Source organism: Nicotiana tabacum, unplaced genomic scaffold (genome assembly GCF_000715075.1).
Source record: "Nicotiana tabacum cultivar K326 unplaced genomic scaffold, ASM71507v2 Un00001, whole genome shotgun sequence".
NCBI classification, from domain to species: domain Eukaryota; kingdom Viridiplantae; phylum Streptophyta; class Magnoliopsida; order Solanales; family Solanaceae; genus Nicotiana; species Nicotiana tabacum.
This window is the reverse complement of record NW_027438239.1, coordinates 1,871,224-1,943,312: the sequence shown is the minus strand read 5'-3', so window position 1 is coordinate 1,943,312 and position 72,089 is coordinate 1,871,224. Positions and strand designations below refer to the sequence as shown.

At 41.5% G+C, this 72,089-nt stretch overlaps 2 protein-coding genes across 2 annotated transcripts; both read right to left on the bottom strand.

The window, feature by feature from the left end:
• Positions 1-35,061: 35,061 nt before the first annotated feature.
• Positions 35,062-35,430, bottom strand: LOC107814076 (agamous-like MADS-box protein AGL62). Its single transcript, XM_016639405.2, has one exon. It carries the CDS (start codon positions 35,428-35,430, stop codon positions 35,062-35,064), a length of 369 nt encoding a protein of 122 aa, XP_016494891.2.
• Positions 35,431-36,544: 1,114 nt separating this feature from the next.
• Positions 36,545-37,231, bottom strand: LOC107814075 (agamous-like MADS-box protein AGL62). Its single transcript, XM_075248522.1, has 2 exons — positions 36,652-37,231; positions 36,545-36,612 (listed from the first exon to the last, which is right to left on the bottom strand). The coding sequence occupies exons 1-2, from the start codon at positions 37,229-37,231 to the stop codon at positions 36,545-36,547; spliced, it is 648 nt and encodes a 215-aa protein (XP_075104623.1).
• Positions 37,232-72,089: the final 34,858 nt, after the last annotated feature.

The window sequence follows — 72,089 nt, the reverse complement described above, 5'->3', positions numbered from 1 at the left end:
GCAATGGTTATTGAAACTTCTACCGTAGAAGAACAACTTGAAAATTTGATGAAAGCAGTTGAAGGCTTATCAAAGCGCGTGCAAGATCAAGATGCTAAACTTTCCAAGTTAACAAATAAGTTGGATAGCATAGTAGAAGGAGAATCCATACAAATACCTTTAAATCTTCAAAGGTTACAAGAGAAATGGGACTCCTCCAAAAAGCAAGCAACGACAACTAAGGAGATCCAAGTCTCCGCTGAAGGTCTAATTCCCGTTGAAAAATTGAAGGTATTCATCAGGGAGGCTATCGAAGATAAGCCTGAGTCGTCGTCCAAATTATATCTCACATATGCAAAGTTGTATACGCAAAGAATTGATAACTTGAAGATGCATGCTGGTTATCAACCTCCTAAGTTGCAACAATTCGACGGCAGGGGAAATTCGAAACAACATGTAGCACATTTTGTTGAAACTTGCAACAATGCTGGAACGTACGGTGATTATCTTGTCAATCTGTTTGTTCGATCTCTCAAAGGTAATGCATTTGATTAGTACACAGATCTCGAACCTGGATCCATCGATAGTTGGGAGCAGTTAGAGCAGGAGTTTTTTAATCGTTTCTATGGCATAAAACGCATCGTAAGCATGATCGAACTTACAAACGCTCGTCAATGAAAGGATGAGCTAGTTATTGACTTTAGCAACCGCTGGAGGAGCTTAAGCCTCAACTGCAAAGATCGCCTTAGTGAAACTTCTGGTATCGAAATGTGCATTCAAGGCATGCATTGGGGTCTTCGCTATATCTTACAAGGCATAAAGACCAAAACATTTAGAGAACTAGCAACTCGTGCTCATAATATGGAAGTAAATATAGCCATAAGTACTGACCAAGGGCTACCTGTCTTTGAGCCTTATGACGAAGAAGAAGAAGAACAAGAAGGCGATGATGGGGGCAAGTTTTCATTCGAAAATGAAACTGAAGAGTCTATGCATGTCACTATGCTCCTTAATGCACGAGCCTAAACTGCAAGTTATAATGCTCCTCAACGCACAAGCCTAAACTGCAAGTTATAATACTTCTTGGCACAGGATCCTGCACTGTATGTCAAAGTAAATCTTTAAGACGTAAAGCTCTTCAAATTCGAGAAAAGTCTTCAAATTATAAAGCTCTTCAAATTGGAGCAAAGTGTTCAAGTTTCAAAGCTCTTTAAATTCGAGCAAAGTTTTCAAATTGTAAAGCTCTTCAAATTCGAGCAAAGTGTTAAAGTTGCAAAACTCTTCAAATTCGAGCAAAGTCTTCAAATTGTAATGCACTTCAAGTTCGACCAAAGTGTTCAAGTTGCAAAGCTCTTCAAATTCAAGCAAAGACTCAAATCGAAAGTTCTTCAAAGTCGAGCAAAGACTTCAAGTTGCAAAGCTATTAAAATTTGAGCTAAATCTTTAAATTACTATGCTCATGGAAGCACGAGCCTAAACTGCATGTCATGAAGCTCTTTAAATTTGAGCAAAATCTTCAAGTTGCAATGCCCCCTAGTGCATGAGCCTAAACTGCATGTTCCTACACCCCTGGCCCGCATAAGTCTAAACTGTGTACCGCCAAAAAAAAGAAAAAGAAAAAAAAAGTCCGCTAGGTTGAAAACCTCGAAAGAGGCGACCTAGGCAAAAGTTAGGTGATAAACAAATTCCACCTATTCTTAACTACGGTATGACTTGATCCTGTTCACCGAGGTACGTAGGCAGCTTAGAGTTTCATTCTATGTTCAACCACATTAGTTCAAAAGATACATATTGCCCCAATCGTTGTCCAAATGAATTATAATAGAAGTAATTCATTCAACCAACACTTGAAAATCGGGCTGAAATATTATTCTTCTGTTGAACTTTGGATCTCATATGACTTATAGGGGGCAATCCTCCATGGTAAACCCATGTCTTCAATGGGACGACTATAGTCTTTTAGGAGGCTACCAAGTATTTGAAGTTTAGAGATTCACTATGTCTTCATGTTCTCCGCTCTTCAAGTTAGCCGCTCCAAGTTGAAATATTTAAGCCCTCCAAGTTGAAGTCTCCAAATTGAAATCTTCATGTCCGTCGGTCTTCAAGTTGAAGTCTTCATGTTGTCCGCTCTTCAAGTTCGCCGCTCTACGAGTTGAAATATTTAATCCCTCCAAGTAGAAATCTCCAAGTCTGTCGGCCATCAAGTTAAAGTCTTCAAATTCGCCGGTCTTAAAGTTGAATTGTTTAAGCCCTCCAAATCTTCAAGTTGAAGTCTTCAAGTTTGCTAATTTTTCAAGTTGAATTTTTAAAGTCCACCACTCTTCAAGTTGAAGTCTGCAAAGTCCGCCATATCTTCAAAGTTTCCAAATGTTCAAGTGATTGTCGTCAAGTCCACGAAGTCTTCGAATTGAAGCTTTCTATTTTTTCAATCTTAAGGTGGACATTTAAGTCCCTTTGCACCTTAAGTTGGCCTCTTCGTGGGTTTTTCCTTAAGATGAACTATAATTTCCTAATCTTAAGGTGGACATTTAAGTCCCTTTGCACCTTAAGTTGGCCTCTTCGTGGGTTTGTCCTTAAAAGCAACTATAATTTTCCAATCTTAAGGTGGACATTTAAGTCCCTTTACACCTTAAGGTGGCCTCTTCGTGGGTTTGTCCTTAAAATGAACTATAACTTTCCAATCTTAAGGTGGACATATAAGTCCCTTTGCACCTTAAATTGGCCTCTTTATGGGTTTGTACTTAAAAGGAACTGTAATTTATAATCTTAAGGTGGACATATAAGTCCCTTCACACTATGAGAGTAATTGTAATGACCCGGCCGGTTGTTTTGAGTATTACAGCCTCGTTCCCCCACTTACTGCTCATTTTATGCTTTACAGTTGTTGTATGACTTGTCGGGGTAATTGGTTCGGGCCCGGAAGGATTTTAGAGTGAAATGAGATACTTAGTCTTATAATTGAAAACTTAAGTTTGAAAAAGTTGACCGACTGTTGACTTAACGACCTCGTAGTGGGATTTTGGACTTAGGAGCGTGCCCGGATAATTATTTGGAGGTCCGTAGTGGGATTAGGCTTGAAATGGAAAAACATTGAATTTTTGGGGAAGTTTGACCCAGGGGTTGACTTTTTGATATCGGGGTCGGAATCCGATTCTGGAAATTTGAATAGCTTCATTAAGTCATTTATGGCTTGTGTGCAAAATTTGAAGTAATTCCGGATTGATTTGATGTGTTTTGGCACAAGATATAGAATTTGGAAGTTCAAAGTTTATAGATTTTGATTTGAAGTGTGATTCGTAATTTTGATGTTGTTAGGTGTGATTTGAGGCCTCGAGTAGGTCCGTAATATGTTATGGGACTTGTTGGTATGTTCGGACAGGGTCCCGAGGGGCTCGGGTGAGTTTCAGACGAGGTTCGAAGCATTTTGGAAGTTTTGGCTAAGGCTGGAATTTTTCTGTATCTGGTGTGACCACACCTGCGGAGTGTTGGGCGCAGGTGCGGAGCCGCAAAAGCGGCAGTGCCATCGCAAAAGCGTGAAGGGAGCTTGGCATGAGGACCGCAGATGTGGGTGCTTGGCCGCACCTGCGCAACCGCAGATGCGGTTCACTTGCGCAGAAGCGAGCATCGTAGATGCGACCATGGCCATCGCAGAAGCGGCCTGGCTCGCATATGCGTGCCTTTTTCTGTAGAATCGAAGGTCGCAGATGCGACCTCTTGATCGCAGATGCGGAAGTCACTGGGTAGAGGCATAAATTCAGGGTTTCGCTATTTTTAATCATTTTTGGATCTTGGAGCTCGGTTTGGGCGATTTTGGAGAGGAGTTTTTCCACACAACTTGGGGTAAGTGTTCTTGACTTCCTTGTGATTATATTTCATGAATTAATCTTCGTTTTCGGCGTTAGATTATTGATTTTTCAAGAGATATCGGAGGAATTTTCTACAATTTCATAAAATGAATTTTTAAGATTTGAACATCGATTCGGAGTCGGATTTGAGTGAAATTAGTATGGTTGAACTTGTAATTGGATGGGTTATCGGATTTTGTGAGTTTCATCGGATTCTGAGACATGGGCCCCACAGACGATATTTGGAGTGCAATTTTGGTTTTTATGGAAAATATTAGTATTTTGATATGAAATTAATTCCTATAATTGTGTGGACTGAATCAAATTTATTATGGCTAGATTCGAGCTGTTCAGAAGTTGATACGCGTAGAACAGAATTTTTGGAGCATTGTTTAGCTTGCTCGACATTGGATTCATCTTGTTCGAGGTAAGTTACATCTCTAATCTTGGAGATGAGGGTATGAACCCTGATTATATGTGTTATGTGAATTGTTTGGAGGTGACGCACATGCTAGGTGACCGGCGTGTGGGCGTGCACCGTGTGAATTGTAACTCTATTACTTTTGTGGTATTGTGTAATTACCTAATCTTATATGTAACCATGAAATCTCTACGTATTAGAGTTATTGAGCTGCGATCCGTGTTATAAACCATGTCTAGGCTACATGCCTATTATGTTGAGACCCGCTAAGGTCATTTCTGCTGTTGAGTTATCTGCTTACATTACATTTACATACTCAGTCATACGCATTCATATGCATATCATATCTCAGTCTCTCTTACCATTTATTGATACATCACATCATTATTTTTGGGCTGATTCTTTTCATGACACTGAGAGCCCGAGAGACTAGAGAGATTGATGACTGAGTGAGGCCGAGAGCCTGATTATGAGGACGATTATGGGATCGGGATGCACACAACATCATGCCATATTGGCTTTATATATATTATTATTTATGGGATCGGGTTGCACGCTGCAACATGGTTGACTGACTTATGCCATGATTGGCTTGTTATAATGCTTGGGCTAAAGGAGCCCCTCCGGAGTCTGATTTATGCCATGATTTTCAATTGTTGTATAACTTTCCGGGGTAATTGGTTCGGGTCCGGAAGGATTTCGGAATGAATTGAGACACTTAGTCTCATAATTAAAAACTTAAGTTAGAAAGGTTGACCGGTTGTTGGCTTATGTGTAAATGACCTCGGATTTGAATTCTGATGATTCCAATAGCTCCGTATGGTGATTTTGGACTTAGGAGTGTGTCCGAAAAATTATTTGGAGGTCCGTAGTAGAATTAGGCTTGAAATGGCGAAAGTTGAATTTTTGGAGAGTTTGACCGAGGGGTTGACTTTTTGATATCGGGGTCGGAATCTGATTCTAGAAATTTGAATAGGTCTGTAATGTAAAATGTGACTTGTGTGCAAAATTTGAAGTCATTCCGGATTGATTTGATGTGTTTCGACACAAGATATAGAATTTGAAAGTTCAAAGTTCATAGATTTTGATTTGTGGTGCGATTCGTCATTTTGATGTTGTTTGATGTGATTTAAGGCAGCGAGTAGGTTCGTGTTATGTTATGGGACTTGTCGGTATAATTGGTCGGGGTCTCGAGTGGCTCGGGAGAGTTTCGGACGAGGTTCGGATTAATTTTGTTGCTTATTGCATTGTTGAAGGCTGCTGGTTCTAGTGTTTTCGCACCTGCGTAAATGGGCTCGCAGGTGCGATGGTCGCAGAAGCGAAAATACACACGTAGAAGTGAGGGTCTTTACAGGTGCGGTGCCTGTTGCGCAAAAGCGCGACCGCAGGTGCGGTCCTAGGCATCGCAGAAACAATCTGGGCTGGCCAAGCTATTCTCGCAGAAGTGAGTTGTTTTCCGTAGAAGTGAGGGTCCCAGGTGCAACCTCTTGTCCGCATCTACGAAAGTGCTAGGCAGAATCCTTTAAGTTTGAGGGTTTGTGATTTTTCACCATTTTTGGATTTTGGAGCTCGGTTTGGGCGACTTTGGAGAGGAAATTCTCCACGCAACTTAGGGTAAGTGTTCTTGACTTCCTTGTGATTATATTCCATGAATCTATCTTCATTTTTAGCAAATGGTTGATGAATTTAAAGAGTAAATTGGGGGTGTTGAACTAAAGTTCATAATACGAAGTTTTGAGTTTTGAATATCGATTTGGAGTCGGAATTGAGTGAAATTAGTATGGTTGAACTTGTAATTGGATGGGTTATCGGATTTTGTGAGTTTCGTCGGATTCCGAGACGATTTTTGGAGTGTAATTTCGGATTTTGTGGGAAAATATTAGTATTTTGATATGGAATTAATTCGTATAATTGTGTGGACTAAATCAAATTTATTGTGGCTAGATTCGAGCAATTCAAAAGTTTATACGTGCAAAATGAGAATTCTGGAGCATTGTTTAGCTTGCTCGACTTTAGATTCGTCCTGTTTGACATAAGTAACTCTTATAATCTTGAAGTTGAACTCTTATAATCTTGAAGTTGAGGGTAGGAACCCTGAATATACGTATTATGTGAATTGTTTGGAGGTGACGCACTTGCTAGGTGACGGGCGTGTGGGCGTGCACCATAGAAATTGTGACGTAATTGTTCCGTGAAATTTTGTAGTCAAATAATCTTGGCATTTTCCATGCAGTTTTATATGTTAAAGAAATTGAGCTGAGAATCATATTAAAAAAAATCATGTTGAGGCTATGTGCCAGTATTATTGGGACCAACAAAGGTCATATTGCTCTGAATTATTTGTTTTAAATTGAAAATTCATTCTCAGTCATATTCATTTCATTACATATCATATCTCAGTCTCTGTTGTTATTTATTGATATATCATATCATTATTTTCAGACTATTTTCATGACATTGTCAGTCCATGAGAGAGAGACTGGAAAGATTGATGACTGAGGGAGGCCGAGGGCCTGACTGCGAGGATATTTTTGGGATCGGGCTGTACGCCGTAGCAGGCCATGTTGGCTTTATATACATTATTACTATTATGTGGATCGGGGTTGCCCGCCTGCAGCAGGCCTTATAGGCGTTATATAGCACGTGCGTTGTCCGTGCGGATCCAGATATTTATACTATATCACGTGAGTTGTCTGTGCGATTTATTATGCTTGGGCTGAAGGATCCTCTCCGGAGTCTGTACACACCCTCAATGAGCACAGGTACGTACTGAGTGCAACTGCCGAGTGTCGAGCGATTGGGAGGATTGAGTGACTCTGAGGACTGAGTGATGGGGAGGACTGAGTGAATTGATACGCTAAGAGTTTGCATATGGTATTATCACTAAGATACATTGCATTGACATGCACACATGACATACTGTCACGACCCAATTTTCCCTCTATGTGACGTCGTGACGGCACAAAGTCTCAACAACTAGGTAAGCCTAACATTTTTGCAGAATATTGAAATAAAAATATAAATTTAACCAATTGTTAAATAATACACAACAAATCCAAAACCCGGAACATCGTGAATCACAAACTATAGAAGGAAAAATCTAGTGTCTCTATACACTAACAAGGAAAAATACAGAAGATAATGGACATGTGAAAGAGTAGAAGGGGACTCCGAGGTCTGCGGACGCAGCAGGTATACCTTGAAGTCTCCAAAACTATCCTGGCTCACTGATAGTGCGGTTGATAAGGTACACCTGGATCCGCACAAGAAAAACATGTGCAGAGAGTAGCATGAGTACACCACAATCGGTACCCAGTAAGTGCTAAGTCTAACCTCAGTCGAGTAGTGACGAGGTCAGTTCAAGGCCCTACTGGTAAATATATAATAAAACAATATAGAGTGTAATACCGCAATAAAATAAAGGCTGAAATTTAACAACAATAAAATCATAGAAGGTAACAGCTTAGTACACAGAAACACAACAGGGGATCTCCCGAGATACTGTCTCGTTGTTCCCAACGTAAATGTGCAGGGGGATCTCCCGGAATACCGTTCCATAGTCCCAAAGTAAATGTGCAGGGGGATCTCTCGGAATACCGTTCCGTAGTCCCAAAGTAAATGTGCAGGGGATCTCCCGGAATACCGTTCCGTAGTCCCAAAGTAAATATGCAAGGTAGGGGGATCTCCCGGAATACCATTCCGTAGTCCCAAAGTAAATATGCAGTACAGAGGGATCTCTCGGAATACCGTTCCATAGTCCCAAAGTAAATATGTAGTGCAAACAATAGAAATGCAACTACATCACGAAATCTTATGATTTAGACTAAGTACCAATCAAGGAAGAAGCAAGAAATTCACTAAGTATGTTGCACATAATTCACATAAATAATTAAGACGCGTAGACATGTTGTATTAGACTAGACATGATATCTGCACATATTGGAATAACTCAATTAAGAATGAAAATAGATTAGTACTCATAAAAATGGTATAACTCAAAATAACAGGAAGACATGTTGCTGCTCAGTAAGAAATATCGGGTTTTACCACAAACTAGCCCGTGTACGTACTCGTCACCTCACGTACACCACGCTCACATATCACAATAGTTCCAAATCTTAAGGGGATTTCCCCCACACAAAGTTAGGCAAGCCACTTACCTCGAGTCAAGCTAAATTAATCGGTCACAATGCCTTTCCCACGAATATCCGGCTCTGAATGGCCCAAATCTAGCCAAAAGAAATTACGTATCATCAATACTATAATAATAGACTTATCTAATTAACGAAATCAACATTTAACGAAAATTCAAAAATTTAACTCAAACAAATCGCCCGTGGGGCCCACTTCTCGAAATCGGGTAAAAGTCATAAAATACAAAAGCTCATTCACTCACGAGTCTAACCATATCAAATTTACTAAAATCCGACACCAAAATCTCGATCAAAACCCCAAAATTCGGCCTAAGAACTTTTCTCAATGTTTCACCCCAAATCCGAATTTAAACGATGAATTCAATCATAGATTAGTAGAATATAACCATAAGGGAGTTAAGAATCATTACCCAAAAACTTCCTCCGAAAATCTCTCCAAATTCCTCCTTCTACCGAGCTCTCAATCAAATTTGTGAAGTGAACTTCAAACCCTCGAATCTGCCCCTTTTCTAACCATATTACTTAAGAGGGCTGGGTCCGCTTCTGCCGAAAAAGGGCCACACCTGCGAGTGCGCTTCTGCGGACTATTGTCCGCTTCTGCGATCTCCTCCGCGCCTGCAGGTCCTTTAGCGCATCTGCGAGCATCGCAGATGCGGCATTTCCCTTCGCACCTGCGACCCATGACCACACATCCCAAATTCGCTTCTGCGCTTGCCTCTCCGCACGTGCGATCATGCACCTGCAGTCTCTCCACCGCAAGTGCAAAAATGACAGATGCCTGAAGACTTCAGCAGCAACACAAATCCATCTTTTGATCCATTAAGCACTCGAAACTCACCCGAACCCCCCAAGACCTCAACCAAATATACCAACCAATCCTAAAACACCATACGAACATAGTCGAGCCCTCAAATCACATCAACTAATGCTAAAATCACGAATCACCCTCCAATTCAAACTTAAAGAACTTGAAACTTCAAATTCCTACAACGGATGCCGAAACCTATCAAACCACGTTCGAATGACCTCAAATTTTGCACACAAGACATATTCAACATTACGGACCTACTCCAACTTCCGGAATCGGAGTCCGACCCCGATATCAAAATTTCCACTACCGGTCCAAATCTCCAAACATTCAATTTTTGCCATTTCAAGTCTAAATGAGCTATGGGCCCCCAAAACACATTCCGGACATGCCCCTAATTCAAAAATCACCAAACAGAGCTAACGGAACCAACAGAATTCCATTAAGGAACCGTCTTCACACAGTTCCGACTACGGTCCAAATTCTAAGGATTAAGCTCTCATTTAGGGACTAAGTGTCCCAAAATACTCCGAAACTCAAAACCAATAATCCCGGCAAGTGACAATAGTAGAAATAGATACGGGGAAAATAGTTAATAGGGGTTTAGGGCTCTAACTCTCAAAATGACAGGCCGGGTCATTACATCCTCCCCCTCTTAAAATAATCGTTCGTCCTCGAATGAGCATAGAGACATACCTGAAGTGGTGAAAAGATGAGGATAACGGTTGCACATATCCTGCTCAGTATCCCAAGTCGCCTTCTCGACCGGCTGTCCCCTCCAATGAACCTTCATGGAAATAATGTTCTTTAATCTTAGCTTTCTGACCTGCCTATCTAAAATAGCCACTGGCTCCTTAACATAGGATAGATCCTTATCCAATTGAACTGAGCTGAAATCCAACACATGGGACAGATCACCGTGATACTTTCGGAGCATAGAAACATGGAACACCGGATGAACTCCTGCTAGACTGGGAGGCAAGGCAAGCTCATAAGCAACCTCCCCAACTCGACGCAACACCTCAAATGGACCAATGAACTTTGGGCTCAGCTTGCCCTTCTTTTCAAACCTCATAACGCCCATCATAGGCGAAACCCGAAGCAAGACTCGCTCTCCAACCATGAATGCCACATCGCGAACCTTCCGGTCCGCATAACTCTTCTGTTTGGACTGGGCTGTGCAAAGTCTATCCTGAATCACCTTCACTTTTTCCAAGGCATCCTGAACCAAGTCCGTACCCAATAATCTGGCCTCACCAGGTTTGAACCAACCTACTGGAGACCGACACTACCTACCGTACAGAGCCTCATACGGTGCCATCTGAATGTTGGACTGATAACTGTTATTGTGAGCAAACTCCACAAGTGGCATGAACTGGTCCCAAGCACCCCCAAAATCTATTACACATGTACGGATCATATCCTCTAATATCTGAATAGTGTGCTCGGACTGCCCGTCCGTCTGAGGGTGAAATATTGTGCTCAACTCAACCCTAGGACCCAACTCATGCTGTACAACTCTCCAGAACCATGATGTAAACTGCGTACCCCGGTCAGAGATAATAGATACCGGTACGCCAAGAAGCCTGACGATCTCACGGATGTAGATTCGAGCTAGATTCTCAGAAGAATAGGTAGTCATCATATGAATGAAAAGAGCCGACTTGGTCAACCTATCCACAATCACCCAAACTGCATCAAACTTCCGCTGAGTCCGTGGGAGACCAACAATGAAGTCTATAGTGATCCGCTCCCATTTCCACTCCGGAATCTCTATCTTCTGAAGCAACCCACCTGGTCGCTGAAGCTCATACTTAACCTGCTAGCAATTTAGACATCTAGCCACATACTCTACTATGTATTTCTTCATCCTCCTCCACCAATAATGTTGCCTCAGGTGCTGATACATCTTCGCGGCACCCGGATAAATGGAGTACCCCGAGCTGTGAGTCTCCTGAAGAATCAACTCATGCAAACCATCTACATTGGGAACACATAGCCTGCCCTGCATCCTCAATGCACCATCATCTCCAATAGCGACCTCCTTGGCATCACCGTGCTGGACTGTGTCCTTAAGGACAAGCAAATGGGGGTCATCATATTAACGCTCCCTGATACGATCATAAAGAGAAGACCGAGAGACCACACAAGCCAATACTCGACTCGGCTCAGAAATATCCAATCTCACAAACTAGCTAGCTAAGGCCTGAACATACAATGCCAATGGCCTCTCTACTGCTGGTAGATATGCTAAACTCCCCAAACTCTCTGCCTGGTGACTCAAAGTATCGGCCACCACATTAGCCTTCCCAGCTGTAGTACAAAATAGTAATATCATAATCCTTAAGTAGCTCCAACCACCTCCGCTGACGTAAGTTAAGATCTTTCTACTTAAACAGATGCTGCAAACTCCGATGATCGGTGTAAATCTCACAAGGAACACCGTACAAATAATACCACCATTTCTTCAAGGCATGAACAATAGATGGTAACTCAAGGTCATGGACATGATAGTTCTTTTTGTGCACCTTCAGCTGTATGGACGCGTAGGCAATTGTCGTAACGTCCTGCATCAACACCGCACCGAGACCAATCTGTGATGCATCACAATATACAGTATAAGACCACAAACCTGTAGGTAATACCAATAATGTGGACTGTAGTCAAAGTTGTCTTGAGCTTCTGAAAGCTCTCCTCACATTCCTCTGTCCACCTGAACGGAGCACCCTTCTGGGTCAGCTTGGTCATAGGTGCTGCAATAGATGAGAATCCCTCTACAAAGTGACGGTAATATCCCGCCAAGCCGAGAAAACTTCGGATCTCTATAGTTAAGGACGATCTGGGCCAACTCTGCACTGCTTCAATCTTCTATGGATCCACCCGGATCCCCTCACTCGATACTACATGACCCAAGAATGCCATTGAGTCTAGCCAAAACTCACACTTAGAAAAGTTTGCATCTAACTTCTTTTCTCTTAAGGTCTGAAGTGCAGTCCTCAGGTGCTGCTCATGATCCTCCCGACTCCGGGAGTATACCAAAATGTTGTCAATAAATACAATGATGAATGAGTCAAGATAGGGCCGGAACACACTGTGCATCAAGTGCATAAAAGTTGCTAGGGCATTGGTCAGCCCAAAAGACATCACAAGAAACTCATAGTGACCATATCTAGTCCTGAAAGTAGTCTTCATGATATCCGGCTCCCTAATCTTCAATTGATGATAACCTGAACGTAAGTAAATCTTGGAAAACACTCTAGCACCCTGTAACTGATCAAATAAGTCATCAATACGAGGGAATGGATACCTGTTCTTCACTATGACTTTGTTCAACTGGCGGTAATCAATACACATCTACATAGAACCATCCTTCTTCTTCAGAAATAAGACAGGAGCACCCCAAGGTGACACACTGGGCCGAGTGAAGCCTTTATCAAGCAATTCTTGTAACTGCTCTTTCAACTCCTTCAATTCAGGAGGAGCCATATGATATGGAGGAATAGAGATGGGCTGAGTGCCCGGCAACAAATCAATGCCAAAATCAATATCTCTGTCGGGCGGCATGCCCGGAAGATCAGCTGGAAACACATCTGGAAAGTCCCTCACTACTGGAACTGACTCAACTGTAGGGGTATCAATACTGACATCTCTCACATAAGCTAGATACGCGTCACACCCCTTCTCAACCATTCGTTGAGCTTTAAGAAATGAAATAACTCTACTGGGAGTATACTCTAAGGTACCTCTCCACTCTAATTGCGGTAAACCTGGCATAGCCAGCGTCACGGTTTTAGCATGACAATCAAGAATAGCATAATGGGTGACAACCAGTCCATGCCCAAAATAATATCAAAGTCCACCATGCTGAGCAATAATAAATTGGCTCTGGTCTCAAAACCACTAAGAGCAATCAAACACAACCGATACACGCGGTCCACAACAAGAGAATCTCCCACAAGAGTAGATACATAAAATAGGAAAACTCAAAAAATCCCGAGATACGCCCAAATACGGGGCAAAATAAGAGGACACATAAGAATATGTATATCCTGGGTCAAATAATACCGACACATCTCTATGAAAAACTGGAATAATACCTGTAATGACAAAATCAGAAGCAACTGCCTCTGTACGAGCAAGAAGTGTATAATAACTTGCCTGGCCTCCCCCTCTAGGGCAACCTCTACCTCCCCGACCTCCACCTCGAGCTGGTTGAGCAGGTGGGGTGGAAGCTGGTGCTGTAATCATATCCTGAGGACCCCGTAGAGCACGCTGTGGCTGAAAAGTCTGTGGAGGTGCACCCCTCCTAATCTTGGGGCAATCCTTCACCATGTGGCGAGTGTCGCCACACTCAAAACAAGCTTTGGGAGGGCGTGGATGTTGTGACTGGCTCGGGCAAGGTCTGCTGGACTGGCCGCTAGGAACACCCCGTGCAGGAGGCACACTAGATACTGGCGGTGCATAATAAGGCTCCTGGGGTCTAGAAGGAGCTGGAACACCGCTGGAGGTTGGAAGAGCTGAATGAATGGGGCGGCTAACATAACCCCTACCATAGCGAGATGCTGGGGCACGAGCTCCAGAATAATAACCAGCCTCTCGAGACATCTTGGCCTCCCTCTCCTCTCTATACCGGGCAAACATGCCCTCGAATCTCCTGGCAATACCCATAACCTGCTGATAAGAAATATCTATCTCCAATTCCCTGGCCATACTACTCCGGATGCTCGGATGGAGATCCTCAATAAACCGCCGAACCCTCTCTGGAACTGTGGCAACTAAGGCCGGTGCTTGTCGGGCCAAATTACCGAAGCGAACTGCATACTCTGACACAGTCATAGATCCCTGGTGCAGCTGCTCAAACTTCGCGCGCCATGCATCCCTGAGGCTCTGAGGGACATACTCTCTCAAAAACATATCCGAGATCTGAGTCCATGTAAGTGAAGTTGCCTCAGCCGGACTACTCAACTTATAAGCATAGCACCACTGATAGGCTGCTCCTCTAAGCTAGAGTGTGGTAAAAGAAACCCCACTCGTCTCCGCTATGCCCACAGTACAGAGAATACGATGACACTCCTACAGAAAACCCTGAGCATCATCTATAGCCAATCCGATGAAAGTAGGTGGGTGGTACTTCTTGTACCTCTCAAGTTTGAGTTGCTCCACCTCAGAAGCTGCTGCCCTAACCTCGGGCTGAGCTGGAGCTACCGGCTGTATTGGTACAATCTCTGGAACCTGGTAGACTTGAACCCGTTGCTCTGGAGTACCGGTGATGGGAGTCTATGCTCCTCCCCCGTCCTGAGATGTGGCAGGAGCAAGTGGAATCAATCCAGCCTGAGCTAAGGTGTTGAACATGCTTAGAAACTCGGCTAAAGTCTCCTGGAGGGCTGGTACAGCAACATGTATCTCAGGTGTCTGCCCTCCAGCTTGAGCTGCTGGGGGCTTCTCTGTAGCAGCTCGTACGGGTGCTCTGGCTGCACCACGTGGACGTCCTTGGCCTCTACCCCAGCCTCGGCCTCTCGCGGCTCTAGCAGGGGGTGCGTGTGCCTGTTCATCAGATCCGCTTGTATGTATCTTCACCATCTGTGAGAGAATAGGATACAGAAATTAAGAATCTCTGAAGTCAACAATTTTCGCACGACAAGGAATCAAAGTAGTGAAATTTTACTAACAGTTCCATAGCTTCCCAAAGATAAGTACAGACGTCTCCGTACTGATCCGCAAGACCCTAATAAACCGGCTTGTAACTCACGACACCTACGAACCTAGAGCTCTGATACCAAATTGTCACAACCCAATTTTCCCTCTATGTGATGTCGTGACGGCACAAAGTCTCAACAACTAGGTAAGCCTAACATTTTTGCAGAATATTGAAATAAAAATATAAATTTAACCAATTGTTAAAAAATACACAACAAATCCCAAAACCCGGAACATCGTGAATCACAAACTACAGAAGGAAAAATCTAGTGTCTCTATACACCAGAATCTAACAAGGAAAAATACAGAAGATAATGGACATGTGAAAGAGTAGAAGGGGACTCCGAGGTCTGTAGAAGCGGCAGATATACCTTGAAGTGTCCAAAAGCTGTCCCGGCTTACTGATAGTGCGGCTTATAAGGTACACCTGGATCTGCACACGAAAAACATGTGCAGAGAGTAGCATGAGTACACCACAATTGGTACCTAGTAAGTGCCAAGCCTAACTTCGGTCGAGTAGTGATGAGGTCAGGTTAAGGCCCTACTGGTAAATATATAATAAAATAATATAAAGTGTAATACCGCAATAAAATAAAGGCTGAAATTTAACAACAATGTAACCATAGAAGGTAACATCTTAGTGCACAGAAACACAACAGGGGATCTCCCGAGATACCGTCTCGTAGTCCCAAACGTAAATGTGCAGGGGGATCTCCCAGAATACCGTTCCGTAGTCCCAAAGAAAATGTGCAGGGGGATCTCCCGAAATACAGTTCCGTAGTCCCAAAGTAAATGTGCAGGGGGATATCCCGGAATACTGTTCCGTAGTCCTAAAGTAAATATGCAAGACACGGGGATCTCCCGGAATACCGTTCCGTTGTCCCAAAGTAAATATGCAGTACAGGGGGATCTCCCGGAATACCGTTCCATAGTCCCAAAGTAAATATGCAGTTCAAACAATAGAAATGCAACTACATCACGAAATCTTACTATTTAGACTAAGTACCAGTCAAGGAAGAAGCAGGCAATTCACTAAGCATATTGCACATAATTCACATTAACAATTAAGACACGTAGACATGTTGTATTAGACTAAACATGATAGCTACACCTATTGAAATAACTCAATTAAGAATGAAAATAGATTAGTACTCATAAAAATGGTATAACTCAAAATAACAGGAAAGCATGTTGCTGCTTAGTAAGATAAATCGTGTTTTACCACAACTAGCCCGTGTACGTAGTCGTCCCCTCACATACACGGCGCTCACATATCACAATAGTTCCAAATCTTAAGGGGATTTCCCCCACACAAAGTTAGGCAAGCCACTTACCTCGAGTCAAGCTCAATTAATCGGTCACAATGCCTTTCCAACGAATATCCGGCTCTAAATGGCCCAAATCTAGCCAAAAGAAATTACGTATCATAAATACAACAATAATAGACTCATCTAATTAACGAAATCAACATTTAACGAAAATTCCAAAATTTAACTCAAAAGAATCGCCCGTGGGGCCAACTTCTCAGAATCGGGTAAAAGTCGTAAAATACGAAAGCTCATTCACTCACGAGACTAACCATATAAAATTTACTAAAATCCGACACCAAAATCTCGATCAAAACCCCTAAATTCGGCATAAGAACTTTTCTCAATGTTTCACCCAAAATCCGAATTAAAACGATGAATTCTAGCATAGATTAGTGGAGTATAACCATAAGGGAGTTAAGAATCATTACCCAAAAACTTCCTCCGAAAATCTCTCCAAATTTCGACTTCTACCGAGCTCTCAATCAAATTTGTGAAGTGAACTTCAAACCCTCGAATCTGCCCTTTTCTGCCCAGTTATTTCGCATCTGCGGACCTTGGGTCGCACCTGCAACGCCGCACCTATGGAATTTCCTTTGCAGGTGCGGAAACAACTTAAGAGGGCTGGGTCCGCTTCTGCAGAAAAAGGGCCGCACCTGCGAGTGCGCGCCTGCGGACTATTGTCCGCTTCTGCGATCTCCTTCGCGCCTGCGGGTCCTTTAGCGCATCTGCGAGCCCTCAAATCACATCAACTAACGCTAAAATCACGAATCACCCTCCAATTCAAACTTAAAGAACTTGAAACTTCAAATTCCTACAACCGATGCCGAAACCTATCAAACCACGTCCGAATGAGCTCAAAGTTTGCACACAAGTCATATTCAACATTACGGACCTACTCCAACTTCTGGAATCGGAGTCCGACCCCGATTGCAAAATTTCCACTGCCGGTCCAAATCTCCAAAAATTTAATTTTTGCCATTTCAAGTCTAAATGAGCTACGGGCCCCCAAAACACATTACGGACACACCCCTAAGTCCAAAATCACCTAACGGAGCTAACGAAACCGACATATTTCCATTCCGAAACCAGCTTCACACAGTTCCGACTACGGTCCAAATTCTAAGGCTTAAGCTCTCATTTAGGGACTAAGTGTCCCAAAACACTCCGAAACTCAAAACCAATCATCCCGGAAAGTCACAATAGCAGAAATAGATATGGGGAAAGCCTTTAATAGGGGTTCAGGGCTCTAACTCTCAAAACGACCGGCCGAATCGTTACACATACATGCATAGAGATGTATTTTTCTCATGATGTACAGTATCACATTATTCATGACTTCTAACACATACTGGCCTATGGGCATAATGATGCATTTTTCACTGGCTATCCGGAAAGAAAATTAAATATCTTATTTATTGTGGAAAGGATTTTTGGGAAAATTATTGTTTTCAACTTACTCATATATTTTGCAACTTTGGTAAACAATTTGGGTTTTTTACTGATGTACTTCAAAGGCAGAACTATTTTCAGAAATCATGATTTAGCCGAGCATTTTATATCTGGATTACTTCTTTTATTACTTGCTTTATATTGTTATGAACTGTTGTTGCTTATGGGAGTTGGACTCTGACCTTGGTACAAGCTCGTCAATACTTTTAACCTAAGATTAGGCTACATATTGAGTATATGGGGTCGGTTGTACTCATACTACACTTCTGCACCTTACGTTCAGATTTTGGATGTTGATGTTGTTGTGCATGGTGGGAGCTACCATTGAAGATGTACCTACGATCCAGTTACAACTGCCTCTTGTTCATTGTAGCCTTAGATCTATAAAACTCTATTAATATCTTTTTCAAACAGATGATGTATTTTATTTCATACCAGCTTTGTAAATTCAAATCTTAGAAGCTCATGATTTGTACTACCAATCCTTGGGGAGTGTATTAGAGTCAGTAAAATACTAATTGAATCGCATTGTTGTTATTTGGCTTACCTAGCATGTGAGGTTAGGTGCCATCACGGTGAATCAGATTTTGGGTCGTGTCACATTGGTATCAGAGCTCTAGGTTCATACGTTTTACAAGTCATGAACAAGTGTCTAGTAGAGTCTTGCGGATCGGTATGATGACGCCCATACTTATCTTCGAGAGGCTAGAGGGCATTTAGGATAATTTCCCATCTTTCTTTCATTATCGTGCGTAATTGATTCAGCTTGAAATATAACTCTTTGAATTCCTTCCACGCATTCATGTGCGCATGTGAGCACTCGGTATCAGCTGTGTATCGCTGACTTGTGATTTCAGGGATGACATGCGAGATGTGTATTCTGTGTTTTGTTGATGGGCCAGTCTTGAGGACTTGATGCCAGGTTTGGACCGTAGCTTAGGCTTGGTAGCTTCAGTTGTAACTTGTACATTTGGACTCATATGTCTTGTAGTATCCCTATGAGTGGAGAATTTATGTCTTGATGAGCGGTCGAATGGTTATATGATGAGGATGATGCGATTGTGGGATGTGTTAAGATAGATTGAATGTAACGAGAAGTGTTTCCTTGGAATGTAAAGAGGGCTATTGGGTGCTTGATTTTCATTTTGATTTGACGTACAGTCTCGAGTACAAATGTTTTGAAGGACTTTCACGTTGTTAAATTTAGGGATAGATTAAATTCTCATGTCTGGTTAATGAGTTTGGACTCGGATAGACTAAGTGATTGCATAGTAATTGTGACGGTGAAAGGGTACAACAAGATACCAATTTGAGGCTAAGCAGGTGGATTATCCCCTGCGGAGTAATCTACGTAGGTGTGTTCCTTATAACGTGAGTGTAGAGTTTCTTTTCTGCAAGCGGGGCGTATGTGTGGAGGTTTAAATTTAAAGCTGGTTGAGAAAGTTGACTTGACTGTCAAGAGAATAAATACGAGTTTAGTGGATGATTGAGGTATTTTATGGTTGGCGTTGTATGAGCTTGAAAAGAATTTTCGTTGGACTAACTGTAGTATTATGGCAGTAATAAAGTATGGGTATTGTGAGTTATGAAGTGTTTTTATCTATGGCTTTGAGCCAAGTGGGGGAGCCTGCTATTGACAATTCAATTGAGGGTTATATGTTAAATTTTAGTTTGGTCTGAGGCATACTTGTGGATTAGTTATGACTTGCAAAGGTTGAGATCGAGGATGACTCGAGTACTGAAATTTCTAAATACGGAATATATTGCGCTTTATGGGTATATGAAAATCACGGGGTGAGTGAGTTGTTATTTGTGAATAGTGTAGTGCGCACGGAGTTTGAATTTGATCAGTGGTGTTAAGGCAGAATTACCTCTTTGAGTATTGTTGTGCTAATGGGGCATGTGTCTTTCAACCCATTTGGGCGGTGCAATTTAGATTTGAGAAAAGTGGGTGACTCTCGAGAAGGTGCTAATGAATTCAAAAATGTATAAGTGGCAATTGAAAATATTTCAGATTGGTATATTGCTAGAATCAGATAGTTACATTAGATGGTGTCGGGACTTGCGGTAACTCTATATGACTATGGATTCTACATTTCAGTATAAGAAAAGGGAAGAGAAACAATTTTAAATTCACATACGGTATTTTCAGAGTGGGTGTTTCAGTAGTGGTATTTATAGGGGTAATTATGATGTGGTGAGACTCTACAGATGTTTTAGTGGCATTATTCTTGGGTTTTGGTGGCCTACGTGGTTTGGTCGACTTAGAGGAATTTAGTTCTAATAGCTTGGTTATGTGCAGATGGATTTTAAAGTGTTCTTGATGGTTGCTACCATGGTTTGAACCAGATATTTTCTACTGGTGTGGGAAACGTGTTGTGTATTATGATTTCCTCCTTGAAGGAAGCAAGAGGAAGGTTTCTAACTAACTGGGTATGTATTTTGCTTATGACTCAGAGTGTTAATGAGGTTCTCATGTTTTCATTGGATGGCCTAATAGAGGTTGTACGTAGAGTGAAATTGGGATTTACATGTGCAAGTATATGATTCAGTTGCAAAAGGAAGGTCATGAGTTTATGGAGCACAGTCAATTTTAGATATTGGCACTAGTGGTATTACCTGAGAAGAGTGTACATTCAGAAGGGCACACCGTGTTTTGATTACGGATATTTCGTTGGTATTGCGGTATTCGTCTGGTTGATTGACTGCTGTTATTCAGATTTTTGCTATGTGGCACGGGATATATAGAAGTATTCCTCATGGGATGATCGTGCACGAAAGATGTGTTAGTCATTCTAGTGATGGAGTTGGGATCAGTTATAGTGATTCATGTGCTCGATGAATTTAGAGACTGGGAGTTCTCAGAAGCATATTGTTTCGGGTTGCGGCCTGTTTGAGGTGAGTACTTTATTTAAACTTAGTGGAGGCACTAGTTGCGTTAATTATTTGTGATAGCTACGTGCTATAAGTGTGCATATATGTGAGGTTTGAGCCAATGTGCGGGCATCAGGGCAAGTATTTATACTCGAAAGAATGCTTAGGCTATGATATGCATAGAGTTGATTGTTAAGCGTAAAGTTATAACATTTATCATGTTCTTACCTTTGTTGAGAACTATCCGGGCTACACTTGAGGTTACAAAGAGGCTAATTCCCTGAATAAATGGGGTAATTACTATTTATGCGTTAAATTGCCGATTTGAAGTGTGATAGCAGACTTTGCTCATGCTTACACTATGGCGTGTTATTTATACCAGTCCAGGAGCATGAGAATATTATTTCATTGTCATATACAAGTGTACTTGTTTAATTACTCCTGTATGATATGCTGGGACTGGAGGCCTGTGACCATGCCGGGCGATTCATATTATTGGCACGTGAGTTGTCTGTGCAATGTGTGGGAATTTTATTTCTATGATAATTTATCTGATTCATTAATTTTCTTCCTCTACAATTGTGCACATGTGCCTACGGTTATCCTCTTCACGAAATTTGAGCAGTTGGTTGTAACATTGTGGTTGTGGTGGTGCTTGTTGAACTTGTAATACGGTTCTCTTCCTTGAGATATCTCCCATATTTGGGTACACTAATTGTGCAGATGTGACTGGAGTTATATTGATGTGGCGTGTCAGTGGGATAGTTGCATTTAATAATGTAAGGTCATTGGACCTAGAATGGGTATTATCATGTTTGATTACAGTATATTCGAAAGGATAATATTGAAAGTCGGCTGAGCAAGTGATTATGGTTCTGGTTGGGGCGAGAGAGCTCCATGACTTGTTGATCTGATAAGGGGTTACGAGATTCTGCGTGTTTCTTTTATTATCAACAATGTACGAAGGTGTTGGGATGAGGTTTTGTTCGATATGGTGTGGGTTTAATACTAGTACTTGGTTGGTTTGGAGTAATTACTGAGATTAGGAATGGTGCTATGAGCGGGCGAGTTGTGTAATATGCTGGGTGATTATATCCGTTATTATAGTTATAGCTCGATGCAGCTTGTTCAGACTTATACAGTGTGTAAATGTAAGATTCGTGTCTTTAAAAGAAATTCTAAATGTTGGGAATTGAATTCAAAGCTTCTAGGGCTAAGGTTAAATTAAGGATTTTCAGTTGTATTGTGTTGTCAGGCCTATGTGGAATAGGGTGATGAGGGATCACCCATGGGTACGTGCGTGGTAAGATGGAATAGTAATTTGATGGCTTGAAAACAACCCTTGGCATGTTCGAGGACGAATGTATGTTTAAATGGGGGAGAATGTAATGACCTGGTCGGTCATTTTGAGTATTACAGCCCCATTCCCCCATTTACTGCACAATTTATGCTTTTCAATTGTTGTATGACTTGCCGGGGTAATTGGTTCGGGTCCGGAAGGATTTCGTAATGAATTGAGACACTTAGTCTCATAATTGAAAACTTAAGTTGGAAAAGTTGGTCGGATGTTGGCTTATGAAAAAACGACCTCGGATTTGAATTCTGATGATTCCAATAGCTCTGTATGGTGATTTTGGACTTAGGAGCGTGTCCGGAAAATTATTTGGAGGTCCGTAGTGGAATTAGGCTTGAAATGGCGAAAGTTGAATTCTTGGGGAGTTTGACCGAGGGGTTGACTTTTTGTTATTGGGGTCGGAATCCGATTTTGGAAATTTGAATAGGTCCGTAATGTGAAATGTGACTTGTGTGCAAAATTTGAAGTCATTCCGGATTGATTTGATGTGTTTCGACACAAGATATAGAATTTGAAAGTTCAAAGTTCATAGATTTTGATTTGTGGTGCAATTCGTCGCTTTGATGTTGTCTGATATGATTTGAGGCCTCGAGTAGGTCCGTGTTATGTTATGGGACTTGTCTGTATAATTGGTCGGGGTTCCGAGTGGCTCGGGTGAGTTTCAGACGAGGTTCATAATAATTTCGTTGCTTATTGCATTGTTGAAGGCTACTAGTTCTGGTGTTTTCGCACCTGTGGAAATGGGCTCGCAGGTGCAATGGTCGCAGAAGCAACAATACACACGCAGAAGCGAGTGTCTTCGCAGGTGCGGTGCCTGTTGCGCAAAAGCGCGACCGCAAGTGCTGTCCTAGGCATCGAAGAAGCGATCTGGGCTGGCCAAGCTATTCTCGCAGAAGCAAGTTGTTTTCCGCAGAAGCGAGGGTCGCAGGTGCGACCTCTTGTCCGCATCTGCGAAAGTGCTGGGCAGAATCCTTTAAGTTTGAGGGTTCATGATTTTTCACCATTTTTGGATTTTGGAGCTCGGTTTGGGCAACTTTGGAGAGGAAATTTTTCACTCAACTTGGGGAGTGTATTAGATTTTTGGAGTGTAATTTTGGATTTTGTGGGAAAATATTAGTATTTTGATATGGAATTAATTCCTATAATTGTGTGTACTGAATCAAATTTATTGTGGCAAGATTCGAGCAATTCAAAAGTTGATACGCGCAGAATGGGAATTCTGGAGCATTGTTTAGCTTGGTCGACTTTGGATTCGTCCTGTTCGAGATAAGTAACTCTTCTAATCTTGGAGCTGAGGGTATGAACCCTGAATATACGTATTATGTGAATTATTTGGAGGTGACGCACATGCTAGGTGACGGGCATGTGGGCGTGCACCATAAAAATTATGACGTAATTATTCCGTGGAATTTTGTAGTCAAATAATCTTGGCATTTTCCATGCAATTTTATGTGTTAAAGAAATTGAGCTGAGAATCATATTAGAAAAAATCATGTTTAGGCTATGTGACAGTATTATTGGGACCCACAGAGGTCATATTGCTGTGAATTATTTGTTTTAAATTGAAAATTCATACTCAGTCATATTCATTTCATTACATATCATATCTCAGTCTCTGTTGTTATTTATTGATATATCATATCATCATTTTCGGGCTATTTTCATGACATTGTCAGTCCACGAGGGAGAGAGACTGGAGAGATTGATGGCTGAGGGAGGCCGAGGGCATGACTGTGAGGATATTTTTGGGATCGGGCTGCATGCCGCAGCAGGCCATGTTGGCTTTATATATATTATTACTATTATATGGATCGGGGCTGCCCGCCTGCAGCAGGCCTTATAGGCGTTATATAGCACGTGAGTTGTCCGTGCAGCACGTGAGTTGTCCGTGCAAATCCAGATATTTATGCTATAGCATGTGAGTTGTCCGTGCGGTTTATAGCGCTTGGGCTGAAGGAGCCCCTCCGGAGTCTGTACACACACCCAGTGAATGCAGGTACCTACTGAGTGCGAGTGCCGAGCGATTGGGAGGATTGAGTGACTGTGAGGGCTGAGTGATAGGGATGACTGAGTGAATTGATACTCTGAGAGTATGCATATGGAATTATCACTGAGATACATTGCATTAACATGCACACATGACATACATGCATCGAGATGTATTTTCCTCATGCTGTACGGTATCACGATATTCATGACTTCTCACACATACTGGCTTATGGGCATAATGATGCATTTTTCACTGGCTATCTGGAAAGAAAATGAAACATCTTATTTATTGTGGAAAGGATTTTTGGGAAAATTAATGTTTTTAACTTACTCATATTTTTTGCAACTTAGGTAAACGATTTGGGGTTTTTTACTGATGTACTTGAAAGGCGGAACTATTTTCAGAAATTATGATTCAGCTGATCATTTATATCTGGATTACTCCTTTTATTACTTGCTTTATGTTGTTATGAACTGTTGTTGCTTATGGGAGTTAGACTCTGACCTTGGTACATGCTCGTCACTACTTTCAACCTAAGGTTAGGTTTGTTACTTATTGAGTACATGGGGTCGGTTGTACTCATACTACACTTCTGCACCTTGCATATAGATTTTGGATGCTGATGTTGTTATGCATGGTGGAAGATAGCATTGAAGATGTATCTGCAATCCAGTCACAACTGCCTCTTGTTCATAGTAGCCTTAGATCTATAAAACTTTGTTAATGTCTTTTTCAAACAGATGATGTATTTTATTTCACACCAGCTTTATAAATTCAAATCTTAGAAGCTCATGATTTGTACTACCAGTCCTTGGGGAGTGTATTATAGTCAGTTAAATATTAATTGAATCGTATTGTTGTTATTTGTCTTACCTAGCAGGTGAGTTTAGGTGCCATCACGTCGAGTCAGATTTTGGGTCGTGACAGTAACACTCAAATATTTGAAATAAAATACTACGATTGTTGCAATATTTTTCGGTCTTGATTTTATTTTCTCGACGCAATTTATTGTCTACAATGACCATTTGAGTAATTGACTTTGTAATATACAATTAATTCTAAAATAGATGATTATTTCACGTACAAATTAAATCAATCACATCTTGTGTAATGACCCAACCGGTCATTTTAACTGTTAGAAACCCGTTCCCTAAAATAAAACTCCCCGAATATGCTTTCATTAATTTATGACTCGCGGGGATGGTTGGTTCGGGATTTGGAAGTGTGTGGGTTGAAATCGGAGCACTTAGTTCCTTAAGTTGGCTTTAAATGGCCAAGTTTGACTTTGGTCAACATTTTGAGAAAAGGATCCCAGAATCGGGATTTGATGGTTCCAATAGGTTCGTATGATGACTTTTGACTTGGGCGTATATTCGAATCGGGTTTTGGATAACCCGGGAGCGTTTTGACGCTTAACAGTAAAAATCAACTATTTGAAGGTTTAAAATTCCTTAAATGTGGTTTGGGGTAGGTTTTTGAGTAATTGAAGTCCATTTGGAATTCCGAGTTTGGGAATAGTTCCGTATAGTGATTTAAGACTTGCACGCAAAATTTCATGTCATTTCGAGTAGTTTAAGTATATTTCGGTGCATTAGAAGTAAATTGAAGAACTTGAAATTCTTAAGTTTGAATAAATTTGGTTTGAGGTGTGATTTATTGATTTGTTGTTGTTTTACACGTTTTGTAAGTTCAAGCAAGTCCGTTTTATGATTTCAACCTTGTTGGTATGTTCGGGCGGGGCCCCGAGTGTCAACCGGACGAGGCTCGGACCAAGTTGGAAGTTGGGAACCAAAACTGAAGCTCCCAGCTACTGTCAGAATCGCACCTGTGCTTGGCCAGCATTAGGTGCGACACTCGCAGGTGCGGCAGTAGCTTGCAAGAGCGAACCTCGCAAATGCGGGTTTTTGTGGGCAGAAGCGGAAAAGGGAAGGAGGCAATCGACCACTGATGCAGATGATTTGTGCACCTGCGAACGCGCAGGTGCGAAGCCGTGTGCGCAAATTCGAGAATTGGCCAGGCAAGTGGAACTCACACCTGCGAGGATTTTCCGTGGGTGCGGAGCCACAGGTGCGTTCCAATCTTCGCAGCTGCGAAAGACCTGTTTGGCAGAAAGCTTAAAAGAACGAGAATTCACCATTTTTGCCCATTTGCTTCCATTCTTGGGTGATTTTGGAGCTTTTTGAGAGGAGATTTCAACTAACAACTTGGAGGTAAGTTAATTCTACACCCCTTGAGTTAAATGCATAGATTATAAGTAGATTATAACTAGTAAATCTTAGAAATCAAAGATTTAGATGAAAAACCTAAATTTTTATAAAAGTGAGATTTTAACCACAAAAATAGTTATGGAATTGGGTAGAAATTATATATTCAAGTTCTTGAGATCATGGGTAACGTTTTCATCCGAACATTTCAAGAATCCGAGCATGTGGGCCTGGGGTAAATTTTAGAAATTTTACCATTTTGGATAGGGTAATTTATTTAATAGATGAATTTCGAATTATTGAACATATATTAATTATTTTATATAACTTTTGGATAGTTTCGGATTTTTCGGCCTCGAATCGAGAATTTTACGCGACGCGATAATCGGAAAGTAGAATTTGAGACGAGGTAAGTCTCTTGTCTAATCTTGTGAGGGGGAAATTACCCCATATGGATTAAATTGAATAATGTTGCTAATTGCGGGGGCTACGTACGCACAAGGTGACGAGAGTTCGTGCGTAGCTACTATATATGCTAAAGTCCGGGTAGTTTAGGACTCAAAGCATGAATTACTCGTGTAAATTATATTCTTTGTTTTTAATTATATATATATATATATATATATATATATATATATATATATATATATATATATATATATATATATATATATGTATGAATATATTGTGAATTGTTAGATAAAGATATTAAAGGATGGAAATCTCATATGCTTGGTTTTCTGTTTAAATTAAATAATTGTTAAAAAGAAATTGTTCTTCCACCCGAATTTATCTTATAATAAATATACTCTCCTTCCGGAGGTACATAAGAAAATATCCTCCTTTCTTGTAGAGCGGGCCGAATGCCTCGACAGGATAGATGTATCTATGGATCGCGCCGCACGTCCCTCGGCAGTGTACACGACACTCTGGATTGGGCCGTACTTCCTCAGCAGAAATCGTGCGTAATAATGATAATTACACGATACTTTAATAATTATTTCAAGCTTGTGAAGCTAATTGATAAATTGGAGAATCCTTGAAATTGAATGAATTATTATTCTTGCTTGTTAAGGAATTAATTGTTATTCCTGTAGATGAGATTTAATTGATAAATTGGAAATTATTTGAATTGAAGGAATTTAATTAATATATTTAGAATTGTTGCATTCGAAGGAATTTAATTATTTTCGCTGATTAAATAAAATATTTTAAATTCTGTAAATCATGCTGATTTAAATATCCTAGTTGTATTTCAATTATTATTATTGACCCATAGTGAGTGTCAAAGTCGGCCATCTCGTCTTTACCACTTCGAGATTAGGCTTGATACTTACTGGGTACATGTTGTTTACGTACTCATACTACACTTGAACTTTTTGTGCAGGACCTGAGGCAAGCACTAGTGGGGGACCTATCGTCTTACACCCACGTTATCCAGGGGCATAGTGGTGAGTTGCCTTTCTGATCCGTTCTGCAGCTACTAGTGTCTCTCCTTGTATTTTTCATTCTGTCTATTTTTATTTCAGACAGTATTTGAGGTTTTGTATAATCTACTAGATGCTTATACGCTTGTGACACCATGTCTTAGCACACGCATTGGTAGAATTTGGTGTTTTATTATTTCTTTTCTTGGCTTTAAATTTTGTCAATATATGCTTAATTTATTAAGTTGGCTTGCCCAGCTGTAGTGTTGGGAGCCATCACGACCTATAGGTGAAATTGGGTCGTGATAATATGGTATCAGAGCACTAGGTTCACGTAGGTCTCACAAGTTATGGGCAGGCCTAATAGAGTCTTGCGGATCGGTACAGAAACGTCTGTACTTATCTTCGAGAGGCTATAGGGGGTTAGGAAATTACCTTTCTTCATATTCCATCATGCAATTGATGTAGTTCTAAATATCCTTCTCTTATTCTCTCTCAGATGGTGAGAACGCGCTCGAATAAGGTTCCAGGCCAAGGAAGAGCTACTCCCCCAGTTGCTAGAGGTCGAGGGAGGGCTCCAGCCAGTGGTAGAGGGCGAGGGCATCCTAGGACTGTTCTAGTTATGCTGCCAGTAGGTCCAGCAGAGAACCCAATTGTTGAGGAATAGGATGAGGTGCCTGTGGCAGAGCCAGCTCAAGTGGATTTCACATCTGCACCGAGATTTCAGGATATCATGGGTCGTATGCTGCGATTCATGGAAAATATGACTCAGGCCGGTTTATTTCCGGCAGACCCAGCCATATCTTAGGCGGGCGTGGGAGCACAGACCCTACCACGCAGCTCATGGACAGGCAGCTGCTGTATATCAGACCCAAGGTGCACTACCCGTGGGTGGAGCCCAGCCAGTGGCAACAGCCACACCTGAGCCTAGGCCAGCTTTAGGCGCCGATCCTTAGAAACTATTGGACAGATGGACTAGACTACATCCTCCTATCTTTGGGGGTGAGCGACATGAGGATCCACAAGACTTCATTGATCATTGCAGGGACAGACTGCACAATATGAGGATATTGGAGTCTCATGGGGTAGACTTTGCTACTTTTCAGCTAGAGGGTAGAGCCCGTAGATGGTGGCAGTCATATGTTCTTGGCAGACTAGCAGATTCTCCTCCTATGACTTGGGGCAGGTTCATCCGTATCTTCCTGGATCAGTATATTCCACCCTCCCAGAAGGAATAGTTACAGATTCAGTTTGAGCAGCTCCAACAGGGTCAGATGTCAGTGACTGATTATGAGGTGAGGTTTTCTGAATTATCTCGCCATGCACTTATGATACTCTCTACTGAGGCGGAGAGAGTGCGGAGGTTTGTAGCCGGTTTACATACTAGTATTCAGGCCACTATGGCTCGAGAGGTTGAGATGGGTACTTTTTATGAGCGAGTTGTGGAGATAGCCCGGAGGATTGAGGGTGCTCGTCAGCGGAGCCGAGAGCAGATTATGAGAGATAAGCGGTTCAAGTACTCTGGAGAGTTCAGAGGTGCTCCGTCTGGGGGCAGAGGTCAGTTCATGAGAGGGCAGTCCAGCAGACCACCATTTCCAGCACCACCATCTCCTCGGGGTACTCCAGTGCGACCTTATCTTAGTGCTATACTAGAGATTTCTTACTGCCCACCAGCAATTCAGGGTCCTCCCAGTGGGTATTCAGGTTCCCAGGGCCAGACTCTTAGTCAGCAGCCCATCACACCGAAGTGTTATTATGAGTGCGGGGATCCCAGTCACATGCGGAGGTTTTTCCCCAGGCTTCGGGGTAGACCAGTATAGCAGGGTCAGCAGCCTATGCTTACCGGACCAGTTCCTCCACCAGTAGTCCGACCACCAAAAGGTGGAGGACAGGTGGGTAGGAGCCGTCCTAGAGGTGGAGGTCAGCCAGGCGGAGGCCAGCCAGTTGGTGCTCCAGCTCGGTTCTATGCTTTTCCAGCTAGACCAGATGCAAAGGCCTCAGATGCTGTGATTACATATGTTATTTCTGTTTGCGGCAAAGATGCCTCAGTATTATTTGATCCAGGATCCACGTATTCATATGTGTCATCTTTATTTGCTCCATTCCTTGGTGTTTCTCGTGAGTCCTTAAGTACTCCTGTTTATGTGTCCACTCCTGTAGGCGATTCTGTTAATGTGAACCAGATCTACCAGTCCTGTATTATTACATTATGTGGTTACGAAACTAGAGCAAATCTCTTATTGCTCGAGATGACCGATTTTGAAATTATTCTGGGTATGGACTAGTTCTCTCCATATCATATTATTCTAGATTATCATGCCAAAACTGTTACCTTGGCTATTCCATCTTTGCCTAGGCTGGAGTGGAAGGGTTCGTCGGTTAGTTCATTTAATCGGGTTATTTCTTTTATAAAGACTCAACATATGGTTGAGAAGGGTTGTTTGTCTTATCTAGCCTATGTTCGGGATATTACTGCAGAGACTCCGACTATTGATTCAGTGCCAGTAGTTTGGGAGTTCTCCGATGTATTTCTTTCAGATCTTCCAAGTATTCCACCTGATCGTGATATTGATTTTTGTATTGACTTGGCTCCAGATACCCAGCCTATATCTATCCCACCATATCTCATGGCTCCGAAAGAATTGAAAGTATTGAAAAAACAACTTGAAGAGTTACTAGCCAAAGGGTTCGTTAGATGGAGTGTATCGCCTTGGGGTGTACCAGTATTATTTTTGAAAAAGAAGGATGGAACAATGCGGATGTGTATTGATTATCGCCAATAGAACAAAGTCACTATTAAGAACAAGTACCCGTTGTCGCGTATTGATGATCTATTTGACTAGTTGCAGGGTGCTAGTGTGTTCTCTAAGATCGACTTGAGGTCCGGGTACCATCAGTTGAAGATTCGAAATTCGGATGTTCCGAAAACTACTTTCCGTACTAGATATGGTCATTATGAGTTTCTGGTATTGTCTTTTGGTTTAACTAATGCCCCGACAACATTTATGGATCTTATAAACAGGGTATTCAGGCCATATATTAATTTGTTTGTCATTGTCTTCATTGATGACATCTTGATCTACTCGCGCAGTAAGGAGGATCATGAGCAGCATATGAGAGTAGTGCTTCAGACATTGCGGGAACAAAAGCTATATGCTAAGTTCTCTAAATGTGAGTTCTGGCTTGAGTCTGTAGCATTTTTAGGACATATTGTATTGGGTGATGGTATTAAGGTTGATCCAAAAAAGATTGAGGCAGTTCCGAATTGGCATCATCCCACTTCAGCGATTGAGATCAGGAGTTTTCTGAGTTTAGCAGGTTATTATCGTCGGTTTGTGGAAGGTTTTTCATCTATTACAGCACCTTAGACAAAATTAACCCAGAATGATGTTCAGTTCCGATGGTCCGATGATTGTAAGTCAAGCTTTCAGAAGCTCAAGATAGCATTGACTACAGCACCAGTGTTATTGTTACCTTCCAGTTCGGGAATGTATACAGTGTATTGTGACTCTTCAAGCATCGGCTTGGGTTGTGTATTGATGCAGGAAGGGCAAGTTATTGCATATGCTTCACGTCAGCTCAAGCCCCACGAAAAGAATTATCCGGTACATGATTTTGAGTTAGCTGCGATTGTTCACGCCCTTAAGATTTGGAGGCATTATCTTTATGGGGTGTTCTGTGAAGTTTATACTGATCATCACAGTTTGCAGCATTTGTTCAAGTAGAGGGACCTAAATTTGAGGTAGCGCAGATGGCTGGAATTACTAAAAGATTATGATATTACTATCCTATATCATCCAGGTAAAGCAAATGTAGTTGCAGATGCCTTGAGTAGAAAGGCGGAAAGTATGGGTAGTTTGGCTTTCATTTCAGCAGAAGAGAGGCCATTAGCTTTGGATATCCAGTCCTTGGCCAATAGACTTGTGCGGCTAGATATTTCAGAGCCTAGCCGAGTTCTTGCAATTGTCGTAGCTAAGTCTTCATTATTTGAGCAGATCAAGGCTCGTCGGTATGATGACCCACACTTAATGGTTCTTCAAGAAACGGTACTAGGAGGCGGTGCCAAGGAAGTTACTATTGGTGCGGATGGTGTTTTGCGACTCTAAGATCGTCTGTGTGTTCCTAATGTGGATGAAGTAAGGTAAACGATCCTTGATGAGGCACACAGTTCTCGGTATTCTATTCATCCAGGTGCTACGAAGATGTATCATGACTTGAGACAGCATTATTGGTGGCGATGAATGAAAAAAGACATAGTTGAGTATGTAGGTAGGTGTCTAAATTGCCAGGAAGTTAAATATGAGCACCAGAGGCTAGACGGCCTACTTCAGCAGATGACTATACCAGAGTGAAAATGGGAACGAATTACTATGGACTTTGCGGTTGGGTTGCCGAGAACCTTGAGGAAGTTTGATGCAGTTTGGGTGATTGTTGACATGTTGACCAAGTAGCACATTTTATTCCTATTGTGACTACGTATACTTCAGAGAGGTTAGCCCAGATTTATATTTAGGAGATAGTTTGGTTGCACGGTGTACCAATTTCTATCATATCAGATAGAGGCCCTCAGTTTACTTCACATTTCTGGAGAGCAGTACAGAGTGAATTAGGGACCCGTGTAGAGCTCAGCACAACCTTTCATCCGTAGACCGATGGGCAGTGAGAGCGGACAGTTCAGATTTTGGAGGATATGTTCAGGGCATGTGTGATTGACTTTGGAGGTCAGTGGGATTGTTTCTTGCCTTTGGCCGAGTTTGCTTATAACAACAATTACCAATCCAGCATCGAGATGGCTCCATTTGAGGCTTTATATGGCCGTCGATGCTGTTCACCTATCGGATGGTTTGAGCCCGGTGAGGCTAAGTTATATGGTACTGATTTGGTAAGGGATGACTTGGAAAAGGTAAAATTGATTCAAGAGTGACTTCGTACAACACAGTCCAGACAGAAGAGTTATGCAGATCAGAAAGCGCGTAATATATCATTTATGGTAGGTAAAAAAGTTCTCTTGAAGGTTTCACCGATGAAGAGAATTATGAGATTTGGGAAGAAGTTCAAGTTGAGCCCAAGGTTTATAGGCCTATTTGAGGTGTTGAGATGAGTTGGGGAGGTTTCTTATGAGCTTGCATTGCCTCCCAGTCTATCGGGAGTTCATCTGGTTTTCCATGTATCTATGCTCCGGAAGTATCATGCTGAGCTATCACATGTGTTGGACTTCTGCACAGTTCAGCTAGATAAGAGTTTGGGTTATGAAGAAGAGCTATTTGCCATTGTTGATAAACAAGTTCGCCAGTTGAGGTCCAAGAGGATTTCTGCAGTAAAGGTCCAGTGGAAGGGCCAACCAGTCGAGGAAGCGACTTGGGAGGACAAGGAGGACATGTGGAGCAAATATCCACACTTATTTAGCACTCCAGGTATTATTCTAAACCCCTTCGAGGACGAACATTTGTTTAAGAGGTGAAAAATATAATGACCCAACCGGTTATTTTAACTGTTAGAAACCCGTTCCCTAAAATAAAACTCCCCAGATATGCTTTTATTAATTTATGACTCGCGGGGATGGTTGGTTCGGGATTTGGAAGTGTGTGGGTTGAAATTGGAACACTTGGTTCCTTAAGTTGGCTTTAAATGGTCAAGTTTGACTTCGGTCAACATTTTGAGAAAACGACCCTGGAATCGGGATTTGACGGTTCCAATAGGTTCGTATGATGATTTTGGACTTGGGCGTATGTCTGAATTGGGTTTTGGATAACCCGGGAGCGTTTTGGCGCTTAATAGTAAAAATCAACTATTTGATGGTTTAAAATTCTTTAAATTTGGTTTGGGGTAGGTTTTTGAGTAATTGAAGTCCATTTGGAATTTCGAGTTTGGGAATAGTTCCGTATAGTGATTTAAGACTTGCACGCAAAGTTTTGTGTCATTCCGAGTAGTTTAAGTATATTTCGGCGTATTAGAAGTAAATTGAAGAACATGAAATTCTTAAGTTTGAATCAATTTGGTTTGAGATGTGATTCATTTATTTGATGTTGTTTTACATATTTCGTAAGTTCGAGCGAGTCCGTTTTATGATTTTAAAACTGGTTGGTATGTTCGGGCGGGGTCCCGGGGGCCCCGAGTGTCAACCGCACGAGGCTCGGACCAAGTTGGAAGTTGGGAACCAAAACTGATGCTCCCAGCTACTGTCAGAATCGCACCTACGCTTGGCCAGCCACAGGTGCGACACTAGCTCACAAGAGCGAACCTCGCAGATGCGGGTTTTTGTGCGCAGAAGCGGAAAAGGCAAGGGAGTAATCGACCGCAGATGCGGATGATTTGCGCACCTGCGAACGCGCAGGTGCGAAGCCGTGTGCGCAAATACGAGAATTGGCCAGGCAAGTGGAACTCGCACACGCGAGGATTTTCTGCCGGTGCGGAGCCGCAGGTACGTTCCAATCTCCACAGGTGCGAAAGACATGTTTGGCAGAAAGCTTAAAAGAACGGGAATTCACCATTTTTGCCCAGTTTCTTCCATTCTTGGGCGATTTTGGAGCTTTTTGAGAGGAGATTTCAACTAACAACTTGGAGGTTAGTTAATTCTACACCCTTTGAATTAAATACATAGATTATAACTAGTAAATCTTAGAAATAAAAAATTTAGATGAAAAACCTAGATTTTTATAAAAGTGAGATTTTAACCACGAAAATAGTTATGGAATTGGGTAGAAATTATATATTCAAGTTCTTAAGATTATGGGTAACATTTTCATCCGAAAATTTTCAGAATCCGAGCATGCGGGCCTGGGGTAAATATTAGGAATTTCACCATTTTGGATAAGGTAATTTATTTAATATATAAATTTCGAATTATTAAACATATATTAATTATTTTATATAACTTTTGGATAGTTTCGGATTTTTCGGCATCAAATCGAGAATTTTACGCGACGCGATAATCGAAAAGTGGACTTTGAGACGAGGTAAGTCTCCTGTCTAATTTTGTGAGGTGAAAATTACCCCATAGGTGATTAAAATTAAATAATTGTTGCTAATTGTGGGGGGCTACGTATGCACGAGGTGACGAGAGTCCGTGCGTAGCTACTATTAATGCTAAAGTCCGGGTAGTTTAGGACTCAAAGCTTGCCTTACTTGTGTAAATTGTATTCTTTGATTTATTTATATTAATTGATATCTATATGAATATATTGTGAATTGTTAGATAAAGATATTAAAGGATGGAAATCTCATAGGCTTGATTGTCTGTTTAAATTAATTAATTGTTAAAAAAAATTATTCTCTTCCCGAATTTATATATATATATATATATATATATATATATATATATATATATATATATATATATATTTATCTTATAATAAATATACTTTCCTTCTGTAGGTACATAAGAAAATGTCCTCCTTTCTTGTGGAGCGGGCCGAACGCCTCGGCAGGATAGATGCATTTATGGATCGCGCCGCACGTCCCTCGACAGTGTACACGAAACTCTGGATCGGGTCATACGTCTTCGGCTAAAATCGTGCTTAATAATAATAAATACACGACACTTTAATAATTATTTGAAGCTTGCGAAGCTAATAGGAGCCAAGGCACTTCCAAAGGTGAGAAATGGGAATGCATTACTAGTCACCATTTTTTGGTTTTGTGCCTCTCTTTCAACTTTTTTCTTTATGCTTTCCATTGCCTCCTTCAGTTGTTGCAGTTGGAAAAAGTTAAGTTCTTTAATTGGAGCTTCCCACCAATGACCGTTATCTCTCTTCCTTGCTTGTAGGACTTCTCCGTCATTTTTTTCCATTTGGAGAATCCCCTCAATATTCGTGAGCTCCATTTTGAGATCACGAACACTAGCATTTCGATGAGCCACAATGAGCTGATTATGACCATTATTTGGTGGATAGTTCCTTGTGAGAAACCTATCCACCATTGAGTCCACACAAGTCAACTCGAACCCTTTCAAACCCAAACCAACCATCCCCGCAAGTCATAAAACAGTAACAACACATTTAGGGAGTCTTAATTAGGGGAACGGGGATCTAGAAAGAAAAATGACCGGTCGGGTCGTTACAAAGCGAGCTCTATATATCAGATAGAAAGTTACATATTGTGCGCTAGCTCCTTATACAGGGTTAGAACTCTCTCTCTCTTTTTTTTGGGTGGGTGGGAGGAAATTTGAACCGAAACGACATGTTTCTATGGAAAATATAATTAGAGGATTATTTTATGTAAAGATTAAATCAATCACATCTTGCAGCTACTATATAAATATATATCTAGCATACAATATGATAATATATGCAGTCACACCATGGTTTTTTCTTCTATGAGATTGTTTCTAATGTCCTGACTTATGAAATATATAAATATATAATTAATTATCAGTTCTCACAAACTTCACAATCTTAACTTAAGAGGTCCTTTCGTTACTTCTTTAGAAGAAATTATACATACTACAAACTTCATAGTTAAAACTTAGTTGCTTACCCATACCAAGCTATCACTAGCAATGAGGATAAAATCTACATATAATTGTCTTTATATATATATATATATATATATATATATATATATATATATATATATATATATATATATATATAAAATAAAATAACCTTAGATACTTAAAACCACAATGTCTCTGTATGGTTGATTCTTGTTGGAATTCAAACTAGGCACTATACCACTTTATTGTAAGTTAAAGAAATGAGTAACGCTATTCAAAACTATTAAAACTTATAAGGCCCAAAAGGATGGAATAGCGGGACAAACATAAAACACACTAAATATATTACAAATAACTCCACTCTTACGACAACACACTAATATAGGTATTGTTTGAACTCTTTGAATTCCTAGTAACACGAACTATAACTAATGATCATTATATGATGACACAAAAGACACACATCGGATAACTCAAATGGAAAATGAACTTAGACACTTATAAAGCAAGCCTTTAATATTTAAGCTTGTTATTTCCAATAATTCAATTACGCATGATAGGTCTTGAAGTCCCAGGATTTTCCGGAATGACAGTCGAACTACTTGGGAACTACTGAAGAAGTAGATCCACTGGATCTGTTAGCAAAAGGTGCACCAAAGTTGAGTCCTGAAACCCTATTTTGAAATGAAAAAGAGCCATAAGAACCATATGAAGATCTTGCACTAGCACCAGTAGGAGCCAAGGCACATCCAAAGGTGAGAAATGGGAATGCATTACCAGTCACCATTTGTTGGTTTTGTGCCTCTCTTTCAACTTTCTTCTTTATGCATTCTATTGCCTCCTTCAATTGTCGCAGTTGAAAAAAGTTAAGTTCTTCAATTGGAGCTTTCCACCAATGACCGGTATCTCTCTTCCTTGCTTGTAGGGCTTCTCCACCATTTTTTTCCATTTGAAGAATTCCCTCAATGTTCGGGAGCTCAATATTGAGATCACGAACACTAGCATTTCGATGAGCCACAATGAGCTGATTATGGCCATTATTTGGTGGAGAGTTCCTTGTGAGAAACCTATCCACCACTGAGTCCACGCAAGGGTGGCCAAATGAGTAAACTTTTTTGCCTGGGGAAAATACCACAAGGACTATTTCAGCACCACATAGTGTACAGAGTTCACTAGCCTTCTTGAAGAGACCAGCACGACGCTTCGAAAAGGTCACTTGCAAGTTACTCTCATTTTGCATCTTAACCATGTCAACCTTTTGGCGACCCTTAGTCCTTTTTGCCATGGCTAATTAAACACTCGAGATTTGAGAAACAAAGAAATTGGTGATTTTAAGTCTCAACACCAAGTGCTTTATATAAGATATTATGATGGGAAAATGAATTAAAATAATTTGGGAGTCTAGAAACTTATGTTCTTTCTTTTTTTGAAGGATTTTAACCAAACCCATTTTGCCTCCATTCTTTGTTTCTTTGTCTCGCCAGCGCCAGTTTTTAATGATCATAATTAGACAACAAATATTTTCTTAGTTTGAGTTATGTTATTGGATTGCAGTTGGCCACCATTTTATTTGAGAACTAGTTGAAAAATAATATTAATAAGAAAATACTAAATGATCTGTATAACCTTTTATTTTGATAAGATGTTGTTCAACTAGGCTATTCTATTGTTTGAGGAAAATGAAATCAAATAACTTGGGAGTGTAAAAATTTATATGTTCTTTCTTTTTAATAGGACTTAAACCAGACCCATTTGGCCTTCATTCATTGTTTCTTTGTCTCGACAGCACTAGGTCCTTAATGATCATAATTAGACAATACATAGTTTTTCTTAATTAGAATTATGTTATTGGATTGCACTTGACCACCATTTTAATTGAGTAACAAGTTAAAAAATAGTTTCAAAAAAGAAAATATTAAATAATCAATATAACCTTTTATTTTGCTAATATGTTATTTACATAATTGTTGAGATATTTGATGAGATATTGCTTTGGTAATATGTTATGTAAGGCTTATTTACGTAATTGTTGAGATATATTATTCCAAGTTAAAGTTTAGGTGTTTTTAATTACAAAATTCTTTCACTTGTCATGAGTATTATGTTTAGGTTTTATAAGGGGAGTCTGTAGAAATATATAACATTTTCCGGAGTATCTAAAGCATCAATCGTGAGGAGTTTATTTTGTAAAAGTTTTCAAATTACTCAATAATTACTTTAAGATTTTAAATCGAAATGCTCAAATATTTTCATACTTTAATATGAGTAAGATAATAGATACTTTCACACTATCTAAGGCCTATGATGGAAGGTCCTTTGCTAAGCAAGACTAACAAGAGAATATCCATAGAACTAGACTAAACTTCGAATGTACAGAAAATTAAAGCATCATAGGAAATATTTTTGTACCTTCATTTTACATATGAACTTATTAAAACTTTACTATAAAAGTGCTATGTATTTTCATCACTTTCATATATAGAATGATAGTAATATATGAGATAAAAAAGATATTTCCTACAGTGCTTTACTATATTTCTAAATTTGATGTAGTTTTATGGATATTTTCTCGAGTAGTCTTGCTTAGCTAAACCTTCCGTCATACGCCTTAAATAATATGAAAATATTTATTCGCTTACTCATATTAAAGTATGAAAATAATTGAGCATTTCGATTGAAATATTAAGGTAATTAGTGAGTAATTTTGAACTTTTACAAAATAAACTCCTCATGAGGTGCTTTACAAAATAAACTCCTCATGAGATGCTTTAGGCACTCTAGAGTGAAATTAATATTATATATTTGTAATGACCCGACTGGTCGTTTTGAGTATTACAGCCATGTTCCCCCATTTACTGCTCAATTTATGCTTTACAATTGTTGTATAACTTGCCGGGGTAATTGGTTCGGGTCCGGTGAGGTTTTGAAATGAATTGAGACACTTAGTCTCCAAGATGGAAACTTAAGTTGAAAAGATTGACCGGATGTTGACTTATATATAAACGACCTCGGAATAGAGTTTTAATGATTTCAATAGTTTCGTATGGTGATTTTGGATTTAGGAGCATGTCCGAAAAATTAATTGGAAGTCCGTAGTTAAATTATGCTTGAAATGGCTAAAATAGAATTTAAGCTTGGAAGTTTGACCGGGGAGTTGACTTTTTGATAACGGGGTCGGAATGTGATTCTAGAAATTTGAATAGGTTTGGTATGTCGTTTATGACTTGTATGAAAAGATTTGAGGTCAATCGGACTTGATTTGATAGGTTTCGGCATCAAATGTAGAACTTGAAAATTCTTAGTTTCATTAAGCTTGAATTGGGGTATGATTCGTGGTTTTAGCATTGTTTGATGTGATGTGAGATTTCAACTAACTTCGTATGACGTCTTAAGACTTGTTGGTATATTTGGTTGAGGCCCCGGGGGCCTCGGGTGAGTTTCGGATGGCTAACGGATCGAAATCAGACATAGAATAAAGCTAGAAGCTTTCTGCCATTTGATGCAATCGCACCTGCGGAACTTGGCTCGCTGGTGCGAACTTGCAGATGCGAGCCTGGGAGCGTAGAAGAGAAAAAGGAAGAGTGGGCAGTGGCCGCAGGTGCGAGGGAAAATTCCACATCTGCGTGATAGCAGATGCGGACGAGGAATCGCAGGTGCGCTAGTGACCGCAGAAGCGTACTGCTTCTCGCAGAAATGAGTCCGCAGAAGCGAAAGCATAATCGCAGAAGAAGGAGGCAGTGGAGCCTTGGCTTACCGCAGAAGCGGCAGATTCTCTGCAAAAGAGGGACCGCAGATGCGGTTAAATGATCCGCAGAAGCGAGAACCCTGGGCAAGCTACAAAAATAGAAGGGTCCGACATTTTTGTCATTTCAGAGTTCAAACATGGTTTGTGGTGATTTTTCAGAGGGATTTCACGGGAGAACTTGAGGTAAGTCACTTGTGATCATTGTTAATCAATAATATTAAATTATCATTGAGTATTCCGAATAGATTACGTGTCTTTGAGGTATAATTCGAGAAATTGGGCCTAGGGATTTGAAAATAAGTGTGATGACCCAAAAGGTTATCTTATATTTTAGAACTCAAATCTGCGTTCTTAAGCCTTAAAAATATTATTTTTATCCTGCTCGATTTGCGTGCGCAGTCCGGGTAGGTTTCGGGAAAGTTTTTCTGTTGAAAACTGATGAAAATAAGAATTCATGCCTTAAAAAGTTGATTTTATTTGACTTCGATCAATAATATTGGTAAATGGGCCCGAATCCATATTTTGACGGTCCCAGTGGGTCCGTATCGAATTATGGGATCTCGGCGTATGTTAAGAATCGAATTCGGAGGTCCCTAGCTTAAGTTATGAATTTTTGATGAAAATTAAAAGTCTAAAAATTATTTATTTTTAAGAATTGATTGATGTTTGGTATTGTTAGTACCGGATCCGTATTTTTGTTCCGGATTCTGGTACAGGTTCATTATGATATTTATGACTTGTCTGTGAAATTTGGTGAGAAACGAAGTTTATTTGACATGATTCGGATGTCCAGTTGAGAAGATAGGAATTTTAAAGTGTTCTTGAGAATTGTACTCGATTTGGTGCTAAATTCGTAGTTATAGATGTTATTTTGGTGATTTGATCGCGCGAGCAAGTTCGTATAATATTTTTAGACTTGTTTGCATATTTGTTTTGGAGCCCCGAGGGCTCGGGTGAGTTTCGGATAGGCCACGGGATGCTTTGGACTTAGAAAATCTGGTATTTTGCTGCAGCAGGTGTTCTGGCATGTCCTACTTCGCGTTCGCGAAGGCACTCTCGCGAACGCGAAGACTAAACTGGACAACTGGAATTTTCTTCTTCGCGAAGGCGAAGGCTTGGTCTCAAACGCGAAGCTGTGGGGGTGTTACGCTTCCCAAACGCGACCAGCTCCTCGCGAACGCGTAGTGTTAGGCACACCTAAGGAAGAGTCGGTCGTTCCTTCATCGCGAACGCGAGCAATGTCTCACGAACGAGAAGGCCAGTGGGAGTAACAATCGCGAACGCGAGCAGGGTCTCACGAACGCGAAGGCTTGGCAGCCAGTACCCTTCACGAACGCGACAGTTGCCTCGCGAACGCGATGCCCACTGTTGCCCAGTGCATAAAACAGAATCAAATACGTGTTTAAGCCATTTCTGCCTTTGGAAGCAAGAAAGTTGACTTACAAATCTTAACGGGTGGCCATTTCTTCCCCAAATTGTTGGTAAGTGATTCTAAACCATTTACTTTCAATTACCCATTACATTTCTTGAATTATCAACCTAAAATCTAGAGTTTTCATGGCAGAATTAGGGGTTAGGGTAAAAAACTAGGGATTTCGGAAATTTGAGAATTTAGACCTCAATTTGAAGTCAGATTCCAAAATTAATTACATATTTGGGCTAGGGGGTGAATGTGTAAATGGATTTTGGTCCGAACTTCGGGTTTTGACCAAGTAGGCCCGGGGTCAATTTTTCGACTTTTTGGAGGAAAATTTGGAAAATTTAATTTATGCAATATAATTAATTTTTAGCAATATTTGATATTATTGAGTCATTTTTGAATAGATAGGAGTGGTTTGGAGGTGAATTCCAAAGGAAAAGTTGTGATTGAAAATTAAGTGGCCTTCGGAGCTAGGTAAGTGTTGTGTCTAACCCTGACTTGAGGAAATTAGGAACCTTAGATTAATTGCTAAGGGAAATTCATGTAAGCGGCGTATATGTGAGGTGACGAGTACTTATGCGCCGCCAATTTACCTGTTTTTCCATGTTTCTTCCGTTTTCTTATATTGTCACTCCCTATGCCTAATTGCTACATGTTTATACTAGTGTTGTTAAATTGATCGTCATTATCATGTTTACAGATTTTCTGTTGGTAATCGAGTATTTATTTCAAAATTGAGATTGATATTGTGGAACCAAATGTTAAAGTAAGGCTTGTGCATGTTATTCTATCTCCCTATTGTTAATTGTTCATTGCATTATGGTAAGGGAGAGTGTTAATGCCGTGGCATGATTTGAGAGTTAATGCACGAAGGGTGATGCTGTGCCATAATGTGAGTGTTAATGCACGAAGGGTGATGTCGTTCCATATTGTGAGTGTAAAGCACGAAGGGTGATGCCGTGCCGTATTGTGAGTGTAAAAGCACGAAGGATGATGTCGTGCAGTGATATGAGAGTTAATGCGAGAAGGGTTATGTCGTGCCATTTCTATTGATATTTTGGTGAAATTGAGAGTAAAACCATGAAGTTTGATGCCGTGCATTTTTCCTTTACTGTATTCACTATTCATGTTGATTCATGGTATATTGACTGCTCCAGCGATCATTCTATTATAGTTCTTTATCTTGTATTCTCCTCAATAAATTCCCCTCCCGACATTTCCTGTTTAGTTCTTCACTTCTGTTATTTGTATATACACTGTTAAATTATACAGGTTGATTTGTAGGTGCCTTGTCTTAGCCTCGTCACTACTTCGTCGAGGTTAGGCTCGACACTTACCAGTACATGGGGTCGGTTGTACTGATACTGCACTCTGCACTTTTTGTGCAAAATTTTATACTGGCTCGGGTTGATCGAGATTTTGCTATTGGTCCTCTGTCCGGAGACTCAAGGTAGATCCGTCGGCGTACACAGACCTTGACGTCCCCATCTATCTTTTCTGTTCTACTGTTTCTTTCATTCAGACAGTTGTATTTCTTTCAGACTATTACTCATAGTAAATTCTAGAATGCTCGTGAATTGTGACTCCAGATCCGGGTGGTAGTACTTAATACAGTTTTATGATATTCCGCACTTATTATATTTCATCTTAGTTAATTATTGTTATTTACTGAATGTGAATAAGGAATTAGTTTAATGATTCTCTAATGTTGGCTTGCCTAGCAAGTGAAATGTTAGGCTCCATCACGGTCCTGTCGGTGGGAAATTTCGGGTCGTGACAAGTTGGTATTAGAGAACTAGGTTGCCTAGTTCTCACGATTCACGAGCAAGCTTAGTAGAGTCTGGAGGATCGGTACGGAGATGTCTGTGCTTATCTTCCAGAGGCTATGAAGTTTAGGAACAAGTTTCACTTTTATTCTTCTCTGTCGTGCGATTTTGATTTCTCAATACTAATTGAACTCTTCTACTCTTATTCTCTCGCATATGGTGAGAACACGTATCGCTTCCTTAGTTGAGCAGCAGCCAGAGCCTCTAGTGGCAACTCCTACGAGGGGCAGAGGTCGAGGCAGAGGTAGGGGCAGGGCTCAGCCCAGAGCCCGAGCAGCAGCCCCAGCAGTGGAGCCTCAGATAGATCTTGATGGGGAGATTCCAACTCAGACTATTCCTATTGGACCAGCTCAGGTTCCGGAGGGGTTCATTGCCACCCCAGTACTTCAGAATGCGTTGGTCCGTTTGGTGCGCCTTATGGAGAGTGTGGCCCAGACTGACACATTTCTCATGGCACCAGCAGTCTCTCAGGCTGGAGGAGGAGCCCAGAATCCAACCACTCCTGCTCCGGAGAAGTTAGCTCCCCAGTGTCAGGCTTCAACAGCTCAGCCAGTCAGATTAGTTCAGCCGGTTATTGCGGCAGAGGTCGGAGATGGGCCAGCTATGTCTTTTGAGGCTTTATGGAGATTGGACAGGTTTACCAAGCTCTTTCCTGTTCACTTCAGTGGTGCTCCTTTAGAGGACCCTCAGGAGTATCTTGACAGCTGTCACGAGGTCCTACGAAACATGGGTATAGTGCATTTCAGATGACTAGTTCCGCCAAGAAGTGATAGAGGGATTTCTTGTTGTCCAGACCAGCTGGGTCGCCTGCTCTTACTTGGGACCAGTTCTCTCAGCTCTTCATAGAGACGTTTCTGCCTATCACATTGAGAGAGGAGCGTCACCGTCAATTTGAGCGTCTCCAGCAGGGCGGTATGACTGTTGATCAGTATGAGACCCATTTTGTGGATTTGTCCCGTCATGCTATTATTCTGTTTCCCACCGAGAGAGAGAGAGAGAGAGAGGGTGAGAAGGTTTATTGATGGACTTGCTCAGCCTATCAAATTGCAGATGGCTAAGGAGACTGGGAGTGAGATTGCTTTTCAGGCGGCTGCTAATGTCGTCAGACGAGTCGAAATGGTTCTTACTCAGGGAGGTCAGGGGTCTGACAAGAGACCTCATCATTCCGGTGAGTTCAGCGGTGCCTCATCTAGAGGCATGTTTACTTTTGGTAGAGGCCATCCTCCCAGGCCGTTTCATTCAGTGCTCCAGGCATCCCATGGTGCCCCAAGTGGTCGTGGCCCTCAGATGCATTATTTCGACCAGCTAGCCTGCGGTGCACCACCAGCTCCTATTAGTGCACCTCCACTCCAGAGTTATCAGGGTGGTTATTCAGGTCGACAGGGTCAGTTTCGGGGTCAGCAGTCACATCAGCCGAGGTTATATTATACTTATGGTGATCCGAGGCACATTGCTAGATTTTGCCCTCGGGCAACGGGCAGCTCACAGCATCAGAGTTCTCGTGCCATAGTTCCGACACCAGTTGTTGCACCACCTGCTCAGCCAGCTAGAGGCAGGGGTCAGGCAGCCAGAGATAGAGGCCAGACTGTTAGAGGTAGAGGTCAGGCCGTTAGAGGTGGAGACCAGCTAGTTAGAGGCCATCCTAGGGATGTAGTTTAGGGTGGTAGGGCCCAGCCCCGGTGTTATGCTTTCCCAGCCAGGCCTGAGGCTGAGTCATATGACGCTGTTATCACAGGTACTATTTCAGTTTGCAGTAGAGATGCTTCGGTTCTATTTGATCCGGGATCTATTTACTCCTATGTGTCATCCTATTTTGCTTCCTATTTGGTTATGCCCCGTGATTCTTTGAGTGCTCCTGTGTATGTGTCCACACCAGTAGGAGATGCTATTGTTGTAGATCGTGTTTATCATTCGTGTGTGGTCACTTTTAGGAGTCTTGAGACTCGTGTAGACCTTCTACTTCTCGATATTATTGATTTTGATGTCATACTGGGTATGGATTGGATGTCACCTTATCATGCTATATTAGATTGTCACGCCAAGACGGTGACCTTAGCCTTGTAGCGGTTGCCTCGATTAGAGTGGAAAGGGACTCTTGGCCATTCTACCAGCATGGTTATCTCTTTTGTGAAGGATCGGCATATGGTCGAGAAGGGGTGTCTAGCTTATTTGCCTTATGTCCGCGATTCTAGTGCGGAGGTTCCATCCATGGATTCAGTGTCAGTTGTTTGCGAGTTTCTAGAGGTGTTTCCTGCAGACCTACCGGGGATGCCACCCGATAGGGATATTGATTTCTGCATTGATTTGGCTCCAGGCACTCAGCCCATTTCCATTCCGCCATACCGCATGGCCCCACCAAAGTTGAAAGAATTGAAGGAACAGTTACAAGATTTGCTTGATAAGGGCTTCACTAGACCTAGTGTCTCACCATGGGGTGCACCCATGTTGTTTGTAAAGAAGAAAGATGGATTGATGAGGATGTGTAAAGATTATCGGCAGTTGAACAAAGTCACCATCAAGAACAAGTATCCATTGCCGAGGATTGATGATTTATTTGATCAGCTTCAGGGTGCCAAGGTGTTTTCAAAGATTTATTTGCGATCTGGCTACCATCAGTTGGGGATTAGGGCATCTGATATTTCTAAGACATCTCTTTGGACTCGGTATGGGCATTATGAGTTTATAGTGATGTCATTTGGACTGACAAATGCCCCAGCAACATTCGTGGATTTGATGAATCGAGTGTTCAAACCCTACTTGGATTCCTTTGTGGTTGTGTTTATTGATGGTATCTTGATCTACTCCCACAGTCGAGAGGAATAAGAGCAACACCTTCGGATCGTTCTTCAGACTCTAAAAGACAGCCAGTTATATGCTATGTACTCAAAATGCGAGTTTTGGTTGAGTTCAATTACTTTCTTTGGTCACGTTGTATCAGTAGAGGGTATTTAGGTGGATCCTAAGAAGATCGAGGCAGTTCAGAACTGGCCTAGACCCACATCAGCTACAGAGATCCATAGTTTCCTGGGTTTGGCTGGTTATTACCATCAATTTGTGGAGGGGTTTTCATCCATAGCAGCCCCGTTGACCAGATTGACCCAGAAGGGTGCTCCATTCAGATGGTCAGATGAGTGTGAAGCGAGCTTTCAGAAGCTCAAGACAGCTTTGACTACAACACCGGTATTGGTGTTACCCACAGGTTCAGGATCTTATACAGTATATTGTGACACATCTTGTATTGGTCTGAGTGCGGTGTTGATGCAGGGTGGAAAGGTTATTGCCTATGCTTCATGGCAGCTGAAGGTTCACGAGAAGAATTACCTTGTTCATGATCTAGAGCTGGTAGCCATTGTTCACGCGCTGAAGATTTGGAGGCACTATCTTTACAGCGTGCCATGTGAGGTATTCACAGATCATCGGAGCTTGCAGTATTTGTTCAACCAGAAGGAACTCAATTTGAGGCAGAGAAGGTGGTTGGAGATATAGAAAGACTATGATGTCACCATATTGTATCATCCCGGGAAGGCCAATGTGGTGGCCGATGCTTTGAGTAGAAAGTCAGTCAGTATGGGTGGCCTTGCATATATTCCAGTTTGTGAGAGACCACTTGCATTGGATGTTCAGGACTTGGCCAACCAGTTCGTGAGGTTGGATGTTTCTGAGCCCAGCCGTGTTCTAGCTTGTACAGTTGCTCGGTGTTCTTTGTTTGAGCGCATCAAAGATCAGCATGATGACTATCCTCATTTACTTGTCCTTAGAGACATAGTACAGCACGGTGGTACCGAGCAGGTTACTATTGGAGATGACGGAGTTTTGAGAATGCAGAGTCGTATTTGTGTGCCTAATGTGGATGGACTTCGTGAGTTGATTCTTGAGGAGACCCACAGTTCCCGGTATTCTATTCATTCGGGCGCCACCAAGATGTATCAGGACTTGCGGCAACATTATTGGTGGAAGAGGATGAAGAAAGACATAGTTGCATATGTAGCTCGGTGTCTAAATTGTCAGCAAGTAAAGTACGAGCATCAGAGACCTAGTGGTTTGCTTCAGAAGATAGAGATTCCTGAGTGGAAGTGGGAGCGTATCACTATGAATTTTGTTGTTGGACTTCCACGAACTCAGAGGAAGTTCGATGCAGTTTGGGTCATTGTGGACAGGCTGACTAAGTCAGCGCATTTCATTCCTGTGGCAACTACCTATTCCTCGGAGCGGTTGGCAGAGATTTACATTCATGAGATCATCCGTCTTCACGGGATGCCCGTGTCTATCATTTCTGATCAAGGTACGCAGTTCACCTCGCACTTCTGGAGGGCAGTACAGCATGAGTTGGGTACGCGGGTTGAGTCGAGCATAACATTCCATCCTCAGACGGACGGGCAGTCCGAGAGCACTATTCTAATCTCGGAGGATATGCTCCGCGCATGTGTTATAGACTTCAGAGGATCGTGGGATCAGTTCTTGCCCCTTGCAGAGTTTGCCTACAACAACAACTACCAGTCAAGCATTCAGATGGCTCCCTATGAGGCATTATATGGTAGGCGGTGTCGGTCGCTAGTTGGGTGGTTTGAGCCGGGAGAGGCTTGGTTGTTGGGCACAGACTTAGTACAGGATGCCTTGGATAAGGTCAAGATTATTCAGGATCACCTTCGCACAGCTTAGTCTAGGAAGAAGAGTTGTGCGGACCGTAGAGTTCATGATGTTGCATTCATGGTCGGAGAGAGAGTGTTACTTCGGGTATCACCCATGAAGGGTGTAATGACGTTCGGAAAGAAGGGCAAGTTGAGCCCTAGGTATATCGGACCTTTTGAGATTCTGGAGAGAGTGGGAGAGGTGGCTTACAGGCTTGTGTTGCCACCTAGTTTAGCAGCTGTTCATCCGGTATTCCACTTGTCCACGCTTCGAAAGTATCACGGCGATCCGTCCCATGTGTTAGATTTCAGCTCTGTGCAGTTGGACAAGGATTTAACTTACGAGGAGGAGCTGATGGCTATTTTAGCCCGACAAGTTTGCTAGTTGAGATCAAAGAGTTACCCTTCAGTTCAAGTGCAATGGAGAGGTCAGCCTGTTGATGCAGCTACTTGGGAGTCCGAGTCCGATATGCGGAGTAGATATCCCTACCTTTTCACCAGCCCAGGTACTTTTCTATGTCCGTTCGAGGACGAACGGTTATTTTAGAGGTGAAGAATGTGATGACCCAAAAGGTCATCTTAAAAATATCATTTTTACCATCCTCGATTTGTGTGCGCTGTCCGGGCAGGTTTCCGAAAAGCTTTTATGTTGAAAATTGATGAAAATAAGAATTTATGCCTTAAAAAGTTGATTTTATTTGAGTTCGGTCAACATTTTTGGTAAACGGGCCTGGATTCGTATTTTAACGGTCTCGGTGGGTCCGTATAAAATTATGGGACATGGACATATGCCCGGAATCGAAGTCGGAGGTCCCTAGCTTGAGTTATGAATTTTTGATGAAAATTAAAAGTCTAGAAATTAATTGTTTTTAAGAATTGATTGATGTTTGGCATTGTTAGTACCGGGTCCGTATTTTGGTTTCGGAGCCCGGTACAGGTTCATTATGATATTTAAGACTTGTCTGTGAAATATGCTGAGAAACGGAGTTGATTTGACGTGATTTGGACGTCCAGTTGAGAAGATAGGAAATTTAAAGTGTTCTTGAGAATTTTATTCGATCTGGTATTTTCCTATAGCAGGTGTTCTTGCATGTCCTTCTTCGCATTCGCGAAGGTACTCTCGCGAATGCGAAGAGTAAACTGGGCAGCTAGAATTTTCTTCTTCGTGAACGCAAAGGCTTGGTCACGAACGCGAAGCGATGGGGGCGTTACCCGTCGCGAACGCGACCAGTTCCTCGCGAACGCATAGTGTTAGGCACACCTGGTCAAGAGTCGATCGTTCCTTCATCGCGAACGCGAGCAATGTCTCGCGAACGCGAAGGCCAGGGGGAGTAAGAATCGCGAACGCAAGCAGGGTCTTGCGAATGCTTGGCAGCCAGTACCCTTTGCGAACGCGACAGTGGCCTCGCAAACGCGATGCACACTATCGCCCAATGGGTAGAGGCGATTTTAAAGAGTTATTTTCTTCCCCAAAGTGTTGGTAAGTGATTCCAGGAACATCTTCTTTCAATTACCCATTACATTTCTTGAATTATCAACTTAAAATCTAGAGTTTTCATGGTAAAATTAGGAGTTAGGGTAGAAAACTAGGGATTTTGAAAATTTGGGAATTTAGACCCCAATTTGAGGTCGGAATCCAAAACTAATTACATATTCGGGTTCGGGGGTGAATGGTTAAATGGATTTTGGTCCGAACCTCGGATTTTGACCAAGCGGGCCTGGGGTCGATTTTTCAACTTTTTTGAGGAAAATTTGGGAAATTTAATTTATGCAATATAATTGATTTTTTAGCAATATTTGATATTATTGAGTCATTTTTGAATAGATACGAGTGGTTTGGAGGTGAATTCCAAAGGAAAAGTTGTGATTGAGAATTAAGTGGCCTTCGGAGTGAGGTAAGTGTTGTGTCTAACCCTGACTTGAGGGAATTAGGAACCTTAGATTAATTGCTAAGTGAAATTCATGTGCGCGGTGTATATGTGAGGTGACGAGTACTTATGCGCCGGCAATTTACCTGTTTTTCCATGTTTCTTCCGTTTTCTTATATTGTCTCTCCCTATGCCTAATTGCTACATGATTATACTAGTGTTGTTAAATTGATCGTCATTATCTTGTTTACGGATTTTCTTTTGGTAATCGAGTATTTATTTCAAAGTTGAGATTGAGATTGTGGAACCAAATGTTAAAGTAAGGCTTGTACATGTTATTCTATCTTCCTGTTGTTAATTGTTCATTGCATTATAGTAAGGAAGAGTGTTAATGCACAAAGGGTGATGTCGTGCCATGATATGAGAGTTAATGCACGAAGGGTGATGCTGTGCCATATTGTGAGTGTTAATGCACTAAGGGTGATACCGTGCCATATTGTGAGTGTAAAGCACGAAGGGTGATGCCGTGCCATATTGTGAGTGTAAAAGCACGAAGGGTGATGCCGTGCCGTGATATGAGAGTTAATGCACGAAGGGTGATGCCGTGCCGTTTCTATTGATTTTATGGTGAGATTGAGAGTAAAAGCACGAAGGGTGATGCCGTGCATTTTTCCTTTACTGTATTCACTATTCCTGTTGATTCATGATATATTGACTGCTCCGGTGATTATTCTGTTGTAGTTCTTTATCTTGTATTCCCCTCAGTATGTTCCCCTCCCGACATTTCCTGTTTAGTTCTTCATTTCTGTTATTTGTATATACACTGTTAAATTATACAGGTTGATTTGTAGGTGCCTTGCCTTAGTGATATATCCCTATAACGCTTAGTATATTGGGAGAAAACGACCTCTCAACCTGGCCTATAAACCTGTCAGTTTCTTCGACGTGCGGCGACGTCACTTGACGACCCAACTTAAAAAATCTATATTTCTCTACTCTGATATAGTATGAAGAAATGGTTTGGACCGTTGGAAAATAGGTTCAAATACCTTCATTTTTGTATGATATATGTCCCAAAATGACATCATAAACCTTACGAATTAATTTCTCAAAACGGCTCGTTACAAGACAAATCTTAGCTCGATTTTTCCGCAACTTAAATTTGATTTTTTCCAAACTTTATATTCAATATCCAAACATCATATATAGTCATATAATGACTTTAAACACATTTAAATCATGATTAACAAGTCTCATATTCATCTTAACTTACTTAAGACTTCAGTAAACCTTTCTTATCCTTGTAGAAGGATTTCAGCCTTTTTGAGCTTACATTAGATAATCCTATAATGAAAGTGACGTCTGATGTATGGGGTGTAACAACATGACCCCTTAGAAACTTTTGTCCCCTATTGATAACTCTTAAAGGCTTGCAAAAATACGACATAACATCATTAAATCACTTTATATATTTTCAAAGAGGATCTCATTTTCAAGCTTACATCAATTGACTTACGATGTACGTTCACGTGAAAAAACATAGGGTGTAACAATTAGGAGGTTCATTGATGGCCTCACATATCAGCTGCGGTTACTTATGACTAGGCAGAGGGTATCTGGTGCTACTTTTGATGAGGTAGTTGACATTGCTCAGCAGAAAGAAATTGCCCGTAGCTAGGAGCATGGAGAGAGGGAGCTTAGAGGCCTCGTGGACCAGGTGATTTCAGCGGTGTTCCTTCAGGGGGTCAGTTTTACCGCGGCAGGGGTCGTCCTTATAGGCATGCTCAGACGGGTCGTCCAGTTCACCGTGTTTCATCATCCAGCCATGGTTCATATAGTTCTCATCAGGGTCAGTCTCTCTCAGTACCCTTCCAGCCCAGAGTTTGTCCTGTGCTCCTTCAGTTCAGGGTTCATTTGCACCAAGTATTTCTAGAGGTTATTATAGTCACCACCACCAGTACCAGGGAGTTGCTTTGAGTGTGGGGAGTTTGGACATATATGGAGGCAGTGTCCTCGTTGCCCGGGAGGTCCAGTGTAGTAGAGGAGTCAGACTATGACTTCAGCACAAATTACTTCGCCAACCGCCCAGCCAGCTTGGGGTGGGGCTCAGTCAGCTAGGGGTCGCCCAAGAGGGGGAGGCCGATCAAGTGGCAGTCAGGCCTGATTCTATGTTTTTCCTGCCAGGCTAGATGTTGTTGCTTCAAATGTAGTGATCACAGGTATTGTCTCGGTGTGCCACAGGTAAGCTTCTATATTATTTGACCCTGGTTCTCATTATTCGTATGTATCATCATACTTTACTCATTATCTAAATATGCCTCATGAGTCCCTAGTTTCACCTGTTCGTGTATCTACACTAGTGGGCGATGCTATTATTGTAGACTGTGTATATCGATATTGTGTGGTAACCATTGGGGGACTAAAGAATAGAGTTGATCTCTTATTGCTCGGTATGGTTGATTTCGATGTAATCCTGGGTATGTTTTGGTTGTCTCCATGTCATGCTATTCTGGACTGTCACGCAAAAATCATGACATTGGCGATGCCGGGGTTGCCAAAGGTTGAATGGAGAGGTTCTTTAGATCATGTTCCCAGCAGGGTAATTTCTTGTTTGAAAGCCCAACGTATGGTTGGGAAGGGGTGTTTGTCATATTTGGATTTTGTGAGAGATGTTGATGCAGATACTTCTACTATTAATTCAGTACCGGTAGTGAGAGACTTTCCGGATATATTTCCTGCAGACCTGTCAGGTATGCCGCCCGACAGGGATATTGATTTCGGTATTGACTTGGTGCAGGGAACTCAGCCCATTTCTATTCCTCCATATCATATGGCGCTAGCTGTGTTAAAAGAACTGAAAGAGCAACTTTAGGAACTTCTTGATAAGGGGTTTATTAGGCCTAGTGTGTCACCTTGGGGTGCACTGGTTCTGTTTGTGAAAAAGAAAGATGATACTATGTGGATGTGTATTGATTACAGGCAGTTGAACAAAGTTACAATCAAGAATAAGTATCCTTTTCCTCATATTGATGAGTTATTTGACCAACTTTAGGGAGTGTGGGTATTCTCAAAAATTGATTTGAGATTCGGGTATCACCAATTGATAATTCGGGATTCGGATATTCTAAAGACAGCATTCAAGACTCGTTATGGTCACTATGAATTTCTTGTCATGTCATTTGGACTAAGCAATGCCCAGCAACATTTATGCTCCTGATGAATAGCGTATTCTAGCCGTATCTTGACTCATTTGTCGTGGTATCTATTGATGATATCCTGGTGTACTCACGTAGCCTGGAGGAGCATGCACAACACTTGGGTATTGTATTGCAGAGGCTGAGAGAGGAGAAACAACATGCAAATTCTCTAAATGTGAATTATAGCTTAGTTCTGTGGCATTTTTGGGACACATAGTATCCAGTGAAGGGATTAAGGTGGATACAAAGAAGATAGAGGCAGTTTGGAGTTGGCCCAAACCATCTTCAGTTACTGAGATTCAGAGTTTTCTCTGCTTGGTCGGTGATTATCGTCACTTCGTGGAGGGTTTCTCGTCTATTGCATCGCCTATGACTAAATTGACCCAGAAAGGTGCTCTGTTCAGGTGGTCGAATGAATGTGAAGAGAGCTTTCAGAAGCTGAAGATAGCTTTGACTACAACCCAGTATTGGTGTTGTCTACATGTTCAGGGTCTTATACTGTGTATTGTGATGCGTCGCGTATTGGTCTCGGTGCAGTGCTGATGCAAGACAGTAGGGTGATTGCCTATGCGTCCAGACAGTTAAAAGTACATGTGAAGAATTATCTAGTCCACGACCTTGAGTTAGCAGCTATTGTTCATGCCTTAAAGATTTGTCACCATTATTTGTACGGTGTCCATTGTGAGGTTTATACCGATCACCAGAGTCTACAACATCTGTTTAAATAGAAGGGTCTTAATTTATGGCAGCGAAGGTGGTTGGAGTATCTTAAGGATTATGATATCACCATTCTCTATCATCTCGAAAAGGCCAATGTGGTGGCCGATGCCTTGAGTCGTAAGGCAGAGAGTTTGGGCAGCTTAGCATACTTACTGATAGCAAAGAGGCCTTTAGCCTTGGATGTTCAGGCCTTGGCCAACCATTTTGTTAGGTTGGATATTTCCGAGCCGAGTCGAGTTTTGGCTTGTGTGGTTTCTTGGTCTTCTTTATATGATCGCATCAGAGAGCGCCAGTATGATGATCCCCATCTGCTTGTCCTTAAGGACACGATTCAATATGGTGATGCCAAGGAAGTCACTATTGGGGATGACGGTGTATTACGGATGCAGGGCAGGCTATGTGTGCGTGATGTAGATGGTTTGCATGAGTTGATTCTCCAGGAAACTCACTGTTCGCGCTACTCCATTCATCCAGGTGCCGCAAAGATGTATCAGGATTTGAGGCAGCACTATTGGTGGAGGTGAATGAAGAAAGATATAGTTGGGTTTGTAGCTCGTTGTTTAAATTGTCAACAGGTAAAGTATGAGCATCAGAGACCGAGAGGATTACTTCAGAGACTTGAAATTCTGGAGTGGAAATGTGAGCGTATTACCATGGATTTTGTAGTTGGGCTTCCACGAACCTTGAGGAAGTTTGATGTTGTTTGGGTGATTGTGGATCAGTTGACCAAATCCGTGCATTTTATTCCAGTTGGTACTAATTATTCTTCGGGGTGGTTGAGTGAAATTTATATCCGCAATATTTTTCACTTACACGGTGTTGGCAGTGTCCATTATTTCAGATCGGGGCACGCAGTTTACATCACAATTTGGAGAGCAGTGCAGCGAGAATTGGGCACACAGGTTTAGTTAAGTACAACCTTTCACCCTCAGATGGATGGACAGTCCGAGCGTACTATTCAGATATTAGAGGATATGCTACGCGCTTGTGTAATTGATTTTGGGGGTTCTTGGGATCATTTTCTGCCACTCGCAGAGTTTTCTTACAATAACAGCTACCAATCGAGCATTCAGATGGCTCCGTATGAGGCTTTATATGAGAGATGGTGTCGGTCTCCAGTGGGTTGGTTTAAGCCGGGTGAGGCTAGGCTATTGGGTACTGACTCAGTTCAGGATGCTTTGGAGAAGGTTAAATTGATTCAGGAGCATCTTCGCATGACGCAGTCTAAACAGAAGAGTTATGCCGACAGGAAGGTCCGTGACGTTGCTTAAATGGTTAGGGAGAAGGTTCTGCTCAAGGTTTCACCCATGAAAGGTGTGTTGAGATTCGGGAAGAATGGCAAGTTGAGTCCTAGGTATATTGGGCCTTTTGAAATACTTAAGAAGATTGGAGAGGTGGCTTATGAACTTGCTTTGCTACCTAGTCTATCAGATGTTCATCTTCCATGTATCCATGCTCCGAAATTATGTCGGGGATCCGTCTCATATTCTGGATTTCAGTATATTGTAGCTGGATGGTAATTTGACTTACGATGTGGAGCCGGTGGCTATTTTACACCGGCAGGTTCGAAAGCTGAGGTCAAAGAAAATAGCATCAGTGAAAGTACAGTGGAGAGGCCAACTAGTCGTAGAAGCTACTAGGGAGATTGAGCAGGAGATGCAGAGCAAATATCCACATCTATTTGAGACTCCAGGTATGATTCTAAACCCGTTCGAGGACGAACATTTGTTTAAAAGGAGGAGAATGTAACGACCCGGCTAGTCGTTTTGAGTATTATAACCCTGTTCCCCCATTTACTGCTCAAGTTATGCTTTACTATTGTTTTATGACTTACCTGGTTAGTTGGTTCGGTTCCAAAAGGATTTCGGAGTGAAATGAGACACTTAGTCTCATAATTGAAAACTTAAGTTGGAAAGGTTGACCGGATGTTGACTTGTGTGTAAATGACTTCGGATTTGAATTATGAGGATTCCAATAGCTCCGTATGGTGATCTTTGACTTACGAGCATGTACGGAAAATATGTTGGAGGTCCGTAGTGAATTTGGCTTGAAATGGCGAAAGTTAAATTTTTGGAAAATTTGACCGGGGCGTTGACTTTTTGATATCGGGCCCAGAATTCGATTCTGGAAATTGGAATAGGTCCGTTATGTAAATTATGACTTGTGTGCAAAATTTGAGGTCAATCGGACTTGATTTGATAAGGTTTTGGTTGAGGTCCAGGGGGCCTCGGGTGAGAGTCGGATAGGTGATGGATCATTTTTGGACTTGGCTTGGTTGCTGAAGACTGCTAAGGTATTTTTTTGGTTTCCTTCTTTGCGTTCGCTAGTGGGTCCTCGCGTTCGCGAAGGGGAATTTGAGGGAGGGAAGATTTGCTCTTCCCGTTCGCGAAGGAGTCTCGCATTCGCAAAGAGGAGCTGGGGTCAGGCGAGGTTGTTCATTGCGTTCACGATTGGGTGTTGCGTTCGCGAAGGGAAAAATAGATGGGGTGGGTTTTTGCCTTCGCGAAGGGGAGCTCGCGTTTTCGAAGAGGAGCTCGGTAAAGAATCACGTTCGCGAGCTGTGTCTCGTATTCGCGAAGAGCAATGTTTGGCAGCACAATTTTGTGATTCGCGAATGCGAGGGACCTGTCGCGTTCGGGAAGAAGAGAGGTCTGGAAAAAAAGGTTATGTTCTGAATTTTAGATGGATTGGAGCTCGGCAAGAGGCAAATTTTGGGAGATTTTCTAGGAAAACAACGGGGTAAGTGTTCTTAACTCATTATTGGTCAAATTACCCAAATCCATGATTGTTTTTAACATTTAATGGGTGAATTAAGTTGGAAAGATTAGAAAACCCTCTTTGTTTAATTTGAAGATTTGAGCTTTGAGTTGATGTCGGAATTAAGTAAGATTGTTATGGTTAGACTCGTGGTTGAATGGACATTTGGATTTTGTAACTTTTATCGGGTTCCGAGACGTGGGCCCCACGGGCGATTTTTGAGCTAAATTTCGGATTTTGCTGGAAAATTAGTATTTCTTATGGAATTAATTCCAATAAATTTTATTGACTGAATCAAATTATTCGTGGCTAGATTCGAGGCGTTTGGAGGCTAATTCACGAGGAAAAGGCATAGTGGAATAAAGAAGTGTACTGTTTGAGGTAAGTAACAGTTCTAAATTTGCTCATAAGGGTATGAAGCCCCGGATTATGTGTTATGTGATTGGTTTTGAGGTGACGCACATGCTAGGTGAAGGGCGTGTGGGCATGCACCGTAGGAATTGTGACTTGGTCAATTCCATAGATCTGTGTTGTTGAATAAATTGTTGCTACCCGTACATTTTTCCACGTATTAGGGAAATTGAACTATAAATCATGTTTAAACCATGTGTTGACACTGTTGAGACCCACAGAGGTCGTGTACATGTTGTATTATCTGTTAAATTACTATTTTGTACTCAAACATGATTTTACTTGCATATTACATCTCAGTCTCTCTTGTTCATTATTGATGCATCGTATCATTATTGTTGGGCTGCTTATCATGATTTCTGAGAGCCCGGGAGACTGGAGAGGTTGATGACTGAGTGAGGCCGAGGGCCTAATTGTGAGGATATTTATGGGATCGGGCTGCAAGCCGCAACATGTTTTATTGATTTATGCCATGATTGGCTTGTTATAGCGCTTGGGCTGAAGGAGCCCCTTCGGAGTCTGTACACACCTCCAGTGAGTGCAGGTACGTAGTGATTGCGAGTGCCGAGTACCGAGTGCTGAGTGATTGAGAGGAATGAGTGACTGTTAGGAATGAGTGACTGTGAGGAAAGAGTAACTGTGAGGTTGGAGTGAATGGGAGGACTTAGTGACTGTTACTCTGAGAGGATGCATTGATTTCATTAATGCTGCATTTCAACGGTCATATATCACTGTTTTGGAAATTTCTAAAAGACATTATCTTCTATTTCAGTCGAATGATATGAAATTAATGTGGATTTTTAAATGTTGAACTTGAAAGCATGCCTATCTTTTTATGTTGGAAATTACTGTATTTGGACTTAGTTGTGAAGCTCGTCCCTATCTTCAGTTCTTGATTCAGTATTGTTACTTATTGAGTTGGTTATACTCATACTACACCCTGTACTTCGTGTGCAGATCCAGGTGATCCCGGACACAGTAAGTGTTGATTCTTTCGCACAGTTGATTTTTCGGAGATTCAGAGGTAGCTGCCGTATTTCGCAGACCTTGTCTCTCCTTCCCTATCTTTTGGTTACTATATTTGGTCTCAGACTATTATAGACCGTGTTTTCCAGACTAGTGATGTGTAGATGCTTATGTACTTAGTGACACCGGGTTTTGGGAGTGTGTTTATTTCCAATGTTTGGTGGATTTACTCTTAAACTTAATTATTATGTTTTCAGTATTTAAAAGAAATTGTGGGTTTGCTTAGTATTGAGAGAGGCGCCATCATGACACGTTAGGATTTTGGGTCGTGACAATCGCGAACGCAAGGGTCCTTCCGCATTCGCGTAGAAGGAGACTAGAACTGGAATTTCTGGTTTTTCATACTTAGCTCCGGGTGGTTCAAAACTCACCCGAGCCCCCGGGGACCCCGTCCAAGTGTAATGAATTGGATCAAAATATGACCTTCAAGTTTCTAAATTCCTCTGAACGCGCCGAATCATACTTATACTACCCGGAATGATACCAAATTTTGCGTGCAAGTCTTAAATCACCATACGGAACTATTCCCTAGCTCGGAATTTCAAACAAACCTCGATTACCCCAAAACCTACTCCAAACCAAAGTTAAAGAACCTTAAACCTTTAAATAGCTGATTTTCACTATTAAGCGTTGAAATGCTCCCGTGTTGTCAAAAACTCGATTCGAACATACGCCCAAGTCCAAAATCATCATACGAACCTATTGGAACCGTCAAATCCCAATTTTGGGGTCGTTTTCTAAATATGTTGACCGAAGTCAAACTTGGTCTTTTAAAGCCAAACTAAGGAACCAAGTGTTCCGATGTCAACCCAAACACTTCCAAATTCCGAACTAACCATCCCCGCGAGTCATAAAACACTAAAAGAACATACGAGGAGTTTTATTTAGGGGAACAGGGTTCTAGAAGGTAAAACAACCGATTGGGTCGATACAATTGGTGTTGGACCCGACCTTTGTTCCAGCTCGTCACTACTTTCAATCTAAGGTTAAGTTTGTTACTTATTGAGTATATGGGGTCAGTTGTACTCATACTACACTTTTGCACCTTGCGTGCAAATGTTGGTTGCTGATGTTGCTGTGATCGACATGAGCTGGAATTGAAGACGAACCTGTGTTCCGGTTGTACTTGCCTCTTGTTCATGGTAGCCTTAGATTTATAAAAAAATTGTTTATGTACATTTCGAATAGAGTCGTACTACCAGATCCTGGGGAGATGTATCAGATTCAGATATTTTCTTTTAATTAATTGCCTTATTAATTTTATTGGAATTGGTTAGTTGTTAATTGGCTTACTTAACGGGTTGGGTTAGGTGCCATCACGACTAGTTGGATTTTGGGGTCGTGACAATATCTCTACCGGCTTTACTCGCAAAACCTAATCCTAATACTCACAACAAGTGAACGAATTTTATAATCAAAACCGTATGTTATGTGTCACGACCCAAAATCCATAATGGTCGTGATGGCGCCGGACACCACTGTCAGGCAAGCCAACAATAATTACTTAATTGGGTTCTCATTTTGTTACTTTTAAAATCACATTTCCTTCAATTTAAATAGTAAAGAATGGGGATTACAGAGAAAATAATAATAATTTTAACAAATTCAATACAGAGCAACCCATAATCATCCCAAAATCAGGTGTCACAAGTGCATGAGCATTATCTAGGAATATAAAATACAATACAGCAACTGTTCGGAATACAAATTGGACAGGAAAAATGTAAATACTCTGAAGGAGACTCTGTTGGTTGCGGATATACGAATGGATTGCAGCTCACCTGGGTCCCCGAATGTATACACGCCTCTGCTCTCACATGGCCTCTAGACATATATGTACCTGCACAAAAATGTGCAGCAAGTGTAGTATGAGTACGTAAGCAACGTGTACGCAGTATATATCTAGACTAACCCCGGGGGAGTAATGACGAGGGACAACATCAACTCTCATTGGTGGTCCAACAATATAAGGTACAGTAAAGAGGTAAGTAAGTATGAGGCAGAGTAATTAAATGAAATAAACAAGTATAAAACACGTGATACAAATCTTCTTTTTTACGAGGAACTTAAGTTCTTCATTAGAAATTTCCTCCTTAACCGGAGCATATATATAGATATAGTGGATTTCATCAAGTAGCTTACCATAATTCAAATCCGGGAATTCTCCGATACACTGGCTTCTTGCCAAGTCTTACACACGATTTCATGGAGATATAATATAAGAAATGACGAGGCGTATGACCTGATCCAACATAATAATAAAACTGTGCACTGTCGAGGGTCGAACGGCCTGAACCATATGATAAATTAATTAACCTGCCGAAGCGAACAGCCTGCTCCCATGAGAGTGTGGTACATACATCCTGTCGAGGCGAATGACCCGATCCCATAAGAAGTGAAATACATAAACCTGCCGAGGTGAACGGTCCGATCCCGTTAGAATAAGAAGCTTTGATGGGTTCTTGACCCCACTGACGAATAAATGTGTCACACACACACACACACACACACACACACACACACACACACACACACACACACACACACACACACACACACATATATATATATATATATATATATATATATATATATATATATATATATATATATATATATATATATATATATATATATATATATATATATATACACACACACACACACACACACACACACACATCATCTGATGGCTAATCGTGAACCCGTGAAGTCTTTATAATAGCAAGTCTAGTCTCAACTAGAATGTAAAGCCGGGGAATTAATAAGCGAGAGACTACTCAAATAGTATAGCTATAGCATGATGTAACCTAAGTCTACCCGGACAATAACATGAATGTAGATACATCACCTCGCACGTACGTAGTCCCCACAATAAGTGGCACACATCAAACATATATTTCCCCCTCACAGAGTTAGACAGGAGACTTACCTCGCTCCGAAATTCCATAACCGGCTCCAAAGCCACTCTAACACCTCAAACCGATGCCCGTCACTCCAAACTAGTAAATTAAGATGCAACCCAAATCAAAATGTATTCTAATACTCATAATTAATCAATTTATATCAATTTCCAACTCCGCTCGAAAAATCAATAAAGCAACCCTCGGTCCCACGTGCCCGGATTCCGAAAATTTTTGAAGACAAACATATAATTTATGCCCAAATTACGAACTCCAATATATAATTTATTCTCAATTTCATGCCCAAATTCGTGATCAAAATTCAAGAATACCAATTTCTAGGTTTTTCTTCAAAATCCCAAATTTCTACAAATTTTCATGCTTGAATCCATGTAAAAACCATGTATTTAACTCTCAATGTGAAAAAATCACTTACCCATTATAGTTGATGAAGATGGCACTCCAAAATTGATCCAAAATCGGCTCCTATGGATGAAATGAAGTGAAAATGAGCCAAAACCCCGTTTTATAAAACCTCACTGCCCAACGATCCTCGCACCTGTGGTGCAATAGCCTATTATGCGGCTCCGCACCTGCGGAAATTCCATCACTGGTGCGGCTCCAGCTCGGCCCAACAGTCCTGCATCTGCGCTCCATGTAGTGCATCTACGTGTCCTCTTATGTGGTCCATGCGACGCACCTGCGCCCATCGCCCGCTCCTGCATTGCCCAGTTCCCACCTGCGCCTTTGCAGGTGCGGCCAAATGTTTCGCACCTGCGGTTGCTAACCAGCCTCCTCTCCTTCGCACCTGTGACTCGTGGCTCGCACCTGCGGCCCTTTTCCTGCAGGTATGATTGCACCAGATATCAGCTGCCTCAGCATTTACTCCAAGTACAAACTCGATCCGTTAACCATACGGAATCCACCCGAGGCCTTCGGGACCTCAAACAAATATACCAACACGTCCCAAAACACATCACGAAATTAGTCGAGCCTTAAAATCACAACAAACAATGCTAAAAACACGAATCACCCTCCAATTCAAACTTAGTTAACTTTGAAACTTCAACTTCTACAATCGATGCCGAAACCTATCAAATCACATCCGATTGACCTCACATTTTACACACAAGTCACATTCGACATTACGGACCTACTCTAACTTTCGAAATTGCAATCTGACCCCGATATCAAAAAGTCCACTCCCGGTCAAACTTCTCAAAACCCTTCAAATTTCTAACTTTCGCAAAATGACCTATGGACCTCCAAATCCACATCCGGGCGCGCTCCCAATACCAGAATAACTATACGGATCTATTCGCAGGCTGAGAATCTGAAACGGACATCGATAGCACTGAAATTCAGTCCAACCCAAATTTATGAAACTCTTCCAAAATGCAAACTTCAACGATAGGAGTAGAAACGTTTCCGGGTCATCCAAAACCAGATCCGGACACACCCCCAAGTCTAAAATCATAATACGAACATGTTGGAACCTTCAAATCCCAATTTCGAGGTCGTTTACTCAAAAATCATTCTTTAGTCAATTCCTCTAACTTAATGCTTTAGTCAATTCCTCCAACTTCCCGAAATTAAATTTCCGACCACGCGTACAAGTCATAATACCTGAACTGAAACTGCTCAGGGTCTCAAACAGTTGAATGACATGCTAGAGCTCAAAACGACCGGTCAGGTCGTTTCATTCTCTCACACTTAAACATACGTTCGTCCGCGAACGTGCTAAGAATTGCTCTGGAGTTGTCTGAAATCGATGTTTAACACCTCGTGCACCTACCCGTGCTACCATAACCTAGTTGAGCAAATTTGCTCGAGCAACCCTGGAAATCCTCCCTTTTATCTAGTCAAATAAGCCTTTTAGCCAAATTCCAACATCTGAAATCCTCTACCAGGTCTATTTCCAACATACGAGCGCTGTATTAATCACTACACGATGCACCAATCAATACATGTTCGCATACCTTCGCGGAATTCACATCATGCACCGCATAATTCACATGACCATAATAACATACCCTGATAACAACAGCCGAAAAGCCACAAATTTGATGCTCACAACACACTTCATGACTCATATAAGTCTTGTTCCAACTCTTGCAATACTGCCACGACAGAGAAAATGTGTAGAACTCATAACCACCTGCGAATCACAATTTATGGAGTCTCATCTCTCGACAAGAACCATTACCTCATTATGGACTACATAACAATATTTACTCTTTAAAATGCTTCATATAAATCTGATCGCACTGATCCTAGGTCCAATAATCTCGTCTCACCCAGTACAAGCTGCTCAAGCAATAAGCCACTTCAGACACTGCCAAAAGTCTCATAGGATGCCACAATGTGCCAACAATGCACAAACTCGAATGTGGTAGATAAGGAAAACGAACTCTGGAAAGAATTACTCAACCCACGTAACTAATTAAACAACCAAAAGGATGTTATGAACCTTCCTCAGGAAATGAGAAGCAAAACACACAATAATAGATATGGGTAACTGTACTCGATAATACACTGTTGCGGCGTGCAACCCGATCCACACATAATAATCTAAAGAAAACACATTGAGCCATAACGCTTATACTCATGAAATGCCCGAATATCAACCATAAGCACGCCAAGTGCATAATACAAATCCTGGGGAGAGGGGAAGCGTCACGTGCTATAAAACTCAAGCACAACTAAGGTGCGATATATGATTTGCATCTCAAGAGCCATCCTGCTCACATAATACCACAAACCATACGGGACCTCAATACGAGTGCGAATAATCAAACCACCTCACAACCCACCTGGAATAATATAGATTACACGAAATAGTTGATGATAGAAATAACATCCAAGGCTCGAAGACCCTTCTGAAAAAAATGCTATGCTGAGATGAGCACATCCGGCCTGATATAGAGCCCACTTTCACATTTAGATCCATCAACAGACCTCAAACCGATTCTGATCATACCATGCTTGGCTAAATAGCCTCTCAAGGACCCACAATGACCTATTCACGACACATAAGAATAGTTGTCAAATCCGAAACAAACTTCCACATTCCACAACCAAATGAACCGAGCGCCTTTCAAGCATAAATTCTCACATTAGCGATAGTACCACAATCCCCACACTTGGTTTTAAATCTTTAATCAATCCAGTGACTACATGTCACACTTATACAATCTTCCCGTGGGATAAACTCCTAAGACATTCCGCACCAGGTAACAAGTCTGCACATCCATACCACCGGTCATACTTGTCACGACCCAACTGGAGGGTCATGACTAGCACCCGGGCCATACTTGCCGAGCACCAACGTACATTTTATCTAACCTTCCTTATTATCTTTAAGGGCCGACAAGATCAATATAAATGGTAGATATGGATCATGAACATCCAACAATGAAAGATAATGTCATGAACATACATAACATGGGACGACAAGACTGTCAAGAAACTATATATAAGGTACGAGCTACCATGAGTCGACACCTGTCTATGAGCCTCTAAAGGAACATAAGTTCTACAACATTGCCGGAACAGGGCCCCGACATACCCATAATGTCTATAACAAAAATGCATACCAAGACCACGGCAAGTCCGGAGAAGGGATCTCGCCAATAACCGCTGAACTGGACAGCCTACTGTGGTGGGGGAGCTGCGTCTACCCGTCTATCAGGACCTGCAGCACGACATGCAGCGTCCACAAATAAAAGGGACGTCAGTACGAATAAAGTACTGAGTATGTAAGGCAGGAAAGCATAAGTAAGAACAGTAATGTAAACAGGGATAGGGAATATACAACCTGTGACATCTGGGTACCTCTGAGGGCTACTGACATGAAACACATGATACATACATATATATATATATATATAAACTTTTAAAACATACGCCTTTGTGGGCATCACCATCATCATATCGTACCCGGCCGTAATAGGCTCGGTAAAACGTACCCAGCCATCATAGGGCTCGGTAGAATCATACCCGGCAACGTGGAGCTCGGTAAAACCCAACTGATCAGTGGTTGCACAATAGGTGCCGTACCCGGCTGACTATAGCGCGGCTCGGTAGAGTAAAATAGATACATATATATGATGCATGCTGGACTCGTTGGAATCATATTTTGAACCTTTCGGAGTGACGTAAGGTCGGTATCCTTCGTACACGTTATTAGGATTAACTCTTCATCAAGAATCTTATAAGAATCAGGAACTACCAACAACATTGATAATATAAGAATAAGAGAAGTAACATCAATATCAATCGTTTCATAAGAAGGGCAGCAATGTAAGTACTGCTAGCTTCTAAGAGTAGAGTATCTTTGGGAGCTCGTTCATTACATTATGTACAATTGGAGTCGTGCAAAAGAATGAAGGGGATAGCCTCACATACCTTGTATATACTGCCCAACCTCAAGCTATGCAAATGTCACGACTCCTTAGTCTACAATAAGAGAAATGACACTATCATTATCGTTTAAGCGTCGTAACTATTATGTATCGACCGCAACCTATTTTACGATGAAACGGACAGCACCTCCCCTATTTATATGACTTCACACCAAGTTAATACAATCACCAAACAGCCCAAACAACATCATTAATAATCATATTGAGCCTCCCAAAACAGTCCACCAACCAACAACATTACTACCAAGCCTTTCGATATATATTTCACAAGTTCTAGCTTCAACGACTTAGCCGCAACTTGGATAATCTTAAATATATATATAGAGTAAGAGGTTCCTTAACTTTAAAAAGAAATAACAACTCCAATTTGACCTTAATTTTCCACGAAATATCTCTCCAATTCTGCCGCAAGAACAAGGAAGCGAAACTAGCAATCAATTCGGGTTTTTCGGCACTAGAATTACTTTAGAAGACTTGAAATCACCTAGGGTTGATATTAAAAACTTAAAGGAGTATTTACAGAACATAAAACACTTAAAACAACCTCCCACACGAGCTGGAACAACACAAAAATCAGCAACAACAAGAAGAACAAGAAACTTACTAGCGCCACGGGATTCCCGACACTTGATTTGTGTTGTTTGCCCTTTGTTTGGGTCTTGGATCATGAGAGAACCTTGAGAGAGTGTTTTTAGGGTTCTAAGGTCTGAATATACTGAAAAATAATGACTTAAAACGGGGTTGAGGTATCTTATATATATATCCATATGTCTTAAACCGCCTATGTGGGCCCCATAGAGAGCTACTTGGCACAATCTCACGAAAACGCGAATATCTCTCTATTCCGAGATCGTATCGACGAACGGTTTAATGCGTTGGAAACTAGACTCATAGATCTTCAATATGATAGGTAGATCACCCCATAATTCCAAGTATATTGGGAGAAAAATGTAGTAACATTTGACCTAAAGTTTAAGTAAAATTATAAACCTAAGTTGCGACAACTTTTATCGACTTTGTTTCATAACTCGCTTGACTTCAAGACTTATGATATGGATATTATATGATTCAAATACATTAAAACATGACCTCTTGGGATAATTAATCACCCCTAGTGTTACCCAAAAATACGGGTTACAACATCCTTGATTTGTTTAACTTCTAATACTTGTTAACCACTCTTATACACCCTTGTATTGTTTAAGACCAATAGGATTAACTTCTTATCATCTCAAAGATAATCTCTTCTTGGATTTACGTCGACTAACTTACGGCGTGATCTAAGGTACGCGAATTTGGGTTGTAACACCCTCTCCCCCTTAGGAACATTCGTCCTCGAATGTAAGGGTTTATGGGGTGTCTAACTCATCGTGGATTCCGACGGAAATTTCCGGCTGAGCTTCCCCTATAAAATGGACACTAGCCAAACTTGCAAGCAGTTAAACCCAACCTATGGCCTTACAAGACTATACAAAGCATTATGGATATGTACATTATCTGCATATCACCATTTGGTATTAAAAAAAGTATTCACAAGCTATTGCTTACCTCATAGAGCCGTTCAACCTTATAATGCGTCCTTCTTTCCCCCGGCATCCTCGTTATCTTCACTCTGGAATAGGTAAGGGTATTTAGACTTCATCTCCTCTTCTGCTTCCCATGTCATTTCTTCTATATTCTTGTTCCTCCATAATACTTTGACGGAAGCTACATCCTTTATTCTCAGCTTGCGGACTTGTCGATCTAATATAGCCACTGGCACTTCATCATATGATAGATCCTCTGTAACTTGTACATCTTTGATAGGGACGACCCGAGAAGGGTCTCCAATACATTTCCTCAACATAGATACATGGAATACCGGGTGTACAAATTCCAATTCGGATGGCAATTCTAACTCATAAGCAACCTGTCCAATTCGTCGAAGAATTTTGTACGGCCCAATATACCGCGGACTCAACTTACCCTTCTTCCCAAAACGCATAACACCCTTCATCGGCGAGATCTTCAGGAAAACCCAATCACCAACCTCAAATTCCAGATCACGACGTCGGACATCGGAATAAGACTTTTGCCTGCTTTGTGCCATCCTCAGTCGCTTTTGTATCACTTTCACCTTCTCAATGGCTTGGTGAATCAAATCTTGCCCATATAATTCTGTCTCACCGACTTCGAACCATCCAACTAGTGACCTACATCTCCTCACATATAGTGCCTCATACGGGGCCATTTTAATACTGGAATGGTAGCTATTATTGTAGGCAAATTCTATAAGTGCCAGATGGTCATCCCAATTCCCCTTGAAATCTAGAACATATGCTCGTAGCATATCTTTAAGCGTCTGAATGGTACGTTCAGCCTGTCTGTCAGTCTGCGGATGGAATGCAGTGCTGAGATTTACTTGTGTACCTAAACCCTTCTGAAAAGACCTCCAAAAGTTAGCCGTAAATTGAGATCCTCGGTCTGATATAATAGATACCGGCACACCATGAAGCCTAACAATCTCCTTGATATACAACTTCGCATAATCTTTAGCCGTGTAAGTTGTCTTAACTGGCAGAAAATGGGCAGATTTTGTAAGTCGATGAACTATCACCCAGATGGAGTCAAACTTATGATAAGAACGAGGTAATCCAATAATGAAGTCCATATTAATCACCTCCCATTTTTAGGTCGGAATCTCTATATTCTGAATCAATCCACTGGGTTTCTGATGCTCGATCTTTACTTGTTGACAATTAGGACACTGAGCTACAAATTCTGCAATAGACTCCTTCATGTTATCCCACAAATACTGCTCCTTAACGTCATGATACATCTTTGTCGAGCCGGGATGGATAGAATATCGGGACTGATGAATCTCAATCATAATCTTCTCTCGCAACCCTGCCACACTAGGCACACATAATCGGCCCTGGTATCTCAGTGTCCCATCTCCTCCGATCTTGAAAGCTGTAATCTTACACTGCTGAATTCCCTCTCTCAATCTTACTAAGGTAGGATCTTCATATTGCCGTGCTTTTACCTCAGCTACCAAAGATGATTCTGTTGTATTCTGTACAGTAACACCTCCGTCATCAGAGTCCAACAATCTGATTCTCATATTGGCCAGCTGGTGAAGCTCTTTGGTCAACCCTTGTCTACCTGCCTCAATATGTATTAAGCTTCCCATTGACTTACGGCTGAGAGCGTCTGCCACAACATTGGCTTTACCGGGATGGTACAATATCTCGATGTCATAGTTTTTCAGTAATTCAAGCCACCTACGCTGCCTCAAATTCAACTCCTTCTGCTTGAAGATGTATTGTAAACTCTTGTGATCTGTGTAGATGTCAACATGGACGCCGTATAAGTAGTGTTGCCATATCTTCAAAGCATATATTACTGCAGCCAATTCCAAATCATGAGTCGGGTAATTCTTTTCATGCTTCTTTAATTGTCTTGATGCATAAGCAATCACCTACCCACGTTGCATCAATACGCACCCCAAACCTATACCTGAGGCATCACAATATACCACATAACCTTCTGTTCCTTCTGGGAGAGTGAGCACTAGCGCGGATGTTAATCGATTCTTTAGCTCCTGAAAACTATGTTCACAAGCATCAGACCACTGGAACTTGGTAGTTTTCTGTGTTAACTTAGTAAATGGTGCTGATATAAAGGAAAACCCTTCTACAAACCGCCTATAATATCCTGCTAACCCCAGGAAGCTGCGGACTTCTGACGGTGTTGCAGGTCTCGGCCAATTCTTCACTGCATCGATCTTCTGAGTGTCGACACTAATACCCTCATCAAATATCACATGGCCAAGGAATGCTACTGAGTTCAGCAAGAATTCACATTTAGAGAGCTTAGCATATAACTTATGATCCTGAAGGGTCTGGGCATAAGCCTGAATACGGGAAATATCCATGCCCTCTACCAAGGAGGCTGTTGTGCACTCATTTATCAGATGTGGTCCCAACCCGTCCACGAACAGGTGCACCCTATCACTCATCTCGGCCACCATATGGGGAGTATACCTTGATAAAGAATCAAACTGTATACTATACTCTTGTACACTCATATTACCCTATCGAAGGTTTAAGAACTTATCAGCTCTAGCTCGTCATATCACAGCTGGCAAGTAGTGACGAACAAAGGCCTCAGAAAATTCCTTCCACACGGCTGGAGGAGTGTTTTGACCCCTAGATCTCTCCCAACTATCATACCATAAAATCGCTAAATCCCGTAACCGATAAGAAGCCAACTCTACTGCCTCCGTATCACTAGCATGCATAACCCGCAATGTACAATGAACCTGATCAATAAATATTTGCGGGTCCACCTTGGGGTCTGATCCGGTAAACACTGGAGGGTCTAGATTAATAAAATCACGAACTCTCGCACTAACCGATTTATCAGTAGCACCGGTATTCTGCCTCTGAGCCTGAGCAGCTACCAAGCTAGTCAACAACTGCACCGCACTGCGCATATCGTGGTCTGTAGTGCCAGACGGAGGAACTGGATGTACTGGGTGCCTCCTAATATCCTATGGAGGAGACAGAGAGGTATGAGACGGCATCTCACTCTGAGGCTCACTTTGGCCTGCTATGACTGGAGGCACCTGAATGTTACCCTTTCCCACAGTTGTATCAAGCCGTTTACTAATCGCTTGCTTCCTAGTCGAAGGCATCGCTAAAAGAAAACAAGGTGAATATTAGATATGAATACTTACGACTCAACTCTACGCACGATCTAGAATCAGGAAGAAGGTAACAACCCTAGATGTCACGTAGCCTCCTGATTATAAATGTGGCGCGCTACACATCCACAATCAAAACTCTACTAGACACGGCTCATAGACAACCCCTAGGACAGACTTGCTCTGATACCAAGTTTGTCACGACCCAACTGGAGGGTCATGACTAGCACCCGGGCCATACTTGCCGAGCACCAACGTACATTTTATCTAACCTTCCTTATTATCTTTAAGGGCCGACAAGATCAATATAAATGGTAGACATGGATCATGAACCTCCAACAATGAAAGATAATGTCATGAACATACATAACATGGGACGACAAGACTGTAAAGAAACTATATATAAGGTACGAGCTACCATGAGTCGACACCTGTCTATGAGCCTCTAAAGGAACATAAGTTCTACAACATTGCCGGAACAGGGCCCCGACATACCCATAATGTCTATAACAAAAATGCATACCAAGACCACGGCAAGTCCGGAGAAGGGATCTCGCCAATAACCGCTGAACTGGACAGCCTACTGTGGTGGGGGAGCTGCGTCTACCCGTCTATCAGGACCTGCAGCACGACATGCAGCGTCCACAAATAAAAGGGACGTCAGTACGAATAAAGTACTGAGTATGTAAGGCAGGAAAGCATAAGTAAGAACAGTAATGTAAACAGGGATAGGGAATATACAACCTGTGATATCTGGGTACCTCTGAGGGCTACTGACATGAAACACATGATACATACATATATATACATAAACTTTTAAAACATACACCTTTGTGGGCATCACCATCATCATATCGTACCATATCATACCCGGCCGTAATAGGCTTGGTAAAACGTACCCGGCCATCATAGGGCTCGGTAGAATCATACCCGGCCACGTGAAGCTCGGTAAAACCCAACTGATCAGTGGTTGCACAATAGGTGTCGTACCCGGCCGACTATAGCGCGGCTTGGTAGAGTAAAATAGATACATATATATGATGCATGCTGGACTCATTGGAATCATATTTTGAACCTTTCGGAGTGACGTAAGGTCAGTATCCTTCGTACACGTTATTAGGATTAACTCTTCATCAAGAATCTTATAAGAATTAGGAACTACCAACAACATTGATAATATAAGAATAAGAGAAGTGACATCAATATCAATCGTTTCATAAGAAGGGAAGTAATGTAAGTACTGCTAGCTTCTAAGAGTAGAGTATCTTCGGGAGCTCGTTCATTACATTATGTACAATCGGAGTCGTGCAAAAGAATGAAGGGGATAGCCTCACATACCTTGTATATACTGCCCAGCCTCAAGCTATGCAAATGTCACGACTCCTTAGTCTACAATAAGAGAAATGACACTATCATTATCGTTTAAGCGTCGTAACTATTATGTATCGACCGCAACCTATTTTACGATGAAACGGACAGCACCTCCCCTATTTATATGACTTCACACAAGTTAATACAATCACCAAACAGCCCAAACAACATCATTAATAATCATATTGAGCCTCCCAAAACAGTCCACCAACCAACAACATTACTACCAAGCCTTTCGATATATATTTCACAAGTTCTAGCTTCAAGGACTTAGCCGCAACTTGGATAATCTTAAATATATATATATATAGAGTAAGCGGTTCCTTACCTTTAAAAAGAAATAACAACTCCAATTTGACCTTAATTTTCCATGAAATATCTCTCCAATTCTGCCGCAAGAACAAGGAAGCGAAACTAGCAATCAATTCGGGTTTTTCGGCACTAGAATTACTTTAGAAGACTTGAAATCACCTAGGGTTGATATTAAAAACTTGAAGGAGTATTTACAGAACATAAAACACTTAAAACAACCTCCCACACGAGCTGGAACAACACAAAAATCAGCAACAACAAGAAGAACAAGAAACTTACTAGCGCCACGGGATTCCCGACACTTGATTTGTGTTGTTTGCCCTTTGTTTGGGTCTTGGATCATGAGAGAACCTTGAGAGAGTGTTTTTAGGGTTCTAAGGTCTGAATATACTGAAACATAATGACTTAAAACGGGGTTGAGGTATCTTATATATATCCATATGTCTTAAACCGCCTATGTGGGCCCCATAGAGAGCTACTTGGCGCACTCTCACGAAAACGCGAATATCTCTTCTATTCCGAGATCGTATCGACGAACGGTTTAATGCGTTGGAAACTAGACTCATAGATCTTCAATTTGATAGGTAGATCACCCCATAATTCCAAGTATATTGGGAGAAAAATGTAGTAATATTTGACCTAAAGTTTAAGTAAAATTATAAACGTAAGTTGCGACAACTTTTATCGACTTTGTTTCATAACTCGCTTGACTTCAAGACTTATGATACGGATATTATATGATTCAAATACATTAAAACATGAGCTCTTGGGACAATTAATCACCTCTAGTGTTACCCGAAAATACGGGTTACAACATCCTTGATTCGTTTAACTTCCAATACTTGTTA

What these genes read in the sequence shown, in the direction of transcription:
- LOC107814076 (XM_016639405.2), bottom strand. Translation starts at nt 35,430, where the DNA reads ATGGTGGATAGGTTTCTCACAAGGAACTATCCACCAAATAATGGTCAT.
- LOC107814075 (XM_075248522.1), bottom strand. Translation starts at nt 37,231, where the DNA reads ATGGCAAAAAGGACTAAGGGTCGCCAAAAGGTTGACATGGTTAAGATG. An exon ending in TAGTGCAAGATCTTCATATG is followed by an intron (nt 36,613 to 36,651) that starts GTTCTTATGGCT and finishes ATAGGGTTTCAG; the next exon opens with GACTCAACTTTGGTGCACCT.